This window comes from Convolutriloba macropyga, chromosome 13 (genome assembly GCF_964194025.1).
Source record: "Convolutriloba macropyga chromosome 13, txConMacr16.3, whole genome shotgun sequence".
NCBI classification, from domain to species: Eukaryota; Metazoa; Xenacoelomorpha; order Acoela; family Convolutidae; genus Convolutriloba; species Convolutriloba macropyga.
Window position 1 is genome coordinate 32875624 of NC_134480.1, and position 72089 is coordinate 32947712.

The 72089-nt window shown below is 35.7% G+C and overlaps 2 protein-coding genes across 5 annotated transcripts in view; both read left to right on the forward strand.

The window, feature by feature from the left end:
• The first annotated feature begins 13283 nt into the window (after positions 1 to 13283).
• Positions 13284 to 34475, forward strand: LOC142352046 (uncharacterized). The gene is made up of 4 exons (XM_075404393.1): positions 13284 to 14190; positions 14440 to 14625; positions 29434 to 29683; positions 34199 to 34475. Exons 1-4 carry the CDS (start codon positions 13336 to 13338, stop codon positions 34291 to 34293), a joined length of 1386 nt encoding a protein of 461 aa, XP_075260508.1. The 5' UTR covers positions 13284 to 13335; the 3' UTR covers positions 34294 to 34475.
• A 24696-nt stretch (positions 34476 to 59171) lies between these two features.
• LOC142352297 (very long chain fatty acid elongase AAEL008004-like) overlaps positions 59172 to 72089 on the forward strand; it is a 19070-nt gene continuing 6152 nt past the window's right edge. The window contains exons 1-2 of one of the 4 annotated variants that reach the window (XM_075404819.1): positions 59172 to 59518; positions 64747 to 65003. In XM_075404819.1, the coding sequence (XP_075260934.1) occupies positions 64958 to 65003 (46 nt within the window). In that variant the 5' untranslated portion in view covers positions 59172 to 59518; positions 64747 to 64957. Of the gene's footprint in view, positions 59519 to 59816; positions 60122 to 61332; positions 61451 to 64443; positions 64618 to 64746; positions 65004 to 72089 lie in introns of those variants that run through there. The other 3 variants (XM_075404821.1, XM_075404822.1, XM_075404820.1) reach the window with 3 other exon arrangements.

The window sequence follows — 72089 nt, forward strand, 5'->3', positions numbered from 1 at the left end:
GGTCGATAAGGCTCGTTCCCGGGTCGAGGTTTGGCGGTGAGTTTTTGTGAGAAATGCGGTGATATGCGAAGAAAAAAATAATTTCCACCGCGTATATCTTACATATTTTTGCGGCGAATGCGGTGAATCGCGGTGAAGTATTCATTTTCACCGCGTTCTCAGTATTTCAACAAAAAAGAAGCTTCTTTACACGTCTTCGAACCTCTTACCTCCTCCATTCCGTCATCTTCTTAGTCGACTGCCAACTATCGCCAACTATCACTTACGTCAATGAATTTTCTTGTGAATTTAAATCAGATTCAGTAAACGTTGGAAAGCCAATGCGGTGAAATTTTTGTAAAAAATGCGGTAAATTTCTCGGTGAATTTTTGTGAGAAATGCGGTGAGTAATTTTTTTCACCGCATTCACTGCTTTTACCGCATTTCTTACATTAATTTACCACAAAAGTCGATGCGGTGAATTTTTGGAGGAAATTCGGCGAATTTCGTGGTGAATTTTTGTAAGAAGTGCGGTGAAATATTTTTTTTTCACCGCATTCACCACATTTCGTACAAAGTTTCCCAAAAACCTCGACCCCGGTTCTCGTATAATTATTCAACACCGCTCATCCTCATTTTTCCTAATTGTCTACCAAATGAAGAACAGATAGAAAAATTAAAAAAAGGTTGAGTTCACGCTTTACAATTAAAAACTTGACGGGCTCATGATAAAGACAGAGTCGCAGACCCAATAAGTTGTAAACTTTTATTTCACTGGGGTGAACAAAATGAAAAAAAGTTGAACAAGTACAAAAAATGGTTGAAATGTAAATCAATTCCAAAAAAGTGAAACAGAATAAATCCGATTTTTTAAAAGATCTCAATTTTTTTGCCTGGCAAAATTAAATAAATACTTGATATGTCAACTAAACGCCTAAATTTGATTTATAAAAAAAATAAGATTCTGAATTCAAATTCTACGCTATTTTCAAACAAAAAATTAATGCCTCTTATGTAGAGTTATATTTGCCAAGCTTGGGTCAATTTATTTATTTTAATTTGGATATTGCATTCTAAACTTTATTTAAAAAGTGAACGCGATTGCCATTTTCTTGAGTGTTTTCAGTCAAGCAGAGTATACTCTAATAGATTTTCACAGATTAACCGGGCAAAAACGTGCAAAATTCAGCAAAACCAAATGACCTCGCGTAAACGAATACTTGTCCTTTCATAACAGTTTACTGTGTTATAATATAGCCTGGGGAAGCAAATGGCATGAACCAGCTAAACTGGAGAATGAAGATGCTGAAAAGATTTTTAAAATTTTATGTTTGGTAATCTCTTCAATCTATTCATCGCTAACTGTTGCTTATAGTCACGTTTTTTGAAAAAAAATCAAGGAGTAAGCAATTAATTTAGTTTTAATGACCTGATTTTGTTTTTGTTCCACAGATTGACTGTCTGACAATTTTACTGCTGAGTAGCGATTTTCGTTCGGTCTTTTTAAGCAAATGAAACTCAGGACTCTGTTTTCAGAAACGTGATATACTTGCAAACCCTGAAGTCATCTCTTGCTTAGCAGTTCCTTAGAACCTCACTATCCGGGTCGAGATGTCAGCGCCATTTCAGCGCATTTTTTTGTAACAAATGCGCTGAATGAGCTGAAATTATGTAAGAAAAGCGCTGAATGCGCTGAAAAGCGCTGAAACTTTGAAAAAGCGCTGAAAATTCAAAATTTCAGCGCATATTAAGCGCACTTCTTACATAATTTCAGCGCATTTTGAGTACAACTCTTGCCAAAGTTTCAGCACTTTTTTCGGGGCATTTCTTACAAATTTTCAGCGCAATTTCAATTCATCCGTATAAAAATGTCAGCGCTTTTGAGAAAACGCAAAAAGTTTCAGTGCATTTCAGCACAGTACAGCGCATTATTATGTAAGGTTTTTGCGCTGGACTTTTTGAAAAATATCCGCATTTCAGCGCATTTCTTACATAATTTTTGGAGAATTTCTCGACCCGGGTAATCTTTAGGAAGCGTCTGGCTGAGATTTCACAGATAACATGAGCTGATGGTGTGAAGAACAAATCTTGAGAGTTTTTTTTTGTAGCGGTATAGAATAGGATTCAAATTGAAATTATAGAGGTTGTCGCTCCATTTATTATTATAAGCCGTGTGCATTTGATTTTTTCCACTATTAAATTTTTCAAACAACTGCAATATATTTTGGAAACACTGAATTAACTTATTCCAGTTCTGCTAAGGGCTACTAGTTGGTTCATTGAATCATACATCTCAATGTGGAGATTGAGCGCAACTGATAATTATCCTGAAAGTTACACTTTACTTTTTATTTTTTATCTTATGCTGTTTGGTGGCATTTTTTGCATGCTCGTCTTTCGTTGAATACTTTCCTAGATATCAGGCTTTTAAGCAACCCAGTGAAACTAAACTTGATACATCTTGATATGAAACAAACTAAATCTTGGTAAATCTTCAAAAAGTTTTCAAAAAAATTTTCAAAATTTTTTTGAAGGAGCTATCCAAAGGCTGTTTTGCTTTAGAAAAAACAAGAAAGTAATTTCAGACTGCTTAAACAGAAATGCTGAAGTTGCGAAAAAACCAGTATATGGTCGTTAGTAAACCAGATAGTAAACAAAATTATTGATAATTTGAAGATACGTAGACGATATTATATGCACTGTTAAGGACGACTCCAATGGATAGCTCGAAGTTTGAAAAAACAAGAAACAAGAAATGGTTTTTTGATGGGGCAGCGCAAGTGGTTTAGGAAAGAAACATAGCATGCGACTGGCACCCAAAATAAGACATACGGTCATGGTTCTCAAAATCTGTTGCTGCAGACCTCTTCAACATAAGGTTCATTTTGTTGAAGGGACTAACCATAGGTTGTATTATTGATCAAGTAACTAGAAAAAAACGTTGACAAAACCTTTCGAAAAATTTTTTAGTGCTTAAAACCCAGTATCTTGAAAAAAGGCTCTCAAATATTGTAAAGCTAACAAAGAGAAAAGAAAAATTATGAGACAACAAAAAGTAGGAGAAAACAATACCAAAATTGAAACACCAATATTGTTCCCACAGAAAAAATGTAATATGAGCCTCGAACGTAGAAAACACAACAATTTGCAATTTAGTTGACTTAAATCTACACAACATGAAAACTGGCTCTTTGTCTGCAAACTTTAACGTCAGGATTTGATCATTATCTTAATTTACAAATGGCATACAAAATTTGATGGATGTAATTTCACCTATTTTGGGCAGACTTGCAGACATACAACCAAGTGGACCACAGATCATCAGCGATTTGATTCTCCGCTTGGACAACATTTAAGTAACCGTTGAGGCTCCCCACGTGCCTTTCTTTTCCATCCAATATATCCACCCGCAATGAACAGCAGCATAAATTTATGAAAAAAGATACCAAACGAATAGCAAAGAGGGAGCCAACCCCGAAAATAGGCGACAAAGATTGAAGCCTTTAGCTTACCTTCAGATATCGGTCAACAGGAAGCATGTTGTTTGATCCAAAATTTAACATTTCAATTCTATGAAGAGAAATGTTGCAAACGTTGCAAGGCACTTAGCGATTAAAAATGAGCCAAAACACTTGGAATAAAAATGAAAAGAAAAATGATGAACAAACATTTGAAATAGGAAATTTTTGGACACGACTTTTCCAAGAATTTATTTTTTAAGCATATTTTCCCTAATTGAACTGAAAGGACCAATATTTTACAAAATGTAACTATAAGTTGGCATTGTAACGCTTGCAACGGTAGGTCTCAGTTAAACTTTTTTGAAACAAATTCTGTTAACTGAAAGAACTCTATATTTTTTCATTTCACTGAAACAAATATTATAGAGCAGGCAAGTTCTGTTTTTCACTGTCGTCATTGTTAAGGTCCTCTTAAATCTGCTTTTCATGGCAGTTTTTTCCATTTCTCTTAAATAAAAATTTATCAAATTTTGCGGTAAAAGCAAACGGCGATCGTTTACTTTGTTGACTGATATCTTAAAATCCGTCCGAACAGAAATTTTTGGTCAAATGCCGCTCCTCTCCAGATTGAGCAATTGATATGACTTTCTTCTCCGCCTAAAGCCTATTTACGGTCTCTTTTGACGTAAAGTTATGGCTTGAGAGATACTTTTTCAATGATTTTTCTTAATAAAATTATAAATAAAGTTATTTTCACAAGCCTTAAAATAATTTGCTCAAAATAACAAATGACTAATCTTCTGTACAATTACATATAATCTATTGATCCAACCAAAGCTGATTTTATATGCTGTTATGTAAAAAAAAAACAAAGTTTATATTCTGAAATTTTTCAATTACAAGGAGTTTTTAGTTTGATTGAAGAAGAGTTCACTTATACCAAGTTAAAGGCAACGACTAGAGCTCGGCCACTATTACGCCAGAGAAAGCTGAACTTCTCACCTCTCATAATTTTTAGCAAATTGTAACTACATTTTGTTTCAGTCTTTTTGTTTAAACTCCTTTTTCCTTGGTTATGCTTTACACTATATCTGTTAGCAGAACTCAAGAATTGGTCTATATTTCAATCAGGCTTCTTACTTATAATGTAGTTTCACTCAGATTATTTTTCTGACACAGTTCGATTCACAGTTTTCTTAAAAGCTAAAGTAACTACTCCACTCTTTTATACCCCTTGCCAGTACTTTTAAACAGCTCTTGCGATTTCCATTGCTGAACTGCACCCGATTTTCTCGAATTAAATTGCAATCTATGGGAAGAAGAACTGTAGTGTGTTAAACCAGACCTCAAGATAATAGGTAGCGATCAACAACTATGTATGGGTCAAAAGGAGGAATTGAACACGTCATTCTTGTTGAGAGCTGGTTTTAAGAACACAGCTGTGCAACCAATCTTGCTAAATGACACAAAAAAGTTTTCAATAATCTCTGTTGAGACCTCGCACTAAAGACATTGTGCCCCTTGCTTCTATCATGCCATATGTAACTCAAAATGTGAGCCATTAAAAACGTTTATTAACAAACAACGAAAATTCTCTGGGGGACGTGCAAAACAATGTCAACCCCTAAATTGATATTTTTACCGATTGCTTCACAGTTGAACAATATCATGCGCACAGTTCTCTTGATTGCCTGAAAAATCTTTTTGACTCGAAAAAAAAACTTGGTCCTGCTTTCGGTTATCATTTTACGAAGTACAAACTTATTTTTAAAAAAAAATTTTGATAAAGCTAAACAGAGTACTGTTCGTGTTGTGGGTCACGATATGCGCTACATATTGCTTGACAGAAAAAAAGGCAATATCTCCCCGTGTTGGTTAGGCAAGATCACGGTTTAGACCACTGAAATCGATGCTTGCGTCAAGAAGCAAGATCGCTTCGTAATCTGTATTAGTGAAAGCAATTCTCAATCAGCAAGATCGCTTGCAAGTCTGTAATAGTAAGAGCTGCTCTCAATGAATGAATGGCAAGATTCATAATTTTTCTTCCAAAAAAACGCGTTTGAACGCCCCGATTTCCAATCTGTGTTACACAGGGGCATTTTTTGAGTTTTCAATTGACTTGAAATATACGGAAGAAAAAAAGTCAACTGAGGAGTTGCTATGCAAAATTAGCTAACGTTTTCAAAAACAGATCGTTGACGTCCTAAATGATGTCAGCACTCTTCCTTATTCGTTGGCATCCAGACCAAATGGACATGGTTTTCATTCATCTTCAAGGCAGATTTTCCAGAACATTAAGGGCTGTTTTCTTTTCCAAAAATTGGCAGTTAAAATAAACACACAAACTATGGCTTCTTCAGTAAGACTTCAAATGACATTTGAATTGTTTCCTGTTGACATGTATATATTAAACTTTGCGTGTTATCAACAGATTGTTTTGCTCATGTTTTTGTTTTGGTTTTGCCCATGCTTTCTTAAATATTAAATACCTCTTTCTTCCCGAAACAGCTATTCTAAGTCCGAATTTTTTCATTGGTTTAATTATATGGCAAGAATTTTGTGATTTGAGGCGTATTCCTACGTTCCTGTTCTTGCAGGAATGAGATGAGGCATCGCCATTGAGCTGCAATCTGATTTTTTTGGAATAGAATCAGTATGAAAACAAATATGATTTCATGAAAGATATCGGTAAATTTAAATCTTGTCTTTTTTCAGGGCAGCGAATAAACTATTGCTTTTCAAGGAATATCTTGCTTTTGGGTGTTCTCTAAGAGCTGTTTTTTTTACTTTTCTGGAGTTGTCTTCATTTTACAGCTCAACCATCAAAGGTTCTCATGGTGTTTTAGCCTAGCATTGAAACTACCACACTTAAAATGCTTGTTGATAATTGATACATGATTAACACTTAATTCTTCCAGTTCTGAGACTGTTTAAGCATTTTGAGCAGTTCGACTGCTTGAACTTTATTGGACTAGATATGACTAAAGGAAGTTGTTAGTAGTCTGAAAACGAATTCTTGGTTAGCGGGTAAAGAATTCAATCATACACGTTAAAGAACAAGCAAATATACGCTTGCCAATGAATGAGAACTGCATATCATCTCTACAGAAATGATTGCTTAATATATTGGAGTATGGGGAGAAAACTCGAATGACTGGATGAATAGAACTCCTAACTATTTTATATAGAGAATAACTTAGTTTAATACGAAGACGGAACAAGAAACGAATGTCTCAATTACTGAGTTTATTGAATTCCTCTGGCTATTTGAATAATCACTCGCAATTACGTCGTGATCAATCAAACTGCCAATTAAATTTAAAGTGTGTCTTTTTTCTATACTGTTCGATAATTCTGCTCGGGGTAGCACCCTTGAAGGAGTGTATCTTTGACTGTCTAGGGTCCAAGTAACTGCTGTGCGATGTTCCAATGATCAAATTCCTCGACAAGCCTGCAATTCTTTTTGTCTGAAGCGGAGTTTCACCATTCACCTATGAATTACTACGGCAATAGAGGGCAAACAAATGACTAAAGGGATTCCCTGAAATAAACATTCGTACTTAAGAAACATTCGACAAAAGCAAAATTGTGACGTTGATGACTGACCGATGTCTCCAGGAGAGTTCTGTCACAAGTGTCCATAGTGGATGGGCGACACAAGATCCAAAGAACTAACTTATTAAGTGGCAAATGCTATTTTATAAAAAATATCACCACAATTAAGCTAAGAATAGTAACACTTTTTGGCATAATTTAAATTACAAAAAACTGTCAAAAATACAGACTCCAACCTATTTTTAAATCTCCGATGAAATATTTCATAATATTTCCAACCCAATTGTTTTTTTGTAAAAAATATTTTTGCTTCCATAATTTTTATTTTTTGTATATTCCAAACCAAAATGGTCAAGATGGATTGCCCTTCTCTTGATGCGAAAACATCAGTTCCATAGTACTCCGATAACAAATAAAAAAATCATCAATTTGGAAATGCTGTGGAAATTTTTTTAGATTTGTATTCTGTTTTTTTGTCAAAGAAAATATATTATACAGTTTTGTACAAGGAAATACAATTCATTGTTGCATTGTATGTGTTAAGATGTTTCAATAACTGTCATGTTTAGCCATGGGCGCTATAACGGATAGAATTTGTTGCTTTTGTTTGTTATATTGGCAAATATTTCGTTCAAAAGATAAAAAGGCTTTGTATCAAAGTCATTTTGCTCTAGTTTTTTTAGAGCTCAGTCTGCCAAAAACAATTCAGTTTCCTACGTTTTTACCAGAGTTGTAAAAAGCTTTAAAGATTTTTTTTAATGCAGACCCCTAATTTGCAGTCAATTTGTTGCAAAATTTATATGCATTATCTCACTTCTTAATTTGGAATGCTGTGGTATGCAAGCACCTACGCTTCTAGCTTTTTTGACTCCATTTGGTTGTTTTTGTTGTATTTGCATGAATGAAAAGGTCATTTATTATTAATACAACTTTTTGAAGCATTTCTATGATTCTTGTCCCAGTTGCTCTGAGAACTGTTTTCTTGTCTTAATTTATAAGCAAAACAGTCGATAAGACCTTAAGTTATTTTTGATTAGTACCTTCATTAGTTTACAAGTTTTGTAAACTAATTTAAGTTGTATTGAAATATAATTTAAGGTTTTATCGACAAATATGCTTAAAAACCTGACTAGAAAACAGTTCTAAGAGCAACTGCAACTGAACTGAGACGCAGAAATTTGGTAAATTAATTAATGACCGTTCTTTCATCCAAACATCCAAAAACAACCATAATAACCAAATGGTCATAATAAAACTAAAATTGTGGTTGCTTGGATGCCTTAGCATTCCAATTTAAAAAGAAAGTGATGTATTCATATATACTTTGTATCAGATTTGATTTCAAATTGGTGATCTGAATTTGAAAAAAATTTGTTAAACACTATTGGCAGTTTTTTGGCAGATCGAGTTATAAAATATCAAGAGCATAAAAATAAAGATGCTTTATTTTATTATACTGTGATTGCAATTTTTGGCATAATGAAAAACGAAAGCAAAAATCTTTTCCGTTTTTGGCTCTAGTACTAAACTTGCCCACTATGGGCATACCAAAACAATTGCAATGACACATCTAATGGAAAAATGAATTGTATATCATTGTATAAAATTGCACATTCTTTCTTCTATGAAAAAAATCAGATTGCAAAGTGAATAAAATTTTTACAGCATTCCTATATTCATGATTTTTTTTAATTGTTATTGGAGTACTATAGAATTGATTCTTTGTATTAAGAAAATGGCAATCCATATCAAAAATTTTCGCTTGAAATAAACAATTACAAAATATACAAAAGCAGAAATGTTTTCACAAAATAGCAATTGGGTTGGAAAAGATGACGGACTAATACATTGGAGATTGAAAAAAGAGTCGGATTCTATACTTTTGACAGTATTTTGAAATGTAAATGATTGCAAAAATTATTACTAATGTTAACTTAATTGTTGTGATAAACTTACGACGTAGCGTTTGATATTTAATAATTTAGTTCCTCGGATCATTTTTTCCATCCATTACTTAGACTCGTGACTTAACACTCCTGGTTTGTCCCGTCAGTCATCACTATCACCATGTCACATTTGTCAATGTTTTCATAATTACACTTTCAAAAAATTTTTTTCTTTGTTTACCCTGTACTACTCTAGTGTTTCGTAGGTGATTGATGGAACTGCGCCGCAGGAGGAAAAGCATTTTAGGCTTCTCAAAGATATTCGATCATCGGAAAAATGCAGAGCAGTTATTTCGGCCCTAAGCGGACAAAAAATAAGATACCTTCCTTCAAAGATGCTACCCATAAGCACCTTACCAAAATGATCCAAAAATAAAGAAAAAACCGACATGCTGTGAATTTAAATGCCGGTTCTACTGATTACGACGAATTTGCAATTGACTCTTCAGATAGCTGAATAAATTCAGGGACTGAAAAATTTAATCCTCATTCCATCTTCTTCCCAAAAACTATTAGCTCAGCAGCAATCGTTCTAAAAAAATTAATTTAATAACCTAAACTATGCTCCATATAAACTAGTTTAGACCCCATACTTCAATCTCTTATGTATTTCATATCACTTCTGTAGAGATGTTATACAGTTTTCTTTCAACGGCGACAATATGTGCTTGTCATTTAACGTGCAAGATTGCATTCTTTACTCGCTAACTAAGGATTCATTTTCAGACTAGTAACAATTTCCTTTACTTATATCTAATCCACTAAAGTCCGTGCAGTCGAACTGCTCAAAATGCTTGAACAGTCTCAGAACTGGAAGAATTTGGTGTTAATCATGTATCAATTATCAACAAGCATTTTATGTGTGGTAGTTTCAATGCTAGGCTAAAACACCATGAGAACCTTTGACGGGTGAGCTGTAAAATGAGGACAACTCTGGATTTTTCTGAGACAACATATCTAAGCCATGCAACGGATGATAGCGAAATTTCCTAAGCTTCAAAGTAAGACTGCTCTGAACCAGGAATCTGCGTTTTTAACCTCCAGGAAAGTAAAAAAAACAGCTCATGGAGAACATCTAAAAGCCGGATAATTATTGAAAACTAGCCCAGAAAGAAGACAAGCTTTAAATTTACCATTATCTTTCAAGAAACCCTTTTTAGTTTTCTTACTGATTTCAACGCGAAAAAAAGCAGATTGCTGCTCAATTTTATGCCTCATCTCATTCTTGCAAAACCTTTGCAATATGATTAAACTGATGGATAAATTTGGTCTTAGAATGCTACTTCTGGAAGAAAAGACTATTCAATAATACATGAGCAAACCAAAAAAATATGGGCAAAACGATCTGCTGATAACAAGAAGAATTTAATATATACTTGTCAACAGGAAACAATTCAAATGTCATTTGGAGTCTTACAGAAGAAGCGAAAGGTCTTGATTATTCTTTTACTTGAAAATTTTGAAAAAAACAGTCCTTAGTGTTCTGGAAAATCTGCCATGAAGATGAATGAAATACATGTCCAATTTGGTCTGGATGCCAACGAATGAGGAAGTATGCTGACGTCATGTCAGACGTTCTCGGCTCAATTTTTAAAATATTAGTTTACTTCGCTCAGCAAATCCTCAATTGAATTTTTTTGCGTATAAATCATGTCAGTTGATAACTCCCGGTAATTAACCTTGTGCAACACCAATTGGAATTCGGCGCGTTCTAATGCGTATATGAGGAAGCAAAATTGTGAAGTATGTTGAAACGCAGTTTATGCTAATAAATGTTGATTAAAAATAGGTATTTGTAAAAAAGGAAATAAACATGCCATCCATACACTGAGAGCAGCTTTTATTAACACAGATTCGAAACAATCTTGCTTTTTGACGCAAGAACTATTTCAATGTTCTCAATCGTGATCTCGCCTTCTCCCTGAACATGGAGAATTTTATCCTTTTTTTCTGTCATTCAATATCTGTAACTCATATTGTGTCCCATCATACTTGCTTATCAACAAACAAAAAACTCACTCAGCAATACACAACCCCCTTGCAATTACTATAAATTGAGTTGCAATTATCACTTTAATTGAGCTTCTTGACAACTGTTTCACAGGTAAAAAGTGGCTTTCGGATGATGTCAATGATTTAGCCTCTCTTGAAAACTTGAAAACACTTTTTGACTTATTGAAAAAACATGGTCCCCTTTTCTGTTACAGTCAAAACATATGCCATATAATTACCAACGATAATCTTTTTGAAAAAGTACGGAAAAATTTGGTTCACGGTGAGTTGGAAGTAAGTCACGCTGGCGATAGCTTGTGATTATACAGACAAGAATATTGTATAGAGGTTACTAAAACAGCAAAAATCGCCGTAAAAAATTGCCGACTTTGACGCTGAAATTTCACCTAAAAATTTTAATTAGTCTTTGAATTTCTCGATGAACATTTAAAAAAATCACCTTTATCAGCACTTACAACATCCTATATTGAAAACATTTTGGAAGAGAGAAATCTAGCAGCGATGAGTTAACCCTATCTATTTAGAATCTCGACAACAAAAAAACAGAATATCTGTTAGTTGCCGATAAGTGCGGTTGGCTTGAACATTCTCTAACTTGAGGACCGTTTTAAAGAATATGAGCAATCAGTTCAACTTTCAAGACCCTTATTTCTGTTGTCTGACTGAAGCCGAACTAAAGCAACAACAAATCATTCATGAAATAAAAAAGGAGAAAGAGCTTGATATCAAATAAAAAAAAACGATTACTAAGAGAGAATTGAAGAAAACGATATTCGCTCACATGACTTGGCTTCTGAAAAAGGAGCATCAAGCTGGTTGAACGTTATGACATCACTTTGAACAAACAAAAAGCGCTGTAACATCTCGTCAGCTACGCTGATATCAGATCATCTAAGGACAAAAACCAGCCTCGCTACCTAAGGAATTCCATGCTCTGCATTCGAGGCTCAAGTACACTTGGGCGGCGCGAATTTATTGATGCTTCAATGGGAGCTGTTTTTGAAGAAGAGAGGCAGTTATTTTGGCTCATCTATTTTTGTATTATTAGTTGTTTGTATTATAGTGGTGTCTGTCTTGTTTTGTCTGTTTTTTTGTCTAGTTATTTTGCCTTTTTTGTCAGTCTTACATTTTTCTCAGCTATGTTTGCGTAAAATATCGTTTTATTGATAGATTTGAACAGTAAAAAATGCTTTATGAAAATGAAGAGTTTGGAGGGCCCCAGACCAGCCAATATGCACCCAGTGTTGGGAAGGGGCATTTCTTAATTTAGTTTTTGTTGTAGCAAAAACAGATCATTGGCTGATATTTCGTGCGTCAATATCGTTATGAGAGCCTAGGAAATCTTATGGTTTCTAAACTGACTTTTGAGACTGTCTTTCAGATATGACCGTAGATCTCGCTACCCGTTAGAGACGAGGTTATGAGTGATGAAATTAATCGTTCTGATAATTCATTGTAAAATTTACATTTTTTTGCTAAACATCTACAGGGTGTGAGTTGACACATGAACTGGGGCATGGAGATTTGCTATGTGCGCAGAAAATGTTATCACTGTCGAGATCTTTTGCTAAAAGTAGATTTTTTGACGTCTAAATTAGACATTGAAAAATTTTGCTTTTTGAAGCTCCATATAAACGTGATCCTCTGGGGAAATCAGAAGCTTTAAAAGAGGTGCAGGCCACTTGCAAATTGAAAAGAACTGAAGAAGGAGACAACTTATTTTGCTGGAGCACAAACGAAGAATCATGGCAAATCGCTTTAGTTGGAAAAAGCTCCAAAAATGGAATGAACTACTGTGGCAATTGAGGTCAACGGGTTTAAAAGTAAATTATAACCATAGATTAACAGAATTTTGATAAAGTATTATCAAAATATCTCTTTGATCTGAAAGTTTAGGAGAATTTGTTATTTGTCGTGCTTGGGTGGCTATAATCCAAACGCTTGCTAGAATCACTACGGCTGAGCTGTAAATTTAGTTTTCAAATAGTCTGTTAGTTAAATATAAAACGTTTATATCCTTCGCATAATATCGTTGTTGTTGTTGTTAATTCACAACCTGTCGTGCCACGTAGAGCTATTATTTTTAAAGTATCTTTCATACCAACGTATGTGTATATTTGCCCAGCCGATTGATTATCCTACATTGACTCTTTCAGATAAGACAGTTCTACAGAACCGTTTTGTCCAAGCGTTTAACTGTTTTTGTTTTGCAAATTTATTAAGCAGAGCAATTCTTTGTTTTGATTCGCTTTCTCGCTCGCAAACAGATAACTTGTTCTACATAGCAAAAAATTCAGTAATAATCAATTACGAAAGTCTAAAAATTAAATACGTTTGATCTTCAGTTCTATTTTTCAGAGATTGCTGCAATTGAGGCCAAAATGTGTCCAGGTGAAAAGAAAGAGCCAATTAGTAATTCATATACTTTTGCCGAAGTAAACAAACTCGCCGAATCTGACAAGAAGAATGTTTATATAATAATTGATTCCTGTGTATATAAAGTTACTGATTGGCTTCCTAGACACCCCGGCGGAGAAGATGTTATACGTAACTTATCGGGTCGCGACGCATCGCTAATTTTCCGCTCGTACCATCCAAAAAGCAGTTACCTCTACCTCAGCAAATATAAAATTGGAAATCTGATTGGGCAGAGAAAATCGGATTTCGCTCTGGCTTATGAAGACTTTATGGATGATATATACAATAGTGATTTGATGAATACGGACTTCGCGTGGTTTTTTATGAAAACTATGGTATCTCTTTCTTTATTGGCTATAGCCGTTTCACTGTACCTTGTTGGATCTTGGTACAATAATATTACTGTGCAGTTATTTGGAGGATTCATGCTGGGAGTTTTCTTCCAGCAGACAGCATTTCTCGGTCATGACACTGGACACAATGGAATCACTCATGATAGATTTCACGATACCATGTACGGATTCTTAGTGGGTCCTTTGCTTACAGGAATTTCAATAGGATGGTGGAAGGACTCGCATAATACTCATCATAGTGTACCCAACGTTGTGCAGCATGACCCCGACATTCAACACCTACCCGTGTTTGCTGTAACCCCTAAATATTTTGAATCAATATACAGTTTCTACCACAAGCGCGTGATGGCGTTCGATGCAGTAGCTCGGTTCTTTGTATCCTATCAGCATTATTTATTCTACCCTATCATGGCCTTAGCGCGTTTCAATTTGTATGCACAGAGCATAATCTACATTCTTGTTAAGGTGAGCAGTCAAATACTAAAAAAATGGTAATTGCATTGATTGAATATCTGTATTCAGGTAAAGGAGAGTTAGTGCCATCTGTTATTGGGTTGTTTCATACTCTGCCTCCGCGACACGCTCTGTGCGCTGGCGTCCCACTGTTGAAGTTTCGATTGGAACTGTAGTAGATGAAATGTTACTGCATAATGTAACCAAGAAATTATAGTGCTTGATTATGTACAGAAATTTAATCGGTTTTAAATTTTACAGAAGTGCGAATACAAGAAAACAGAGATGGTGGCAACAGCGGTATTCTGGACTTGGCTCATTCTTCTTCACAGTCAGTGTTCCTCAGTCCCTGTGGCTTTCGCCTGTTTGTTGTTGAGCCATGCAGTTGCTGGTCTCTTACATGTGCAGATATGTTTGTCTCATTTCCCAATGACAGTATATGATGAAGTAAGTACAATTTATCTACACGGAATAACCACTAATTATTGATCAGAACTTTTCGGTCTAGAAATCTGAACATTGAAGGTAAAGACAATTAAAAGATCAAGCCCTGCTTAATTTTCATTACCGAAATGACCGAGAGAATCGAAAGCAGTTTTTTCACAGTACACTTGATCAGCCCAATTTTTGTAACGAAAACTTCAATCGAATAAAACAAAGTTTCTTCTGTGCATGCATTATAACCAAAACGTTATTTCCCTTTATAACAGAGAAAGAATTAATTCCTCCAATGAAAAAAAACTACGTAAAAATTACAACATATCATCATATTGCATTGGAGTGGACAGACAACGAGGTTATAGACATCCACTTCTCAGTCTACCCCAGAGTTGGTTATTATAATTTAATTAAATAACAATTACAAAAATTTAAAATCACAACTTAATATTGTTTGGGAGATAGACATTGTGAAACAAAAGTTGAACATTAGATAAATCTTTCAAGAGCGTGATTGCAAATCAAATAGGAATCCTTCAATTTATGGTTAAAAAAGAAATTTTACTATACGTCTTTGGTTCAAAGTCCGCCATAACAATTCCTAGGCTTTTAAATTTATTGTATAGTGTTGATGCTCGAAATTTCATTGAATAGCGCTCTATTTTTTGCTTAAATGTTGAGTAATCTAATTGCCGATCCTCTTGTCTCTCGTTCTATAGTATAAGGTACCAATAAGTCATTACAAAAATTTATACAATGAAGGCCACTGATTGCTTTCAAAGGAAATTTAATTCATAAATGTGCAGATCATAGAAAGTCAATCTAGAGTGTTTTAAGAAATTGTCCGACCCCACATGAATCGATTCTTTTTTGAAGTCAATGAACTTCAAATTTTTTTAAGAGCGAAGAGTACCTAGTGTAGCTGTAGACTAAGACTATATTGAGCAATATGCCCAATGTTTGATTCAGTGTTGTACTAACAGCTTCCTAGGCACAAAATTTCTCAGCATTGCAATAATACCGCATTCTTGGCTTCCTCTTAACCGCTCAATATGGCTGACAAAAGATAACTTAGAATCAACAAGTATTCCGAGTTACTTACAAACTGGTTCATTTTTTTTATTTCCCTAGTCTAAAAAAGAAACTGTCTGAGGCATTTGCTGCTGTTTTAACTCCCATCTGTATTGTTTTTTTTAATCTAATTTGAGACCTAAATTATTTGAATCAAGCCATTTGCTAATAATTGAATTTTTGTTCAACTTCAATTGCCTGCATTCTTAAAGGAGTTAATTTTGTATCATCTGCAAACAGAATAACTAAAGTAACTTTATATGTATCAGTGAGATTGGTACTTTAACACGTGAGGGATGCAAAAATGCGTGCTTGGGGGCTGTAACAGAAAAAGTCCAATTTTTGCTTAGTTGTCTATGATCATTTTGGAACTCCTTTATTTTCACCGACCTGAGTATTGCATTCTAAGTTGAAAGGTTTGTGAACCTAATGTAACACAAACGGAGCATGATCGTGGTTTAATTGATCTTGGTAAGATTTAGATATCATCAAACTTAGCCTAACTCCTTTGAATCATCCTCTTCTAAGAGCCGTGATATCAGTTGATTCGAATTTGTACCAGAATATTTAAAGTTTACAAATATGTTCAGATAGTTGTGTTTTATGGTCTGCTTAATTCAGAAGTGTACATTAAGATAGAGCATAACTGATAGATATTGTTCACCTGTTTCTGAAATGTCAAGAATTAAAAGCCGCTTGTAGATGTATTGTTTGAAGTGTGTAAGTTGTCAGCCGACCCTTGATAAACTCTCAAAAATGTTGGTCATGTGTGCTTGTGAACTTTTTCAAGAGCAATTCTTTTCTACCAGACTACTCTCAATCTTTCATGTGTACCCGTCTAAAAACTCGCAGTAAAAAAAGTTCGCAGTGTTACGTCTAATGAATGCGTTGCTAAAACAAATACGTCAGTGGTATTCAGTAGAAATGGGACAATTTTTAATCTAATTAAATTACATGCGTTGTTTTTTTGTTCAGACGTGTACGGTACTTTAAAAGACATTAAATTATTAAATTATATGAGGCTTGCCAAACAAGTTAGCTTCGGTTTATTTAACAAGCGTGCGGTTGAATAAGTTGACGGATATTAGTTTAAAGTTTTAGCAATGCTACATGGCCTTCTAACTTAGCCGTTTTATCTGTTTATTTTGTTTAAACGGCATTTTGAACAGTGGACGTCAATCTGAAACGTGAACAGATTAGTGGTACTGACCAATCTAATGCATTAGATCTTAAATATTTGAAGAGCAAACTGTCACGTTTCAACGCTTTTACTATTTTTGAGTTTCTCAACAAGATTATCACAGCAAGTGATATATATGAATGGTTTTAACGATGCTCCTAATAATGCCAGCACATGCTACATCTACTTTTCTTTTACTGACCCACTTACGATCAAAATGGCAGTATTAAATGCATGCGTTCATTCACGCTAACATGCGGAGCGTACGCTGTTTTTGACAACTCTAATAGAGGGATAATTTCCTTTTTTCGCTTGCCTCTTTTTCATGGATTTGAATCTATAATCAAACGTTACAATTCCGGTTGAACGTTCAAGCAAGGAAATGCGTTTGAACATTATCGTTAAGCTGTAAGAATTAAACTGCCTTAATATGTTCATGTCTTAATTTGCTTCCTATTCCTCCCACTTGCGAAAAAAATAATTAGATGAGCGTGTGTGAACAAACTGGTGCCTGTTTTAGTTGAAATTTCGCTAGCTGTAAATTGGATAATTTTTGCATGCTGTGCATGAAAATTTTTGTCACCTCCATGATTATTTTTTTATTACCACTCGGGAACCATTAAATGCTCATTTTGCACGGGTAGAGTTTTTCATAATAGCAGTTGTGACCATCTATTGGAATTTATTTACATACATCATCATAAAGGTGCAAAAATCTATGATGAGGGTAAAAAACTACCGGAGAGTTAGAGTTCTCTTTCCATCCGCCTGTTTTATTGAAGGAAGAGCTCGTCTTCAAAATGTAGATGCAAAGATTGCTCCGCAAGTTGTTGATGGCAAATAATATTCTATAGACAATCTGTTAGGTCTATAACGGTAGATATACGTCATATTTGCAAATTGAGGGTAAGATAGGAAATGAACGCCAATAACGTATTTTATACCTGCATGTGATCAGATAATTGATTAGCCATCTTTTTGCACAGGGATACCATATCACATCCTCGATTTAAGTCAGGTTTGTAGCAAACGTGAATCAAGATTGGCCTGAAAAGAGTTGGCATTTCTCCATAATCAAATGTGTACCTTAAATTTCGGACTTGAACTTGCAATGGAAATCATTGGTTTGTTTTTCTACGCTTTAGAGATCTAACTCCAGTTATTATCTTTCATCGTCAAACTAAAAGTGAAGTTCGTATAAGTGAAGGAGAGAATATCAATTAACCCGATTGTTTCAACGAAAAACCAATCTATTCTGTTTCAGGCCCCCCCCCCCCCCCCATATTATTAGTTGGGGATATAATTAGTATCCCCCCGAAGGCACGCATTTGTCATTTTCTTACAACATTCTGTATAAATATCTGGAACTGGGGGGTTTGTACGGCACCAGGGGCCAAAACAGGGTAGACCGTCAGTACAAATTATTGAAGTGGATTTTATTGAAATGGAAATTTTTAACTAAAAAGTAGTTAAAGTTTTTAAGCTGTTATAAATAGAAAGTGTTTATTCTGATTAGCAGTACAAGCATGGTGAATGGTTGAACCATTAGTGAAAGTACTTTTTTCTCACTTATCTTATAGCTAATAAGGGAACTCGAAAGAAAGGTTTGATTGATCATTACTTGAACTAACATAGCATGTATAAATAATGACTAGCCAGTTATTTCTTAAATTTCCGTTTAACGTAAAATGAAATTTAATAACGAATTATCAATTTTTGTCACTCTCGATTGTTTTGTATACTTTTTGCTGCCATTTTGAAAAAAGAAATAGTTATGTACCTGAGACATATCTTTATACATCCCAACAGAGAAAATGTTATGATAGTATTTTAGATAATTATTGAGTAATTTTGGCATGTGAAAAAATCAAGTAAGTCACTTTATTAATCGAGTGCAATGCTAAAATCAAATCTGATGTTTAATCATTCTGAGATGTAAGTTTATAGCTATTATGTATGTCATGTTGGTCTTTCTATTTAATTTTTGATCGATTCGTCTTCTGTGGCTAATATGACTTCACAAAACCTGCAATTTTTTTACTGTTGATATTTCTGCTCGCCTTGAATTTTGGTGACTTCGTCTCGAGAAGCGGTTTAAACTGTTAGAGCCATGTCAATACGTTGCTTTGCTGTTCTCCTAGAGCTTTGTTGGTCTATTTGTACTTCTGGGGAAATTTGTACTTTGCTAAGAAACTGCTGAGGAAGGATAAAATTAAAGGGCCGTTGGTCTTATTGATTGATTGAATTGAGTTTAGTTGGATTAGTAACAGGTACAAGTTGATGTATTTATTTTAAAAGCAAATAAACCTTCTTCCACTAAAGACTACCAATGAGAAAATCATTTCTCTTCGATCGTTTGCCAAAATAAGAACCTTACATAAAAACCTTCAGCTTGGGCCACTTCTCAATGCGAAAAAAGGTGAAATTTCTCTACATAGGCATCATTGATATTTTTGGAAAAATTTTTGAACGCTGGCTTTGTTTTTTTTCAAGTATGCTGGCTGAATTCTTATAGATTACAGGATAATAAAAGCTTTTATTAACTTATTCCTAAGAGAATCATCTTGAAATTTTGTCCGCTTTCGTGGTGGGTTTAAGAGCACTTGATGCTCTTCTAGTATATATTTTACTTGAAATTGGGCGTTTAGATAAACAGAATTACCATAGCTACCATCTCTTCTTCTTTTGAATAACTCACAGAAAGCCGCTGAAAGGTGTAGTTCGAATACTGAGAAGATGTTGTTTTTACGGAAAATTTCTGATACAGAAATTAACTTCTTTACAAAAAAATTTTGCCCTCATTATTCGTTTTTGAAAATCTTGTTGAAATATCTTATAGATTTGACCTATAAGTACCGGCATAGATTAAAACGCTGATGGTTGATGATTGATTTTGCATATGCTTCTAGGGCAATCTGAAGGTGTTTGCGTGATAAAAAAAATTACGTAACTCATAAATCGTTCCACAGAAAGGCGTCAATTTTCTTCTAACCTGGTTTATATGGTGTCTTAATTAAATTTTTATCAAGATGTATGGCGAGATATTTGCATGAATCATTTCAACGAGTTGAAATCATTTGGTGTGTCATTGCTGGCTCCAAAGCAAATGATTTCACATTTGTCTGCATTCAAGTTAAGCTTATTTAAGGATAGCCATTGGGATACTTTAACATTTTTCTCTAAGACTACTTCAGATTTTTCACCGGAACAAAGTAGACTGGTTTCATCGGCATGAAGAACAATTCTGCCATCCATTGCGGCACTAGGCAGATCATTGAAATATAAAATAAACAAATTGGCCCCGAAATCGATCCCTGTGGAACTCCATAGGTTGTCGACTTTTGCTTTGATTTCGAGTTATTCCATAGATCATTTTGTTTTGTGTAACTCAGCTAGCTTTCGATAAGATATTTTACCACGAAAGCCTAAGTATCCAAGTTTTTGAAAAATTGATCTAATGTATTAAAAGCTTTTTCAAATCAAGCAAGCATAAATGTCCAGAACTTTTGATCTCCATTACTGTCCGGATTTCTTCTGTCAGTTCTTTCACCGCGTCCACACATTTCAGACTCGGCTGAAAACCAAGTTGATTTGGGTTAAGATTTTGTTTTTATTGAAACTTAACATTCTTGTGCATATTAGTTTTTAAAAAATTTTGCTAATTGGGCTAATTGTATTTAGCAAACATTTTGGTCGATAGTTTTCTGGTACAAAAGCGTCACCACTTTTATGACAACCAACGACCTTTGTCATTTTCCAAAATTTAGAAGTATCCTCTCTATTGTTCCGGCTAAACATACAGCTTAAGGCTTTCGAGAAGAAAATGGACCTGAAATTTTTCAAATTTTGTAACTTATGTTGTCTTGGCCAGCTGAAGTTTTATTTTGGTATGATTTTTATTATGTTCAACACCTCATCTGGTACTGTATTGGATGTTTAAAAATATGGCAGACATTGGGACCAGCAAAAGGAATAGATAATGTTTCTAGAAAATTTGGTGCCAAATAAGGTCCCACGTTTGCAAAGAAAATATTCATTTTGTCTGCATAAATTTTTTCCCTCAAGATAACTAGCAGAACTCGTTATAGAAACTGAATAATGATTCAATGGAAGGGTTTCTGCCTAATATCAAAATTATAAAATTTTCTCTTGGCCTTGCGTAGTTTTGATGCTGCATCGTTTCTTTTTTGATAGACTTCTCTATTTTCTGGCTGGGCTTTTTTTAGCCAGTGCTGGTAATACTTGTTCCAAAGATAAGCTTTTTTCACCTTTTTATCTGACCATGGAACTTTCTTGTGTGCTACGGAAGGTTTCAATGGCACTACATCTTCAAGACGTTGCATTACGTTTGGACAGTTTTTCATTTCACTATTGAGATCACCTGCTTGCAATTTAGCGAATTGATTATTTAATTTTTGAGAGAATTCTTGTTGCAGCAATAGCATCATCCAAATCCTAATTTATTGGATAGAGTTATCAGGTGCTCTTGGTTCTGTCTTTTCTCTACTTGGAAGCTCTTATAAAACTGGACAGTGATCGCTTATATCCGTGGTTATTGTTCGACAATTTTTTGGGAGCAAATACTAGGTCTCTGCATTTTGAGGTAGTTGAGCCCACTTTTGTTGTACTATTATTGCACTGGTTGAATCATGATGATATATCATGTATATCATTCAGTGTGTCAGGAATAAAATCTCTGCGGACATTTGGATATCCATTTAAGTTGATCGTTACTTCAATTGTTTTTCAATTTCTTCTAAGAATACTGACAGTTTTGTGATTGGTAGGCGGTATACAAGAAGAACGTTCAAGATTTTTGGTCTTGAACTTTAACAAGCTAATTCTCCATTTGCTCAGTTTTAATAATTTCTAAACTGCAGTTTTACTCCACATAATTTGCGACTCCTCAACCTTTTTTATGTCTGTTCAAAACTTGTGCGGGACAGTATCCGTTTATCTTACACACTTCGACTGCGTCATCATCATTTGGCCGAGTCTGGCGGAGACAGAGTATTTTGGGTTTAGTTTACAAGTTTTTACCAAGTACGTCAGCTGGTCTTGGCTTTTTTTTAGCCAGTGCTGGTAATACTTGTTTCAAAGATAAGCTTTTTTCACCTTTTTATCTGACCATGGAACTTTCTTGTGTGCTACGGAAGGTTTCAATGGCACTACATCTTCAAGACGTTGCATTACATGTTCGGACAGTTTTTCTATTTTTACTATTGAGATCACCTGCTTGCAATTTAGCGAATTGATGATTTAATTTTTGAGAGAATTCTTGTTGCAGCAATAGCGTCATCCAAATCTTAATTTGTTGGATAGAGAGTTATCAGGTGCTCTTGGTTCTGTCTTTTCTGTACTTGGAAGCTCTTATAAAACTGGATAGTGATCGCTTATATCCGTGATTGTTGTTCGACAATTTGTTGGGAGCAAATACTAGGTCTATGCATTTTGATGTAGTTGAGCCCACTATTGTTGTACTATTATTGCACTGGTTGAATCGTGATGATATATCATCTATATCATTCAGTGTGTCAGGAATAAAATCTCTGCTGACATTTGGATATCCATTTAAGTTGATCGTTACTTCAATTGTTTTTCAATTTCTTCTAAGAATACTGACAGTTTTGTGATTGGTAGGCGGTATACAAGAAGAACGTTCAAGATTTTTGATCTTGAACTTTTACCAGCTAATTCTCCATTTGCTCAGTTTTATAATTTTTAAACTGCAGTTTTACTCCACATAAATTGCGACTCCTCAACCTTTTTTTTATGTCTGTTCAAAACTTGTGCTGGACAGTATCCGTTTATCTTATACACTTCGACTGCGTCATCATCTTTTGGCCGAGTCTGGCAGAGACAGAGTATTTTGAGTTTAGTTTGCAAGTTTTTACCAAGTACGTCAGCTGGTCTTGATTTTTTTCTGAAGTGACCTAATTTTATTCAAAATTGTCTCCTTACCATTGATAAAAAGGTTATCAGTTGTTAGTCTTTCGAGCATTAAAAAGAACAATGTAAATCAGGGAAATTGAGTGTATAATGCGCAGTGGAGGTTCTGATTGCAGTCAAATTTAATTTGCTTATTTTTGTTTCCCATTGCAATCATTGTTTTAGAAAAATTAAATCAAGTTTTTTGAACGAAATCAAAGTTTGTCATTGCTATAGAACATTTCCTCATCATCGGCGGACACCGAGAATTTTTTTGAGTTTGCTACTCCAAATGCTTCCACAGATGAGCCTCGAGGGCGCTTGGAGTTTTCTTTGACTCCAGGAGTGTGTATCATCAACTGCTTTACGGAAATTTACCACAACTGAGCTAAAATTATTGCCGCGTTTTGTTAAGACTGTACGCTACAATTTTTTGTTGCAGTAATCAAACCATATTGGTCAGCTTTCTTCTTAATTGGGAGCTGATGAGGTGGTAAGCGCTCATTCCTGTATATAGAGCTTGCGTTAAGGGGATTTACTTGACTTGCCAACCTCGATTTTCTTCCAGTGGTTTAATTTTTTTCACCAAATTACGAGTTTTACAAAAATATTTTGAGGCAAAACACATACTTCCATTTTCCGAGATCATGGCATGCTTTAAAATTGCTTGGATGGGTTGTATTGTTCAAGTATTTCTCGAAAAAGAAACTTGATCTGCAAGTGGTACGTTGCTATTTTGAAGGGACAGATTGGTCAAAATATATCAATCTTTGGATGAATATTTCTCACATTCGAGGACTCTTCTTTCCAAATCATCAACTCGATTTGTCAGAGCTAGAATTTGTTCATCTCTATCAGATAATTCATTCCTTAAGTGGGAAATAATTGCTTTTAAATTGGGACTTTCAATCGAATTCTGTAAATTTCTGATGTTTTTTTCGGGCGTTTTGATACAGAAGTTTGAGAGCGATTCAAATAAATTACGTAAGCAATGGTTAAAACAACGCACGACTGCTTTTGATCTGCTCATTTGCTGCTTATTTTGCTTTCCTGGGCAAAACTTGTTTTGCTAGTTTTTCGATACGCGCTTATTCTCTGAGTATGCGATTCACTGAACTTCCGACCGAGAAGACATGCATTTCAGTGTGAAGCCCCCCCCCACTTCACTAGTTAATATATTTCTCTGCAAAAAAGTCAGCCACGCGCCAGTCGTTTGAGAGCAACTTGTCCGACGTAATTCGGTTGTTTTCTTTTTGTCAACGCTTTTTTAGTTGCATCATTTTTAATAGCCGCCCTCATCTTCTCAGCCGGCTATTATAGCGCTTCTATTTTTTACAATTCAAAGAATTTGAATTCTATTGGGGCGCTGTCTTTTTTTTAAGATCTGTTCACACATTTTCATGATTTTTGAAGTCAAATTGGAGTAGTGATTTTGGTCACGCCGAAACAGGAAGTGGAGCGAAAAAGCGAGTGGTTTTGGGGCGTGAAATTTTTTCGCTCCAAATTTAAAGTAGAGTGAGAAAACGGTGTTTGAACAAAAATTCGCTTTCTCGCTAGTGGTTTTCTTGTTCACATGCGGCAATTTCGCTTTGATTTTTTCTGTTTTTTCGATTTTTTGGATCGGATTTTTATCTAAATGGTTTTCCCAATCCATTCGTACTCCGTTCTAATTAGTTTTGTGTTTAGTCAATGAAAATTCTTTGAATTGTGAGTCAGGACTTGTCCTGCTATGTTTTTTTTACTTCGTCGAATAAAAAAATGTTTCGCGTTACCTCATTTTGCCGCTTTTTCAACATTTTGCGTGATATCTTTTTGACTTCTTTGGGCTAGTTTCTCTCTTCTCTCATTCTGCTAAAAGTGATTTTGAACATCAGTTGCTCAGCAAAGCAATTCAAGATGAACAGAGTCAGTATAAAAAATTGAAGTCAGAAGTAGAAACGGGATAAACCCATAAAGCCCAATTTTAGATGCCCGCTATTTGACCGTCGTTCCTATAAGTCTTAGTTACCATCTCTAATGTTTATTAATATTGATAGTAGCCCCTGTAGCCTCTCTCTAAGAAACAGAAGTATGTTCAACTACGAAATGCCATCAAAATAAATCGGACTTAAAAAATGTTTTCGTACAAAAAATCTTTTTTTTCAATATCTATTCTTTCAATCCTAATCATGCTTATTGGAATCAACGGCGGCTATTTTCCGGCAATCTGCCGGGTATGTTTTAACTTACGCTATTTAACGCATTAGATAATGCATATTAGTCGATCATGTTATATTCTGAAGTTCTTTTTCCTTGTCCGTCAACCACAATCTATCAGCTGATGGAAACGTGTCTTTGCAATAACTACCGGTTGGGCAAAATTTGGGAGCTTTTTGTTGACATAGGATACGGTCGAACTTCAACACAATTTTTTGTTCAAATACAAGAAGGCGAACTTCTCTCGCTTTATTTTAAGGATACAATAAAATCTGTTGCATTTCATTTAGTTTTTCGTGCGGTTTTCAAAATTCATCCTTCATCGGTCGTAGATATCGACTTTTTCGGAATAGGTTTTTCGCGAATATAGTTTTTGTCTGCAGTTGCTTGCTGAGTATTTGGTCCGTTTTCACCAGCGAATTGTATGTTGCTTAGTTGATATAGTTGCTTATTTGCTAAAGGCAATGTGGTAATCATATTTGCTTGTTATGGATTGGTCCATTAGAGAAAGGCAGAGCCCTTTTTGGCAGTTCGTGGAAGTTGATTTTTTGGTTGTTGAGAGTGAAATATTTTGACATGCGTGATAAGATTGTAATCACTGCTAATAATGTTGCTTATAGCAATGTGAACGCTATTTTCGAAAATTATGATTTTCCTGATGTGCGCTGATCATGATCAAGCTGTTGAAACCAATTGATATAACTTCTTCAAAAAGGCCTGTTTATCTGCTATCGTTGTGAATTATTTTTATACTTCGTTTAAGACGGTGTGAAACATTTCATCACGTTATACGGAACCTTTGTTGACATTTTTATTTTTAGTTTCCTAACCTTTTTACGCCTAACCTTTTTTTTGTTTAACTATGTAACTCTTTGTCCTCAAAAACGCGATGAACAGGTAATGCTCGATTTTTGGTAACTTCAATTTTTTACTTTAACTTTGCAATATCGTTCTAACTGTCTTTGTCTCTGATTTTTAGTACTGTTTACATGCCGTTACAGCTGTGATATGAGGTTTTCACACCACCTATGCAGCAGTTAACACCTATACACCTGAGGTTATGATAGTAGCATTGCTACTATGCGTCCTTGTGATAATTTTTTATTGTTCTGACCCAATTATGGGGGGAGGAACTATATAATCAAACGGTTTTTTGTTCAGTCAATTTTGGTCGATCGATATTTTCATCGTAGAGAATTGAGACTGTTATCATTAGAAAGCCCGTCCAATGTAGAATATGGAATAAAAAGATTTTTTTACAGGGGGATCGAGGTTTAAATATTTGTGAAAAGTAGACTGAATTCTGTTGTTTTCATTCATAGTTTCCGTATTTTTGGAACTTTGCTAAAATTTGTTAAATTTGTTAACAACAATTTTATTGATTTTACTGTTAGGGATAGAGGAGGCTTGCAGGTTATTTTAGTCTTTTGGTTTCTAGTCTTTTTGCTGCCCCATGGCTCTGTCTTGTTAATCTAAGGTCCAATTGGGCTTTTTAGGAGCTATAGGTGAAACTATAAAATGCTTTGTTGGTATCTAATGCCTCTTACGACTTTGAATATATATTTGTTTTTTTAAAACTGTCAGTTAAATTTTGAAGGTTGACAATTTTTTATCTTATGTCCACATGTAGCTTAGTCTCAAAACGTACGGGGCAAAATTCATTCCAAGTGAAGTACAAAACACCAGCAGTAGTGGTTAGCCAATGGTTTCCTGACTTTCTACAAAATTTCATTCAAGTTTTGTGATTTTTGCATATTTACCTATATTGTAGGTTGTTTTCTGTTCGCTATTCAATTCAACGTATTAAGGAGAGCTCCAATTGGCAATAAAAGCGAAAAAGAACCTTTTTTTTAAGATTTCATTGAATTTTAACGGCTGCGAAACCGTTCTCGCAAAATTCATTCAACTTTTTGTTTGACTCTAATTGTCGTTCTTTTGGTTGTCATACGGCATATTCTTGAGAATCAAACGCCTTAGTTGCTTGTCAGATAGTTTAAGGGAACATCTTAATGATTTCAGTCTAGCTAACGGTTTTAATGACTTTCAATTTTTGAAAATATTTTTGAACTTCCCAATTTCATTCTCATTGTTGACCAGTAGTGTAGCCTCAATATTGAAGCGCTCACCAACTTCCTATTGCTTGAAAAAATATTTCTGGTGTTGATTATGTTTTTTGGCTGATGTCTGTAGAGCTTAAAAATGTTTCATAGGTATTTCGGGAGTTTTCTGTATTGTTTAATAGCCGCCCTCATCTCAGCCGGCTATTATAGCGCTCCTATTTTTATTTCTTTTAGCGCTCCTATGAATCGCACTTAAAAATGTTTTTATACAAAAATTAATATTTGTTGATATTTTCTTTCTTTCAATCCCAATAGAGTTATGGGAATCAACGGCGGATATTTGCCGGCAATCTGCCGGTTATTTTTAATTTTTGTGGTTCTTTTTGTTGTCTTTCTGACAAAGACCTTCATAGTGAAGACCCGTTTGAAATCAAAGGAGACTAATGCAAAAAATACTTTTTTATCAATGTAAAATTTTAAATGGTTTTCAGTGTTTTTTCTAGTTTTAATAGCTTCAGAACTTTGATATTTTTTCGTAAATTTTTATTGTCTTTTTGTTGATTTTTTGACGTCTTATTTTTCATCCTGATTAATAACAGGCACAGCTGATTTCCTGAGTGGCTGCAGTCTAATCTTCTTTTCTTTTAAGATGACAGGTTTTGGTTTGTTTGAATTTAAAAAAAATTGTTTTTAAAAATCGGTGGATTTTGCAGGTTTATCACTGTCTTATTTCTGCCATTTTTGTAGCTTGGACTCTTTTTTGACTGATCACATCTTCTTCCTTGTGAAGCATGATCTCATCCTCTTTCTCGTCATTCAACTGTTTAAATGATTTTATTTTCAACTAATGGTTTCTGGACTTTTCATAAGAAAAGTGATTTTTGGGTATTTGCCAATTTCTGCTTTTTTTGGTTTCCTTGCCACATTATTTGACTATTGTAGTGGTGGGCCATCATTTTTCGGTGGAAAAATGAGCAATTAATATTCTACATGAATAGCCTATGCTTTTAACGGTTGCGACGCGTTATTATTTTTAATTCATTTTTTTTTTCGTTTTTGCCGTTCTTCTGGTAGTCGTCTGACGTATGGATAATGCCATTTCTCAATTGCTTCCTATGAAGTATAATTTAAGCTTCTCAATGAGCAGTCGAGTTGATACATTTTGGTCTTAATTATATTGAAATTGGGTGTTAAAATAGAAACGTATATTTGAACTTTGCCCATTTCGCTCTTTATTGTTGACCTGTTGCCGAATCTCCTCATTGACCTGTTTCATATTTTATCTAATGAAGTACAGGTTAATTTGTTGAATTCAGGTTTTATCTGATTCAATATTCATTTCGTTAACTGTTTTTTTTTACTTGTATCTTATCTAATGAAGTACAGGTTAATTTGTTGAATTCAGGTTTTATCTGATTCCATATTCATTTTGTTAACTGGTTTTTTTAATATAGACATCGAGTTTCGGTCGTAATTAATGCTTGCTATTATTTGATTTTTATGTTAGTCTTGTCTAGTACTCTCATTAATGACAAGTCTCATCGGCCCCCTAATCCAGCATTATTTTTTTCACTTAGTTGTTTGTTGAACGATGTGTTATTTTTTGTAAGTTCTCTTCCTCATTTGGTAGACCATTAAGTCAAAAATGCAGATTGTCTGTGTCGGAACATTATGTGCGAACGCACATTACTGAGCCTCCTGGTTTATATTTGTTGCAGGGTTATTTACAACCTCGTTTTTTTCAATCTTTCAATTTTTCGTAGGTCCATTGTTTCCCTCCCTTAAGTGGCTTCAATGTAATTCTCAGTATATTTTTATAAACTAATATACTGAGTTAACCGTTCTACGCTATTTTTCTGAATTTTTATTCAATATTTTACCTTGCTAGTTTTAAAAAATTGTTCGAAATCACGAAAGAATTGCCCAATTTTGATTGTCGTTAACAACGAAGTTCACTTGTTTAACATTCTTTTTGCTCAGCTTTTGCTATGAACAAAGCATTTTTTCTGAACCTGAAAATTGTCAATAAAGAGGCATTTTTGTGCAACTTTTTATTTTTCTTGCAAACTCATTTAGCTCATGGAAGATGCACTTAAGATATCTGATAAACTCCAGAACTTTTTATTTTTTATTGAATGGCTTGTTCTTGTCCAGGTATTGCCACTACGGCTTTTCTGGTGGTTTCCAAAATTCTTAATTCTTCGGCTGTTTTGTCTGAACAGTGTGTCTAATCAAAATTGTCATCTGAATTTAGTTGTACTCCGAATTGGATCGCTGTACCGGCAAATCGAACATTGTAATCTTTTGCAGCATTTTAATATATCTATGGTGCTGTGATGTGAAAGCCATTTTTATAGACGATACCGTATTAATTATTTGCAGGTGCAGTACGGTGAAGACAGCCACGGCTTCTTCGAGACTCAAATTGCCACTACTCTGGATGTGGATTGCCCAAAGTGGCTGGACTGGTTCCACGGAGGCCTTCAGTTCCAGACTGCGCACCACTTGTTCCCGCGCATGCCCAGACACAACCTTCGAAAGCTTCAAACTAGACTGCTAAAATTCTGTGCTCAACATGGAAAGCCATACTACATGTTCACATTTGTGGAGGCAAACAAAAAGTTACTCAAAGGTGAGAATAATCTCAGTGTCAACGTCTTTGAAACGGCGGAGAAAATAGTTACCGCGCTGTTATTAGCGATTAAGAACATCCTAAAATAGAATCTTTTGTGATGCTTTTAATGTTTCTTTAGACTGGAGGTGAATATGGTTAAATGGGGTGAAGGATGATAGGCGAGAGCAAAATGTAACTGTATTCATGAAAATTATAGTTAGCGAAACATTTGTGTGCATGAAGTGAAAGTCTACTTAAAGCCTTTTGTAGTTGTATTTAGGGGATCAATATGACTCTAATGCAGTGAAGAGCAGTCCTATTAACCAATTACAGCTTAAGAAGTCAGAATAATAATAAAATTTTAACTATGCTGTTTCCTATATTTTCAAATTTAAAATTTCTGAACCGTTATCACATACAGAATGGACCATTTTGCCGCCCGAATATCAGCTAAAAACCATAGCTACGTTTTGTTTCATTGTTTTTTCAAAATTTGTTAGCGATATAAGGGCTTTGACAGCACCAGATGGTTAATAAGTAAGGTTAATAAGTTAATAAGATGGTTAATAAGTTAATAAGATGGTTAATAAGTTAATAAGATGGTTAATAAGTATTAATTTTGTGCTAATTTGCTATCGAACAACGTTTGAAGCAATTGCTGTAGTCCTGTGTCTTTATGCAAAATTTTGATTGGACAATTTGACGCTTCCATTAACTTTTCACTCATTAATAGCCGCCCTCATCTTCTCAGCCGGCTATTATAGCGCTCCTATTTTTTACAATTCAAAGAATTTGAATTGTATTGGGGCGCTGTCTTTTTTTTAAGATCTGTTCACACATTTTCATGATTTTTGAAGTCAATTGGAGTAGTGATTTTGGTCACGCCGAAGCAGGAAATGCAGCGAAAAAGCGAGTGGTTTTGTGGCGTGAAATTTTTTTGCTCTAAATTTAAGTAGAGTGAGAAAACGGTGTTTGAACAAAAATTCGCTTTCTCGCTAGTGGTTTTTTGTTCACATGCGGCAATTTCACTTTGATTTTTACTGTTTTTTCAATTTTTTGGATCGGATTTTTTTCTAAATGGTTTTCCCAATCCATTCATAGTCCGTTCTAGGTCTAGTTTTGTGTTTAGTCAATGAAAATTCTTTGAATTGTGCGTCAGGAGTTGTCCTGCTATGTTTTTTTTTACTTCGTCGAATAAAAAAATGTTTCGCTTTACCTCATTTTGCCGCTTTTTCAACATTTTGCGTGATATATTTTTGACTTCTCTAGGCTAGTTTCTCTCTTCTCTCATTCTGCAAAAAGTGATTTTGAACATCAGTTGCTCAGCAAAGCAATTCAAAATGAACAGAGTCAGTATAAAAAATTGAAGTCAGAAGTAGAAACGGGATAAACCCATAAAGCCCAATTTTAGATGCCCGCTATTTGAACGTCGTTCCTATAAGTCTTAATTACCATCTCTAATGCTTATTGGTATTGATAGTAGCCCCTGTAGCCTCTCTCTAAGAAACAGAAGTACGTTATGTTCAACTACGAAATGCCATCAAAATAAATCGGACTTAAAAAATGTTTTTGTACAAAAATCTTTTTTTCAATATCTTCTATTCTTTCGATCCCAATCATGCTTATTGGAATCAACGGCGGCTATTTTCCGGCAATCTGCCTGGTATGTTTACATTTTGAGCTTTGCGTAATCTAAATTGCTCTCTCATTACCAATCTAAGCATCTCAACTCATTTAAGATAAGAGTGGGCTGAAAGTGCATCTCCAAACCCAGCGGTTGGGGGATCAAATCCCCCTTATTTTTAAAGTATTCCCCTCAAATATTAGTTAGATCCACAGTTAAAGGAATGCCAGGTGATCACAGTAAACGAAATTTCATTTAAAGTCGATGAAAAAGTTCGATGAAAATTTTGAAAATTTTATTGGATCAGAGAAATTTAAGTAATTGCAAATAAAAAGAATTTTTAAGCCATGATGGCATTATTTTCTTTGTCGAGCCATGAACTAGAGGAACAGAAACAATTTAAGGTATTGAGGGTAATTCAAGTTATAGCACTTTTTGGCAATTCCCTCGAAATCGTTTGCAGGTTGATCTTCTCAGATAATAAAAGATAGCGATTTTTCAGATTGTGTCTGAATACCTAAGTGATCTGGTTCGATCAATGTTTGAAAGTTGACCATCACCGTTAACGAGATTAAAAGGGCAGGAATTTTCTCAATTCAAACGAGCTTTTTTCTCACCTTGTCAACGGTAACTATCGATATTGTTATGCTTACTATTCAACGTTTAGTTATATTAATTTGAGTAAGTCAGGATTTCATAACACACATTTTCATCAGCCTATTCTGGAAGTATCCAGTTGTGTTTTTTACCCCATAATTCTGTAAGGATTACTATATCATGTTATTTGAGAGTTACTTCTCCGATGTTGAGCCCAAATTGTTGCTACTTTAAATTCTTTGGGTACTGTATCTGCTTTTGCTCTTTTGATTTTATAGTTTTCGAAAAAATAATGTGAGTATCTATCTATCTTACAAATGTTGGTTTCTTAGTGTTAGCTTTTTACATTTTCTGGTAAAAACAGCTGCAATTGATTAAACTGAACTTTGTAGAAAATCTATATTTAATTATGCAAAAAATTGTGCATAAGGTAGATGTTAGCTGACAAATAAGTGAACATGAGAATTCGATTTTCAATACCATCACCTGTCCCGAGTATTACGTAAGATAAGTTTTCAACAGGGAACTGATGCAAACTCAAATAATAAATTTTGTATTCTTCATGGGCTGCTTGCATTGTATTGAATCTCTTCTTATTTCAATTACTAAGCTCTGTCTCAATTGAAAGTACTAACCTGAATTTGAGCTCAAATTGGACTTCTGCTGATCTTTCCTTTTCAGTTCAAACTGAAAAAGTAGATTTGATCCGACTATGAGAAATGGCGTCCGTATTTTAAAAGGATCTCACGGTTCGCGGCTTTGAAATTATCAATAGTTAATTAATAGCCGCCCTCATCTTCTCAGCCGGCTATTATTGCGCTCGTATTTTTTTTTTACTTCGTCAAACTTTTTTTCGCTTTACCAGTTTGCCGCTTTTTCAACATTATGCGTGAAATCTTTCTGGTTTCTGTACTAACAGCCAGAATAGCAGTTAGTAGTAACCCGATAAACAGTTAAAGCCGAGAGTGCATTAAGTTCTCTTTGAGCCTTACGGCTGGCCCACTAGTCTCTAAGTGTGCGCTCACCCTTCCGACCTCTCCCATGCTCACCCCATCCCTCCCCCTTCAATTAAGCTAAGATAGCTTCCCTGTGCTGCCAGTCATTTGAGAGCAATTCGCGCGACGTTACCCGGTTTGAAGTTTCGATTTCATACAAGGATCATATAAGATTTCATGCTCCATTCTTGATTTCTCAGCACGATCTTGGTATGAAACCAAAGAAAAGAAAGAAAGAACTTTGCATGTAACTTTTTCTAAGTACGTATGAAGTCAGAAGTTGCGTAATATTTAAGCGCATCCAAATAGTCAAATGTAGACTGCACATGCGATTTAAGATGTTTAACTGACTACATTATACTTGTTTTTTTTACAACAGTCAATGTTTTTTGTCGTATAATTACAGTGTCATTTCCAATACTTTTTTCCAACGTCTTACGAAAATGAAATTTAATTTTCGGCTTCCAAACTCTTTGTTTGATACTTTGATCTCTGGGAAATCATATATGATCTAGTATGAAATTAAGAAAGTTGTTTTATGGGTGACCCGGATAGCCGGTTATGTTTTAAAACTTAAATTTGAACGTTTCACTTGTAAAAGGGTGTCGTGAAGTGTTGCGTAATCATTAGAGCGCAGATAATTCTGATTATACCAGTTTTTCGGTTCCAAAAGCGATAGACCTTTTCGCTAGATCTTTTAAATCCTATGGCTACTGAGCCTTAAATTTAGAAGGTTGACAGAGAACAACATAATGTATATTGTGCATAAGATAAGCTTGATAAGAAGCTCTCCCTAAGGCCGGTTGCTGCAATGGTTAGAACACCAGGCTTGCAAATAAGATATGCGGGTTCGAATGCAGTACAGGTCCATTTTCACAGTAGTAGCGCCTGCTTATTCCCTCCTGATAATTTTTTTTTGGATGCTCTCTTGAGATAAGCTGACGAAAGATCTAATCAAACCGCTTTGACAAATGATCAAAGATTTGTCCCAGAAGTGACTTAGAATAAAGTGATCTTATGATAAAACTGTGCTTATATTTAAATATTTTGTTCTCTCTCTAGTATCTTGGATGCTAAATACGGGTTCAAAGCCTTTTTTTTATTCCAAGGGCAAATTATTATTCTTTCCAATCCGTTGTATGAATTTTAGAGGTATATCCAAGGGGGTCAACCGATTGATTTAAATCAAATTTATATTTGTAGCCTTTATTCTTCCAATCACGTAGGAGTGGAATTCTTGGTACATTTTAATAACAAAAGACCATGGTGCATTTTCGTGTGGATTAATGGTGTTGTCTAAACGAAGAACTGTTTTAGGTCTCCAATTGACCGCGGAGGCTGCCAAAGACCCTTCGAAGGCATTCAATTTCTCCGATTCGATGCTCTGGGAAGGGCTATGTGCTCAGGGATAAGGGGAACTAATAAACTAAACTAAGCTGAAAATGAACTGCATAATTTACCCGCATAAAAATTTATTTTACCTACCCAATGAGCCTTTTGCAGGCTTTCGTAGAATTTTTCCTGGAATTTAATTTTTAAGCTGAGCTTTGGCAATGTTAGTGTTCATATTTGCAAAAGGCAACTAGAATGTGAATTTAATATGTTCATTTTAAATTTCTGAGGTAAAACTTTTGAATTCAAAATCATTTACAAAATATTTAAGCTTTTTATCCTAGTCGTGGGCTATCAGTTCACAAGTTTGGCCAAGGCTCAGTTTAAATTTGAAGATGTGCTTTTTATATTTTCCAATGAATTCAATTTGCTAATTATTTATTATGTGAATGCTGCTATATTTCAAATACTTTGCATTGTCTTGTCTTCAATTTTCAAGTGCTAAGCACTCGCTTGTAAACTACCTGTTAACGCATGCTAAAATTCCTGTTTTCAAACCGTTTCCTAACCCCCCTACCCGCCCACTGTGGGAAAATTTTTATTTCGGGACTGTGCGAAAACATACGTGTTTGCAGGTTAATAAAGACTAACATAAGATAGAGCCTGATAAGAGACGAGAGCACTTATTATAAATGCATGTACCTTTTATAAGGGAATAAGATATCAATTTTGTTAGGTTTTAAAATGCTGTTTTACAATGAATTGGGTCATATAAATTTTTAAATATACAAACCTGTTACACCTTTTTTGGTGTAGCAAAATGCGGCTCATGTAAAATTAAGATTAGGGAAAACCATTTCAGTAAATAATGATTTTGCGGGTGTAACATAGTCAAATTTGTTCCTAAAACGCAGTAATATCGATTAGCTTATGTAAATGGAAATAGAATTAACACTAGCCCTCAGACCAAGTGGACTGTGGTTTCGCACATTTGAAAAATTAACCTATCGAAACAGCATACGATTGAGATTGGGAAACAGTTTTACTTTTTGCAAGCGTTTCGAAATAGGAACGGACAACTGCTGAATATGTACACACAACACGTGCAACTGAAGCAATCGAGACATTTTTACTACATGCATGATTCAATATGCACTTCAAAAACTCATTTCACAGTTTTAAACATTCTCAGTCCGATTCCCAAATTTTATACCCCCCCCCTCAACAGCTTTGCGGTCATATAACATATAGCCCCCACAGCACATTTACCTTAAATAACTTGATTGGGAAGCTATAATGGGGAAAATTTTGCATTATAAATTTTTTTAGTTTGATAATTTCATACTAAATTTTCGATAAAAACTCACGTATACTTAAACTTGATTATAATTTTAATAAACAAAGGTTGTACGTAAGTTGTGTAGATGTTCAACGTTTGATCTAAAATTGGCAGCTAGGTTATGGTCAATCCTTTTGGTGCTTTTGAAATTATTTAATGTTTTGTTGCTTTTATTCATTGCTTTTCAGTGCTATCAACCCAATATTGGCGCTTTTCCGTTATACAGGTCAAATAGATGGATATTTTTATTAACTAATGCGACTAATTTGCCCCCAAAAATTAATTGAATGTTCTACCTGATTGTTTTCGAGAGGGAAAAGATATAATTGTTCGGTCTGTAACGACCTTACATGTTTTAGCGCAATTTTGACAATTTCTCATCTACAGTTTCGTTGTTTGAAGTTTATCGAAGAAATTCGTTCGATCCATTTTAAATTGTTTTCGAGCGAAGTTCGAAGGAAATACTAGTGTCGTTTCAAATGAAAAATTTTTGCCTGAATGCCTTTCCTAGTAACTTTTACGTCCTTAACTTTGCCCAGATCCAAAATGCAGCCATTTATACTGAGCGTCAAAAGTAAATTAGCTTTAAGAAGTAAAAGTTTAAAAAGTTTAAGAAGTAAAAGCCCATAGTTTTAAGAAGTAAAAATTTAAATTTGGCGCAATAGTACTTGAAATCAAATTCAGTCAGCCAAACATTTTTACACCATTGATCCCATACCTTACTGGTCTTGCTTGCCTAAGAAATTGAAATAATACGTAACGTTAACTTAGCAGAACCGCCAAGGTAGTTTTGAACTCATCCAAGTTTCACAGTAAAAAGTTCGGAAACTGTAAAGGGAAATGATATCAATGTCAAAGAATTTGATTTTTTGACACTTTATTGTGCGAGTTTATCAGTTTTAGCCTGGCGTTTCTGCGAAGTTATTATTGCGTGTTATACCAATTTCTCAAGCAGGCAAGACCACTAGCATATCAATAGTGTAGAAAACGATGGCCAAGTTTGATGACAAGTTGGAGTAATATTGTGTGAAAATTCAAATTTTTCGCGAAACTAAGGATTGTTGAGTTACTCTTGATGTTCAGTGTTTTAGTTTAAGCTGCTAAATTGAATTAGTGGCAGTCAAGTGAAGTGCGACAAATTTGTTATTTCATCAGTTTAAAACCATCGACACTCGTTCGAGAGAAAAGCATCCGACGTTTTTGCTTGTGTTTGTTTTGTCTGTTCTACAAGGTGGGTGTGTTTACATCCTCATACAGAAAGTGTGCGATACTTCGCTCTGGTACTATGAAAGATGTTAACCGACAAAGATCATTAAACCATACGCAGAACTTGGATTGACTGCTGTTGGTAAGTTCTTGTCAATTAGGAGTATATAAAATTGGCTATGAAAATTTAGGTTAACTTCTTTTCACAAAAAAAGATATTTTGATTGTTTTTGCATTCAATCCCTATGAGTTGTGATTTTTGAGCTCCGGTTTAATTTGTGAGATTCTTGGCTCAGTAGTTGTTCGTACACTATTTTTATTTTGGCGTCTCTGCAGTATTCTTTGCAGAGCACAGACTATAATTTTCGATAATTAAGCATTATTTGAGCGCAATTTTCACCCAAACTATTATTTTGGTGACTGTAGTATTCTTAGTAGATCACAGACTATAATTTTCGATAATGAAGCAGAGTTTGAGCGCAATTTTCACCCAAACTATTTTTATTTTGGTGACTCTAGCATTCTTAGTAGAGCACAGACTATAATTTTCGATAATTAAGCATTATTTGAGCGCAATTTTCACCCAAACTATTTTTATTTTGGTGACTCTAGCATTCTAAAGAGCACAGACTATAATTTTCGATAATTAAGCATTATTTGAGCGCAATTTTCACCCAAACTATTTTTATTTTGGTGACTCTAGCATTCTTAGTAGAGCACAGACTATAATTTTCGATAATTAAGCATTATTTGAGCGCAATTTTCACCCAAACTATTTTTATTTTGGTGACTCTAGCATTCTCAGTAGAGCACAGACTATAATTTTCGATAATTAAGCATTATTTGAGCGCAATTTTCATCCAAACTATTTTTATTTTGGTGACTCTTAGCATTCTTAGTAGAGCACAGACTATAATTTTCGATAATTTATCATTATTTGAGCGCAATTTTCACCCAAACTATTTTTATTTTGGTGACTATGTGGTATTCTTAGTAGAGCACAGACTATAATTTTCGATAATTAAGCAGAGTTTGAGCGCAATTTTGACCCAAAAATTTTTAAAGAAATTGTTCCCGAACACATTTTAAAAAAAGTTTCAAGTTTGCGATGACAATGAAGTTCTGAATGTTATTGCATGATTAATGAAGTTTTGAATGTAATTGGGAACTTATCTCTGCTAGCTTAACAAGTTTCCTTGTCGCTCTTCTTCGATTTTTGTTGGTTTTATTATTTCATTCTATTGACTGCTGTGGAAAGGTTTTCTGATAAATTGTTTTTTTAAGAGACCCAATTAACTGAAACAGAAAGGCTGCATTTTAATGTCAAAATGATTTTTTTTACTTCATTTATTTCGAACTTCGTCTCTGAAATGTTTCGAGAGCTTTGATTTGGTGGTCCGGTATTTTTTTCGGCTTTATAAAAACTTTCTTGGATTTTATTTTGACGGATGTCAATTTCAGTTTTTAGGCTTATTCAGCAACGACTTATCTGTGCCGAGGGTTGTTTAATGAACTGTTGTTTAATGGCAAAGGTTATCGGGTTTTGATCAGTTCGATTGCTTTTGTACCTTTTCATATTTACTTAGAATTCGCTTTTCCCATTGAATAGTGGCAATCTCATTTTGTATGTTAATCGGCTTCTATGCGCTTAAATTTTTGTAAAAAATTGCTCAGAAAGCAAGTTTTTTCTAGGGGGAATCATGTTTTGTTTTATGCCTGTTTCTTTGCTTGACCAATATTTCTGAATTGTTCTTGATTCAGAATGTTTTCTCATGCAGAATTTTAAACAGTGAAGCAGTTGATGGTGTTCTTATGAGCACGATAATTGACACTGAAATAAGAAAAATTGTCTTTGTGCAGTGTCCCTTCAGCCTGATGCAGGTCAAAAATCAGAATAAGCGTTTTGGCGTTTGAGAGAAATTTGGTTTTGATAGTTTTTGTACCTTTTCATATTCACCTAAAATTCGCCTATTTTTCTTTCAACTGGGTTGTGAAAAGCTCAATTTGTATGTATATTGTCTCCTATTAGCTTAAGGTTCTGCTATTGTTCGCGGAAGGTCCCAGACAGCCATTTTTAGGAGAATCATGTTTCTTCAACGCCCCGCGCTTGAGAGCAATTTAATCAATTTCATTCTGTTATAATTTAGTCATGTAAATTTCGATCAGAAATGGAGATACAATTTTCGGCTGAAAGTTCGAAAAAATCTTAGTTTTTCGCTATCCGAGAGGCATGGTTGTTTGCTTCGGAACTGCTTTTTTAAACTGAGACTAAATGTTTTTAGACAACTGTTTGTTAGGTCAGAAATTATTGTGTTTCTTTGCTTTCAATGAAGAACCTGGTCATATTCTTTGATTCCTTTCTTTTTGCTTTTATTTCTCATCTGCCGCTTTTGCGTTCAGTGATTGCTCTCAAACCTAAATGTACAAATAAAGGAAATCTTTTGAGCATTATTAGCAGTTCATTAATATAATTCACGATGAAGAGTATGTAACTGGTTTCATTCCTTTTAAGATACGGAAATTTTATAGTCGTTTGAAACCAACTAGAAATGCTGTCCCCCGCTTCTGTAGTTCTCGAAAAATTTGTTCGTCTCTACATTTTGTGTTATTAAGTTTGATTTCTTTCATCAATGGGTTTTTTTTATCAAAGTCCTGATTTTTCTTTCAGAGACAAATAGATAAATTCTGTTTTGCTTGTTTTCACTTTTGATTGATGGACCATTATTTACGTATGCAAAAATTGCTTTCGTGGCTGATAATCAACCACTTAGTGTTTTGCTTGTTTTTTTGCTAAACAAAAGTGAAAGTATATGGATTTATAGCTACCTGCTTTTTTTTCTTGTACTTATTTTCTCTTGTGTTGTCCTTTTTTAACATTTTTTGTCTTGTTCTCAATTGTTACTAGTGATTGTATTTTTTGCAGCAATTCGTGGAATATAACTCTAACTTGTAATACATTTCCATTTTTTCTCCCTTGATCCCTTTCAATACTGCTCTGGCACACCAATGAAAATACGGTAATGCACAGCTTACAATATATATATATATATATATATATATATATATATATATATATATATATATGTATATATATATATATATATATATATATATATATATATATATATATATGTATGTATGTATATATATATATATATATATATATATATATATATATATAAATATATATGTATATATATATATATATATATATATATATATATCAATGTAATAATCAGAAACTCCATGCAAGTTTCACGAGAAAAAAATTGTCACAAATTGACAGTATTATAAAATCTGCTCTCTTTAAATTTTATCGCAAAAGCAAACTGTTTCATTTTTGATCAAATTTTAAGGGATCGCATTAGGAGAAGGTTTTTTACTGTGAAACTTGGGTTGTTTTAATTTAATTGGGATATCAACTCTACATTATTATATTTTTTTAAGTGCAAATATTTGACAATTAACTTGGTTAACATAAAGTGCTAATACAACAGATCAACAGTTTATGAATCTCATTTCATCAGCATTTTTTATTTTTCCACATGTAAAATGTTTTTTTATTCTCCAAACTTTGGTCAAGTAAGAATAAAAATAGTAGAACTGCACAATAAAAAGGTTCCTGTTTGCTGCAATTGTTTTGGCTGCTCATAAAAGAACAAATCTGTACTCTTATTGTGAATTGGATAAAAAAAAATCTGGTCAAAATCATTGAGGCAGACCCCTTGATCATATCTGTCGACAATGATTGCAACAGTAATGGATCAAGCATCTCCCCTCCGATTGGTCGAGCACCCAAAAAACAAAATCGTCAACTAGGGAGCCCGTGCCAACAACATTGCCGCTGATCCCCGAATAGCGATGGTTGACAAGGGTTGCATGAGTTTACCAAAAGCTACAGACAACCCCTGCGCTTGGAAAGAACCGTTGTCACTTAGCACAGACAACCGCTTGAGTGTCTTTTTGAAGGTTGCTGATATTCCGCCAGGACTTCAATTACAAGGGGAACTACTACTACTTTGATTCCCATTTTTGCGCAGTTATCGTCGTGAAGGCAATATTTTCGTTCATCTGCCGCATCAAATGAGTATCCTGCCTTTAAAGCCGCATTAGTGAGAGAGTTGGATTGCAGCGACGAAGTAACAGTTACATCAAATGCTGCAGGTTTCCCCGCTTTCCAAGTTGGGACAAAGATGTCTCCGGGGCGTGATTGGCTTTCTGGAATTTGGTTATTTTTTTCCACTACTGGTGAGAGATTCGCAGATGAGCAAGCATACACTATTTTATCTCGAATGCGGTCATGTCTTGCAATTGCGTCTCCCCGACCGTGACACGTAATGGCATAATCCCCATAGATGACATGAACTCCTGCTTTACAGAACGGGCACTTCCTTCCGGCGTCGTAGACATGGACACCCAACCTGTACTTTGCATTTCGCTCCTGTACCGATCTGTACCCAACCTGTTCCAAGCTCCAGCGTGTCGAACAGACAATGAGAGAAGTCGGGCGGATTGCCTCACAAGCTAGAGTCTCCTGGAGACCATGAAATTTTTCATTTTCAAGAGCTTGTTGGATCGTCTTTGCAAAAAGTTTGAAATATCTAGTTGTGCTATACTGAAAAAAAAATCCGGGAAAACTTGGCAGTTTTTTGGGCTTTCACTGGTTATTTTTGAAACGAGATCTTCAGCGGAGAAAACAGAACCAACGTATGATGCTTTGTACTGGTCTTGGCATTGGCGAACACCCAACCTTGATTGGGTTATAGGCAGGTTTGCTTGAGTCCAAGATTCTCCTGGAAGAACAGTTCCAAAGATATTCTAAAAGTTTTTTGCGCTGTTGGGCATCAATTTCTTTCAGGCATTTATTAACTGAACTTGTGGGCGTTTGTTAACGCAAAGAATACATCATTCTTTGGGGCCCAATTCAAGGGGTTCGGATACCTAGGGCGCACCGAGAGTCATCAAGGTTGTCCAACTTATCAAAAAGTACCTTTTTTTCCCTATCCTTTCGTTAAGTTTCATGCAGACAAACTCTGGGTTTCCTAACGCAGCTCCAAGAACCTAAAGGCCCGAAATATCATTTCGTTTTACTCTTATATCCATTGTGTCTAAATCTACCATGGACCACAGTTTGCACTTATCGACCCTGTGGTGGCCGCGATCAGGGCAAGCTCGCATAGAAGAATTCGAGATCTAATGAGATGGTCCTCTGAGCCCACCAACACACCATCATCTAGATACCAGGAATGTTGTTGAAGCTCTGGCGAAGATTCTTGAATTTTCTCTATAATGGGCCAAAGCGTCAGAGAAAAAGCAAAGATTTGTTTATATCTAAAAATTATAGGTAGGCCACAGCTCTGGTGCAGGGGAGTGACCAACAGTACAAACCGGAGTGGTATATCGTCAAAAATTGAGTTTTGTTTCGTGCAACTAGGGGGTGCTGGGTAACTTTTGATGTTCAGTGCAGTTATCGGTTTTGGGCTCTCAATTTGCCCAACACTTTTTAAAGATTGTATTAATTTTCATTATACGCTAGTTCTTGTATCCAGGTTCTTCTTTTTTTTCAAATTTTGCTAATGGTGTTACACTTTTAAGGCAAAGAGTTTCTGACAGGATTTATTTGATCATATTGTTTGCCAAAAATTTTGTGGACTCTTGAGCCAATAATCTCGAAGTCACATTGATAGTTATTGATCGTGCAAATTGAGTTTCTACAATTTATGGAAGTTTAAATATTTGTCCCCATTGAAAAAGAATTCATTTCAACTTTCTTGTGAGAAAAAGATGTATTATAACTTCTGATGAGGACTCACATCCCTAAGTGTTTTGTAACTCAATGATATTTGTTCGATTCGCCGATTTGATCCAGAACAACAAATCTAAATAAAAAATCAGAATAGCAAATCAAAAACTAAAAATTAAAAACACTGAAACCATCAAAAACTGTATTATCACTAAAAAATAATTCAATGAGAAAACAAATCGTTCAAAATACAAAAAATCAATCGATAGAATAATTGCATAATATTTCTTCGCTCCTTTGAAATTTATAAAGAAATGAAGATATTCATGAAAGGAAACAAAATTACCGAATGATCAAAGCTGTGTAGTTGAGTGGGAAGGAGTGGCTGTGCGTTTGAGTGTATATTTTGAGGCGAGCTATTGGGTTATGATTTAAGAAAAAAATCAAACTGAGGTCTGAAATGTCGATAACAATATTACCTACAAATTCTTTCAGCTCAGATGAATATTGCTGCCCTATTTTTGATCCATAATGATTCAAGAAAAATTATAAAATGAAAGTAAGGAATTTTTAAGGTACGCTATTAAGTTGCAGTAGAAACCAATTCTTGTATAAAAAAAGAACAATCTCTGCAAAATATCATTACTACGGCCTGAAATAAATACATCGAAAACAGATTTAGTAAGTTCTTTTTTTCAACAACTGTGTCTCCTCTAAATCGCATCAGCTGTTATAATATTTCGTTAGAAGAAACCGTTGACAAGATAAAACAAACCGTTTCCAGCCGTATAGATGAATGAGTTTGATCCGCTATCACAGAACAGTCTCGTGGAAATAGTACACCCACAACAAACAATGGCCCAATCACGGGAACTACCTGACTTGCATACAATCTCGAGGAAAAACGAAACGATTCCAATCTAAAGCTATATCCCGGTGAATTTCTACTACCGGTGGAAACCACTTTGCCTTGAGAAATGTAAAAAGTATTTTGCATATAGAAAGTGCATATGGTGTCAAATAGGGCATGAGAAAGCGAGCAGCAAAAGCGGGAAAACCTATAAGACCTGAGAGATCGAAGGCTATTAACTCAGTAAAACTGTAGTCCGTATCTGTTTCAATTCAACAACGTATAAGTATACATTCAAAGCATAACAACGTGTCAGCATTAGCGATGATCATAGCAACAAGTGAAAGCTTAGACGGCAAGGTTTTTCGATGCTCTTTTACTGGTTTTTTGTCTGATGTTATTGACGTAAAATCAGTTCGTATTCAATCGGCAATTGTCTAGAAAACCTAAAAATATTAAGCCGAAAACCAGCTTAATCGATACATATCATGGTTATATTTACTTAAAATTAGGTTAAATGAACTTTTTCGGAACTTTCAACGTATTTTAGAACGTATTTAAATCTTATTTGGAACGATTTATATGCACATTTGAATACTCGATTGTGATTGGCTAATAATATCTCGCTTACTTATTTACTTCGTAACATCCACCGGCCCGGAAGAAGATGTTGGGAAAACTGGTACAAGTTTTACAAGCGGGCGGACGAGTGAACCGGTCGACGTACGTAAAACGGCGGAGCGCGCGACGCTATCGGAGCCGTAACGGAGTTCCACAATCCGAGTGGTTGGGTAGTAACCCCTAGGGTTGGTTTCTTCAACTATCCAAACCAAGTCACCGGTCTTAAGATGTTGCTCGGCAGGCGTCTGCCACTTAGAGCGTCGGTTCAGTGTCGGTACGTACTCTCTGATCCAACGGGACCAGATCGCATTAGCGTACGACTGCGCACGGGCGTAGCGTTTACGGTGGTCAAGCTCATTATTGCCGACAACAGACGGAATACCGGTAGAGTATTCTCCTAAAAGAAAGTGGTTGGGCGTTAAAGCGTTCAAATCGCACGGATCGGCGCTTACGGGTGTTAAAGGACGCGAATTGAGGGCATTCTCCACGAGACAAAAGGTAGTATGCAGTACGTCATCCGTGAGGCGACGCGTGCCAAGAACAGTGTACAACACGCGTTTGAAGCTGCGTACCAACCTCTCCCAGATACCACCTTGATGTGGTGCACTGGGTGGATTGAACCTCCACTTTATACCTTTGTGAGCGAGCTCAGCTGCAATGTTGACAACGTTCCACTTTTCAATGCTTTCTCGGAGTTCTTTCTCCGCCCCAATAAAGTTAGTGCCATTGTCCGACCAAATCATGGCAGGTGTACCCCTACGTGACACAAACCGCTCAACTCCCATAACACAAGAACTGGTGTCCATGGATGTAACTATCTCGACATGGACAGCGCGAGTAGTGAGACAGGTGAAGAGGAAGCCCCACCTTTTCTCAGTAGTAGGCGGACAGTAACATAGAATGGCCCAAAGTAGTCAACGCCAGTGTTCGTGAAGGGAGGAGACTGGTAAGCAAGTCTCTCCTTAGGTAAGTCAGACATGATTGGTTGCATAGTTACAGCTTGGAATTCTCGGCATCTCAGGCAGTGTGCTTTGATGGAACGCAAGGATGATCTTAGTTTCAGTACTGTATATTGTTCCTGCACAATTGATCTTAGGTATTCAACGCCTTGATGAAAATGCTTTACGTGCGTGTGTTCAAGAAACAGTTTTACAAACGGATGACGTGCGTCTAAGATGATTGGGTATTTTACGTTAAACCCAACTTCAACTAACAGCTTGGTGCGGCCCGAGGAACGGATTAGCCCATTTGGACTAATAAACGGTGAATGTGGAGCAATTCGGCTACTCCGTTTAACGAATTTATTGTCAAGAAGATCTTTTCTTTCGGCTTTAAAAGAATCTCCTTGCACCAAGTACTGTAGATGACGCTCGGCTTCGTCAAGCTCAGTAGGGTCAGTAATGCTACCATCGGGGTTACGGAAGCCGGCATGTTTCGGCAGAAGCCGGAGAACGTATGCGGCAATGCGCAAGTACTTTTGATAAGAACTAAACTTATCAAATGGGAATAACGACGGAACGGGAGTTGTCTGTTTTTTAACAGATGTGGCGAGAGAAACTGTATCTTCTATAATGACTGCTTGGTTGACGCCAAGTTTGATGTTATTAATGACGTCTTTGTTCGGCACGAAAGGGAAACTTGAGTTAGTTAAGAAATGTGGACCATTGACCCAACTGCTTAGTTGCAAAACCTCAGCGGACATTCCACGCGTGCCAGCGTCAGCTGGATTATCCTTAGTTGCGACGTGGTTCCATTGGTCAACGCTGGTATACTCCAAAATTTCACAAACGCGGTTTGCAACAAAGATTGGTTGCTTTTCATTAGAGTTTATCCACTGAAGAACGGTCGTGCTGTCTGTCCACATGAATACTTGGTTAACAGTTACAGTAAGTGCCTGAATAATTTCGTTCTTCAGCCGAGCGGCAAGTAGAGCTGCTTGCAATTCCAGTTTAGGGACAGTCATTACTTTCATTGGCGCCACGCGCGCTTTCCCCAAAACAAACGCAAGCTCTGTTTTTATCTTGCCCGTAGGGGTTGTTACTCGGGCTCGAAGAAATGCGACGGCACTAAAAATATCCAGGGAACTGTCACCGAACATATGCAACATTGTATTATGAAAGGGTCCACTAAAGTAACTTCGAGGAATTTTGATGTTTTCAAGCTTTGGTAAGTCAGCACTCCAGACCAAAAATCTTTGAACCATGTCCTGTGGGAGCTCGTCATCCCATTGCTGTCCTGTGACACGCCAGATGTCTTTTAAGAGCAATCGCGCACCGACGGTAAACGGTGCGACAAGACCAATGGGGTCAAAGACTTTCGAGACAAGACTTAGGACCAAGCGTTGCGTGAGGGACTTAGTTATAGCGCAGCTTGTACCCCGACTCACAACTAAAGTGTCATTAGTGTGATCCCACTTTAACCCTAGCACATGCGATGAATCCTCCTGACATGAAACAATAACCTTGGGCTCAGTAGATTGAGAGGAACCATCAATTCGGTCAGCCAGATTTGGTACATTGCTTACGAACTTTGTAAGCTTGAACCCACCGAGATGGAGAAGATGTACCAATTCCTTTGATCTATTGATGGCTTTCTTTGGAGTCTCCACTGAGTCAAGATAGTCGTCCATGTAGAAGTTTTCAAGGACGGCTTTTGCAGCTTCGGGGTAAAACTTGGCATTGTCTCTCGCAGTGCGTTGTAATGCATAGTTGGCGCATGTGGGCGAGTCTTTAGCCCCGAATATATGGCGCGTATATTGATACACTACAACGTTAGTTGTGGGGTCCTCCCGCCACAGAAAGCGAAGTGATGGTTGATCTGATGGTAATACACCAACCTGTAGAAACATTCCCTCGATGTCGGCAGAGATGGCATATGGATGTTGTCGGAAGCGAAGAAGTACGTAAATAAGGTTTTGGAGCAGATCAGGGCCAGTGAGCAAAGATTTATTCAGTGAGGCGCCATGAAATTTTGCTGCTCCATTGAGCACCCTACGCATCTTATCCGGTTTGTTCGGGTTTAAAACCGGATGGTGGGGTAGGTACCACTCTTTATCGGACCGGTTCTCAACCTTGTGAGCGTCCGGAACCTCAATTACATACCCCTTGTTTAGGTCTTCCCTGATGGTACTAGTATACTTCTTTCTAAGGTCTTCATCCTTAGCCAATCGTTTTTCGAGAGATTTTAGTTGCACAAGGGATGAGAAGTAATTATTTGGGAGCTTGGTGTTATCTGCTGCCCACAGCATTCTGACATCGTATCTCAGGCCATTGTGTATGGTGGTACTCTCAAGGATTTCGTGAGCCCTTGCGTCTGCTGCAGATCTTGAGTCGACCTGCTTGTTTGCCCCGAATGATTCAATGTCGTACCATGACTTTACTTGACTTGCTAACTCATTGTCTTGTTCGATATTCACTTTAAAGCACGTTGAGGTTAAACACGAACTTGATGGTAACGGACCGCTTAAGACCCAACCTATGGGCAAGCGTACGGCAACGGGTGAACGCTTCTCATCGGCAGAGAAGTATTCTAACGGGCGGATGGCATGATAGACATCTTGTCCGAGTATCATCTCAATGTCTTTATAGGAATATGTTACGGGATCAAGGACTGCTAAGTGTGGGTAACTCTCTAGCAGGGCCTGTACATTAATTATATCTGAGCCGACGTTCAGACTCTCTTTAACGAAAGGGTTGACGGTGAATGGTTCGAAATCTTGTTGTTCTCTTGGTTTCACAGTAACTTCAACAACCCTAGTATCAACTACTTCTTCGGTATTAATACCCTTGACAGTTAGCTTTAGTGCTTTACCGTGCAAACCGAGTCTATCTGCGAGACTACCGGCCACCCAAGAGTTACTGCAGGCGGTATCACACAAAACTAAAGCCTTGGTATCTAAACCGGACGAATTGACCAACTGCAATTCAGTCACCTGAAGGAGCCCCTTAACATCAGTAACAGATGACATTGTTGTGGTCTTATTAGGCTGGAGTTGACTAGAAGTTGCTTTACCTTGACCTGTGTTGCCAGAAGGTTGAATGGTATTGGAATTTGTCGACTGTTTTGTTGGGAAAACCCTATCTGCTCCATGCAATAGTGTGTTATGCGAACTATTGCACCCTTCTGCTCGGCACTTTCTTGGTTGAGGGCACTGGCGGAATGTGTGCTTGTCCCGTAAGCACGAAAAGCAAAGTTTGTTATCCGCCACCAACTTAGCTCTCTGGGTTGGAGTCTTTTCCTTGCAAACTCGACACTCCCATAGCCGGTGGTTACCTTTGCATACAATGCATCGAAAGTAAGTATTTGTGGAAGCAGATGGCATTTGCTTCTTTGTGTCCCTTTGTTGCGAATTTGATGCAAACACTTTTGAGGCTGTTTTGGTCTTGGTTACTGAAGTGATGTTCTCTTCAGGTTTGGCCTTGGTTGCGCTTTGTTTCATAAGATCATGGGCCTCAGCCTTTTCTTTAAGCCAATCGTTAAAGTCAAGGAGGGTAGGCTTAACCCAGTGCTTCTTAACCGTAAAGAGTGACCATGACTCTTTCATGTTTGGTGGTAACTTCTGTACCGCTTGGTTAAGTAGGGAAGCGCTCTTCAAATCAGCATCATATGATAACGACTTGAAAACCCCAACGAGACTGGATATTGCAGCAGAATAGTTTATGATGTTATCACTATTGTGCATTTTAAGAGGTGGAAAACTGCTTAGTTTATCCAAGTGTGCACTTACGACTGCCTGTGGCTGGCCAAATTTACGTTCCAAAGTCCTTAGTGCATCCTTGTACATTAAACCACAGTAAGCAAACTCGGCGATTGCAATCTTTGCTTTACCGGTGACGAGTGTCTTAAGGTATGTCAATTTAACGTCATCAGTGAGCGTTTGCGAGTCAATCGCGCTTTTGAATTGACCATACCACTCGTGCCATTGTAATGGATCGCAATTATACTGAGCAAGTTTCCATTCTGGCAAAGGGTCATTTTTCTTGCTGTTTATTGCGTCAGCTAATTCCCTAATCAATGACGCATTGTCCGGTATCGGAGGGGCAGGTGCAGACACCTGCGGACCACTCCAACTCAACGGAGTGGGCCCAACATAAGGGTATGTTGGCTGAAAAACCGGAGTGGCCAGACCAGGTACAATATTACTTGTAGTTGCAATCAGGTTTTCCTGCTGCGCGCCTAGCGGTGATTGCATATCAATCAAAGGGGGCGAATTGTGATAAATTCGTGGTGGGACAAAAGTGCTTGATGGTGCGATATGGGCGTGTACATTTGGAGGCAGACTATTCACGGTGGTTGTGTCTTGGTTGAATAATGACGGTCTGTGCTGTGGAAACCGCCAGTGACTCATATTTGGCACAAAATTTTGGCCAAGAGGGATATTGCGCATATTTGGGACAGGCGGAGCAACGGAACGTACAACTTTGTGTTCTCGGTTATTATTATTCTGAAATGTTTTGACGAGAGGCTGATTATCCAATGTGGCTTGTGGGAAAGGAGCAGTGAGGTTAGGTGCAAAGACTGGGTTCGGAATCGGAAGGACATTAAGATGAGCGGGTTCGGAGTTGTGCTGTTGAATGTTTGGACTTGGTGGGGCGCTTGGGTGCAGGGGAACGTTGATTGCGGGGGCTGGATGATTTGTTGTCGGAAAAGGAGGAAGAGTGGCGTTTGGTGCTCGGGGGACAAAATTAATTTGTTGTCGGGGGCATATACGCTGGGCCGATTTATTCTCGGGCAGACTTGATGTTTCAGGTCCCCTGGATTGCGAAATTTGAAGTTGTGCGTTGGGAAAAACCTCGGTTGTAATATTCTGATTTTCTTGTGGTGCGAACGTCTGTTGTGGAATGGGCTGTTGAATAGGCGGTGAAGAAGCCCCTGGGGCGTGTACAGAAGGCGGCTGACTATCCGCGGTTCCTTGGTTAGTTATGCTTGGGGGCGCCGTGCCTTGCTGGCCTGTTTGATTCATTTGCGCCCTTAGGTGCGCCTGGTACAACGCCTGTGTGTTAGCAGCAGCCAAAAAATTTTCAGGTGGAGTATAATAGGGGTCGAGTTGCTGCAAGGTCTCATTGCTTAAAATGTAATTGCCTCGACAATTTTTTGGAATAGAATGCCTTGAAATTTCAGTGTTCTGATCTTCCACTGTTTTGCCGTTGTTGTGGCTAGGACATTCTGGAGGGTCAATCATAACCTGTGGTTCACTAGTTTTCTCCTCATTGTGAAAACTTAAAGCAAGTGAGGTGTTGATCCAATCTTGGACAGCCTTTTCACTTCTCATTGAGCTCCTAGCACTTGCAGTTGTTTCAGATTGGCTACCTTTAGAAACGGCGTCCAGCAATTCAAATTCTTGCAGAGTTGCCTCTGCCAACCGTTTCCTGTTGTTTTCCTCCAGTTCATCCAATTCCATTTGCTTTTTCTGTTTAGCAAGGCGAATGGCTGCTTCATTCTGTTTTTCAATTTCTTCACGCTTCATCTTAGCAATTACGTAATCATGTTTACGCTGACTAGATGTTTTTGACGATGTCATAATTGAGGGAAGTCTAGAATGAATGGACGCCCTCGGTTCCTGAAACTCAATCACTTTATCATCAGCAGAGTTGATGTAGTTTCGTGCTGAAGTGAGTATCTTGTCGTTCTTAGTTGTCATTGCCTCCAAGTAAGACTCTAATGAAGGAACAAGAGCACTTGGATCCTCTGTTTTTCCGGCAAATGCAATCAGGTCCTCATTTTTGTCTACAACAGTCATAAATGCTTCGTTGCACTTTGTTACTAGGCGTTCAACTTTCACTCGCCTACTTTGACTATTTATACAATGGAGGATATCTTCATGTATAGCATGCAATTCAGCCTCACGCTTTGACCTGGCAGCGTACAACTTTTTGACTTTTTGATCAAAACTATTAGACATCATGATGTTATTATTTCCAAAGACCAGCAATCCTACCACTGCACTCGGTTATATTTCATATGCACACTCCAAACAAACCTAATACACGCAAAACGAAACCAACGCAAAAGACACCAAACACAGCACACTGTAGACAGTCTGTAAAACAAACCACCCAAAGAGCAAATAAGGTCGTCGAGCACACTGTGCCCGACAAAAACAGAAGTGGAGCGCTGAACGCTATGCGCTCAACGCGGAGGGAGGCAAAGGACACACGGGAAGTCGAGCGAGCAACGCGCGACGAAACGGAGACGTAACGGACGGAAAGTCGAGCGAGCAACGCGCAACGCGACGGAAACGGGACAGACGAGAAGTCGAGCGAGCAATGCGCGACAGAACGGAAACGGGACGTGCGGGAAAACGAACGAAACGGGACGGTGGGAAAGAACGGGCGGGAATTGAGTTCGGAAAGAACTATGTTAGCAGACCACAGCAAAAACTCAACCGACCAACCTAGCCGTAACTCCAGAACAAACTTAGGTCACACCCTAGGAAGAAGGAGAGAAGCTACTGCAAGACAATCTAATATATATCATTATGGGGCTATAACGACAAATTTAATGGCAAACTAATTTACGACAATTAAGTAGTACACTAAAAGGATGAAAAGGTCGAGAAAATTACTAGCCGTAACTCCAGAATAAACTTAAGTCACATCCTAGCAAAACCCAAACCGTAACAAACAATCAGCATACTAACGTTATTAAACAAACTACAGCAAAATTGAATAAACCACAATAGTGTGTTTGTAGACTAAGATAGTTGGAAAAGTCGAGAAACAATCCAGCCGTAACTCGAGAATAAACTTAAGTCACACCCTAGAAGGCAACAGGACCAAACCAACGAGCAATCGTACAGGTACACACAAAAATACAGCAGCAAGATCAATATACTACAACAGAAGGGCTAGTAAATTAGTAAAGTTGAAAAGTCAACGGACAATCCAGCCGTAACTCGAGAATAAACTTAAGTCACACCCTAGAAAGCTATAAGACCTAAACAACAAAACAGCATACTAGCATACTCAACATACTACAGCAAAAACAACAACATACTTTATCACATATGACATACTACAACAAAATCCAGAAACGTAGACGGAGAAAACGAAAAGCAAAGTCTTGGGAGAGCAACGTTATTGAAGAAAAAAAACGGAACACGAAGAATTGAAAAGCTAAAGGACGGAAAGGACGCGGGCGAAACGATACGTTCACGAACGACGAAAAAAATTATAGTAATTCGATAATTTTTTCTGTAGGCCGGAGGTTGTGAAAATTTTCACAATTTTTTCTGTGTAATGAGTTTCACTCAATTAACGAACATCCCGTACTGAACCTTAAATTCGGACGTTTATTAAGACTTGCCAAATCTTGGCCAAGTGTGACAAGTCTTAAATGTGTTATGATCATAGCTCTGAATCAGTACTGATATCGAGACTTGAAATCAGACTTGCCCAGTACTGATATTGACTTGGCGTTCAGTACGGGCTTCTTGTTGGAGAAATTGATTTTTTGACAAATTTGTCAAAATTTTATGCTTTTGTTCAATTTTTTCTATTTTTGGTCAACATTTCTGCAATTTTTTGAATACGGAACGGTAATCCAGTAAATTGGACGGTTTTATGCCTGAAAGTACGGTTTTTGAATATTCTATATTGATATTCTATGTTTTTTGATTTGCATCAAAATTGACCAAAAATTTTCAAAATTGGACAAATTGGCATAACTTTTTTTTCAATTTTCTCCTTATCAGAGGTTATTTTTGACATACGAACCGACTATATCAATTTTCTCGAAATTTTGGTAAATCTACCAAAAATTTTCAAAATTGATGTTTTTTTGTCTCTAAAATTATTATTATTTTTTTTTGGGCCCCTTACCAATGTTTTCTATAAATATTTGTTTAATTCTATTAACCCATCATCCAAAAAAATTCACGGTTGGGTTTCTTGCCGTCTAAATTAAAAAAATAAACATTTACTGCCATAAAGTTTAGGAAAAATTTCGTCTCACAGTTTTAGTTAGAGTTTTGGGTTTTTTTTGGATATCTCAAACCATATAGCTGGCATCCGAGGTGGTCCAAGAAGTTCAAGATCCAGTTACACCTTTGCCTTTGATTAGTTGCCCCTTCTGATCTGCCAACTAAGATCTGGATCCTGATCAGACTATAGCCAGACCATTGAGTGGAATCCAGACTCTGTCATAGGCTCGCGTTTCACCCCTGTGCGCGATCTCCATGATGATTGACACAGTTAGCTGCTGTGATAATGCAATGATCACCAATCGTTGTTCCTCCGCAAAATCTCTTTGAGAGTGTAATGACACCTTCACGAAAAAGGGTCTCGCTCCAACTGTAACTCCGTTGATTATTGCAGTAGTATAAGGCAGTTTATTATTTCTAGAAAAGGCGAATAGGCTTGGATTATTAACTAAGTTATTCTTAACATTTTCACTCAATTCAATAAGTGTATCACCACAATCAGACAAAAGAAGTATACACTAAAGGCGGCTCAAGTAAGGAGCGGCACCAATATTAACTCAGTAAAACTGTAGTCCGTATCTGTTTCAATTCAACAACGTATAAGTATACATTCAAAGCATAACAACGTGTCAGCATTAGCGATGATCATAGCAACAAGTGAAAGCTTAGACGGCAAGGTTTTTCGATGCTCTTTTACTGGTTTTTTGTCTGATGTTATTGACGTAAAATCAGTTCGTATTCAATCGGCAATTGTCTAGAAAACCTAAAAATATTAAGCCGAAAACCAGCTTAATCGATACATATCATGGTTATATTTACTTAAAATTAGGTTAAATGAACTTTTTCGGAACTTTCAACGTATTTTAGAACGTATTTAAATCTTATTTGGAACGATTTATATGCACATTTGAATACTCGATTCTGATTGGCTAATAATATCTCGCTTACTTATTTACTTCGTAACAAAGGCCGTCAAATATGTGGTGCTTAGATATGAATCGGCTGCAGCAAAGCAAACACCTTGAGAACACTTGCAGCCCGAGCATTTTCTTTTAAGGAAAAGCTCTCGACGTGCTGAAAAGCATGTAAAAGAATTAAAACAAATCAGGCAGGCTCTTGGCGACCCACTGCGTATTAAACAATTCTCAAAACAAAACGCCAGTTAGCGGTTATTTGCGTTACAATAGGTATATCCTATAAGAGGATTTAATTCCAAGATCCAAATCTGTCACAGCTTCGTTGACGTCTGGATGATGGGATCAGCGTGGTTACAAAGGAGGTGATTTGTGATCTGTTGTTAGACGTTTTGATGATATTTGGATAAAATACTGAGTTAGATTTGATGAAATACAAACGCGAACTGTTTTCTCTGTTTGGTATGAAAAGCAATGATTGCAAGGTCAGAATGAACTCCGAAGAATGGATGTCTTGCTTGCTCCCCAGGATGTAGTCCGCGACCCAAGACAGGTATTGGCCAGACCGATTAATCCAGTGGTTTCGGCTATTTGTGCTGCTTCACCGGGTCGAGATGTGAGCGGATGTAAGCGGAAAATTTTGTATGAATTGCGCTGAATTTACTGCAATTGTGTAAGGAATATGCTGAAAGTGTCGAAAAAAAATTCAGCATTGGTCAGCTCATTTCTTACAAAAATTCGGAACATTTTTCAGCACATCTCTTTCGTAATTTCAGCAGTTCCAAAAAAGAGCGAATTTCTGTGCCTTCAGCACATTACTTACCTAAACATTTTACCTGCACTTTTGCCCGCTATAGTTTATAGCGTAGTCAGCATGTATTCATCTCTTGCAAATCTGAAGAGTCACTAATCAATCACAAATGTGTCGTTTTTTAAAAATGGTAGTTCATCTTCATAGAAAGAAAAACAAAAGCGTCACGCTCTCATCGTGGCATCTGCAAGGAAGACAATTACACTTAAGCTTCTTGGTTTCATTCGGTCAAATATTTGGGCAATACATTCCATTTACAGTAAGAGCTTTATCTTAAGGATTGATGAAATTCTTGAGTAGTTTGGCAGTTTTAAATTGGACTGCAATGCTGCTTGTGCAATGCTGCTTGTGCAATGCTGCTTGTGCAATGCTGCTTGTGCAATGCTGCTTGTGCAATGCTGCTTGTGCAATGCTGCTTGTGCAATGCTGCTTGTGCAATGCTGCTTGTGCAATGCTGCTTAGTCTTGCTCCATTGCTGCTTCTGTATGAAAATTATGGAGCAAAAACAAGTATTCCGAAATTGCAAAAAGCAGACTTATGACAATACTTTTGCTCGACCTATTTAAAGACTATGCTGGACAGGCGCTGAGGGGAGCTGAAACTTTTTTTTCAGCGGAAAAATGTATTTTTTTCAGCTGTTGTCAGCGCATTTCATACATAGTTCTCAGTGAAAATCTCGACTCCGGTCATTAAATAAGCGTGTCGGTAAAAATTGTGGAAGAGATGCGTACATGGACACTCCTAAAGATGTTTTGGTTTACTATGAAACTGTTTGTTTGCCCTCAACGTTCTTTTCCTATTTACGAGGTGAATTTTCGTCTAATGAATCACAGAATTCACTATAAAAAAATGATGATCTCTAGCTGACTAAGCAAGAAACTATTGTCAAAATTTTATCACCCAAGGTTTAGTTTGTCTCCTAATTAAGAACGATTGTTTTAAAGGAGTTTGAGCCCCTTATGTTGTTTCTGTGTCCCTAAATTTTTTCTGACTTAAGAGAACTAATAAGTCAAAAAGCTGACAGGACGGCTCATTGATCAATGCAGCTGAAGATTGTTATGCTGTTGAAGCATCAAAACGCAATTTTGACTTAAAAAACTATCAATGACATTATTGAGCAAAATTTTGCTGCGTGAAAAGTGTTTGTCTGCAGGTGGGAGAGATGCGCGTCGTGAATTCATTCAATTGGGCTAAGATCTAATTTAAAAGATCAATTGACCTACTTGAAATTATCAAAAAAAACTGGTAAAAAAACTGCTATGAATGTATCTACAATTCCCTGTTTTTTCTTTCTATCAAGTTAACTCAAATGTCTTAGCCTATCTTTGGGTAATTGTTTTTGTCTGATTTTTTTTAGGTATTGATTGATTTTCAACAATTTATACAGAAATTATTTCAATTGTCCCAATCAAATTAAATATCTTTTCTTCTTATCACTATTACTTAGCAACTATTACTTTCATTAGATGTGTTTCATGCAACTTTTAAGACGCTGTCAGGTTTTATTTTTAAAATAAAAAATATTGAAATTGAAAATTGTTTAGAGTAACCTCCTTTTATTATTTTCTATTCTGCTTTGAGTAATTTCTGCGGTTCCTTTTTTAAATTTTGTTTTAAGTTTACTGAGGTGAAACTTTGCTTGGTGGGGCGGTTTTTCACCGTCACCTTTCTGTTTTCTTTCAATTTTTTCAAGTCCTTTGTTTGTGTTAAAAGTTAAATTTGGAGAAATGTATTTGCCTATTGTTTTTACAGTATGAAACAATTGATTGAAAGGTCAGAATAAACTCCACAGAATCGATATACTACTTGCAAGTGTTTTGTTTGTATTTGTTAACAATTAAATAGTCTCTGCTTAAGATCTTCTCAACCAAAAACTCTTTTGACAGTAGTTTTTAATCTGAGTTAATAAATTTGCTTTAAGTACATAAATTTGAAGAGCATTTGAAGAGGGCCCTTAATACATGAGAAAACCTAAGAATTCTTTGCATTTCTGTCTAATTATTTCAATATGAGATTTTTCAATAAAATTTTTTAACTTTTTTTCTTTGTGTGTAAATTCTTTCTGTATTGGCTTTTCTCTGCTCTTGCCATTTCCGGTTACGAAGTCTTACCACGATTTCATCAGGTTCAACATTTTGAATTTTAATATATATTTCTTTTGTTTTATCTATTTGCTTGGGTTATTCTGCGTTGATCCTAACCCATTCTAACAACGGCCTGATGTACGTTTTGTTATCCCAAAGTTTAGCTAGCTCTTCATTCTTGCCTTGGTGTTGTCTCATAGCTTTTTTAATAGCTGTTCCTAAAAATATTTTAAAATATGACATTTTGCTGAGTACTTGGTTAAGTTTTGCTTCTATTTCTTATATTCGTCCTCTTAATTATCTGTTCTCGTGTTCATGAGTTCTTTCTAATCCGGATTTCCAAAAAAATGCCCCTATTTGTTGGACCGTCTATCTTTTAATTTTCTTGCTGTTTCCTGAAACGTTTTTTATCGCATTTTTAGAGGCCGCTGCATATTTTCATCTCACGGCCAGCTTTCCCGCTTTTTCGGGAAGTTTTGCTAATTTTTTTATTCGTATAAATGTGCACATGAGTAGTAGAGCAGATGCCAGTATAGGCATTATGTTAAACTTTTGTGTTGTGCAGTTTGTCTCTCATTCGCCTTTCGGCAAATGATTCTTGTTTTGTTTATAGAATTCCGCCCATTTGTGGCGCTTGAGTGTTTTGGGAGACTGTCTGATGTTTTTCTCGGTTTTTGTCCAATGTGGATCGAGTTTTCAGCCCAAATGGGAGCAGTCGCTGATTTATATTCTACTTTTTCCCAAAATTTCCGAAGTTTTTAATTTAAAAATTTTTCAATAACTGACTGACGACTGGAAATATAAACAGCGAACAGGAGGAAGTAATGCTCTATAGAGATAAAATCGAACACATCAAGGGTACCAAAACCAGTGAGTTCACGCAATAGAGACTAAAATGCAAAATAATCTGAAAGGCAAAGAAACATTAAACAGAACTGCAGTTCACAACAAAAAATTGAAGAAGGTTGAGCAGCAAAAGAACTAGAAAATTAACTCGTTTTAAAGTAAACATCTAATTTTCATATGAACATTGTTTTGAAGCTCGGTAAAAAGTTGCGTAATAGTCTATGTCATGTGTATCAAGAAAAATGCTTTTCTTGTATATTTTTCTTGTTACATATAAATTATTACGCAAATTTTTACTGAGCTTTACAAAAATGTTCACTTGAAATTTGGTCGATTACTTCAAAGCTATTTTTTTGCTACTCAAGCTTCTTCAATTTTTTTGTTGTGAATTGCAGTTTTGTTTAGTGTTTCTTTTCCTTTTGGATTTTTTTTTGCTTTTAAGTTTTTTTACATGAAGTCACGGGTTTTGGCATACTTTTATGTGTTTGATCTTTTCTCTATAAAGGAGCATTTCTTCTGTAGTTCACTGTTTATATTTTCAGTCGTCAATCAGTTATTCAAAACTTTTTTGAAGGAAAACTGCTGCTCTATTAGGCCTCTGGGAAAACGAACTTTTGTTGTCCTCAGGACACCAACGTTCAATTGCAGTTGACATCGTGCTATGAGCTTCTGTAGTTCTTTTGCTAAAGTTTGAGAATGCACTTATTTGAAAAAAATGTCAACATTTCATCAGCTTAGTTAACTATGCAGATCAAATTGGCTCGTTTTTTTTTGTTGTTTTCTTTCAGAAACTTTTGCATTAGAACAAAAGAAGCATATAGCACAGCGGTAATTTAGCAACTGAACGTTGATGTTCTCAAAACAAAATAGATTTGTCTGTAATTGCTTCTCTGCGAAAATAAAAACTTATCCACACATTTTAAGAAAGTTACAGATTTTCAGATTTTTTTCCTGGGTAATAAAAATTTTTTCAATTTTCAATAGGCCAAAATTCCAGTAACTATCTGTGTGATGGCGGCCATAACCTCAATCTGGATTATAAAGATTTTAATTGGTTATAATTGATGCCAATATTGTCACTGAAATAAACGCAGCAGGCTATGACTAAAAAGGGGAAAAGATAAAACGGTAAAAACTAGTGGTGATGGTGGACACAACCATTGTAGAAATATCGAAACATTTTCAACCAGACAAAGCTTGTCAGGGCACTTTTTAAATCGAAATTTAACTCCAATTTTTACAGTTCCCAATTTGTTTGTGGCCAGATATAAACCTTTTAAACATTTTGTAACAACAAATATTTGTGACGTCAATTTCGCTTAGTTTTAAAGCAAGCCATTAAAACTTGTTATAGTCATTGTTTTTGTGGACATGAAAAATCATGGTTAGATTTTAATATTGTAATACAAAATTGTATATCTCAAGGTCCATTAATGGTATGATAAGGCCTGTTTTCGTATACATATGTGTTCACACAAACTGAGACAATACTATGGTCACTTAAGCGTGAAAAAACAGGTTGTGTCGTGCTGCTTTGAACAAAATCAGAGTGTATATGTTTGCGTAAATTATGTGCAATAATTAATAGTAGGCGATAATTTTATTACACTGGCATTTTAAAAAATATTTTGATCGAACGCACGCTCGCTTTTACACACGTTTCTTGCTCAAAGTTGAAAACAATCTAGTTTTCAGTTTTGCGTCTAAAACCAAATTTTTTGGTTTTGGTTTAAACGTTTGTGGCTAATTGTATTCAAATTTAAGTATAATATATTGTTTTATTTAGTTGGTAAATGAATAGTTTGAGGGTCTTTTAAGGAACGCAGTCAAAATAAGCGATCAAGGTTCGGTTATCAAAATAATACTGAGCAAATATTTGATAAGAACGCTCCAACATCTGTTCATAATATCAGCCTTCATAAGTTACATCTTTATATTAATGGTGAAAACTCGACCTTAACTAAACTCAAGGTAAGTTGAAAGTTTGTTACACCTTTTCAACATCACAATTTCACTATCTTTCAAACTTCTTGTCAGAATCACCCGATTTCAAGGACGAATGGGTAAAACTCTCAACGATGAGAGGGTCATTTTAGAATTGTTCCGCTAGTGTACGTGGCAAGATGTTCAACATACATACCATTTTAACATTGTCCGAAGGCTTTTGTCTGTTTGGTTGAAAGTTGAACTAATATTTGTTCATGTGTTCTACAAGCGCCATTTGAGCATCAACTAACTAAGTATCTATCCCCCTATAATCTAAGAGAAAGTTCTTCTTGGTGAAATTTGGTGCTTATAGACCACGTGCACATACACTCAATCAATTAGAATTTATCCTTAAAGACCTCTAGCTCTTTCTTTGTTTTCTTTCTTTCTCTTTCTTCTGCTGAAGAATTAAGAACATATTATTGTCCTCTGCCCAATTTATTATTCTCTCTTCGTCACTTTATAAGTTGCTGTGGTGTATTGTGTTATTTGAGTAACTAAGCAACCCCAAAATAGCACACAGTCTATTTTACTTTACATTTTACACACCTGGGTTGGTTCAATCAAACAATCTCTTTTGAAACTACTGTAAGTCGGTGTTTTCATTTTTAGGATTTCTGAGTCTTTTTCCGTTATAACTTTCCCATCCCCCGCCATTATAGCCTTCTCCCCCCCCCCCCCCCCCCACCCTCCCTAAAAATTATAGCTTTATAAAATAAGCTGGGGGACCAGAATAGATCAAATATTTTCGTGGGTGTATTCTGAACACCCCCCCCCCCCCCCCCAAGCGCTTAATGTTGATATAACTTTTACGCCCCCAGGCGCACGTGCTATTTTTTACAGAGTAAGGTTCTTTGTAAGTGGGGCGTATATAAAATTCTTAATTCTTTTTTGGGGCGGCAAACAGAACAGATCCAAAATTTTATTAAAGCCCTCGGATATTTTCCATTCCCCAGTACGTATTTTCCACCCCCCCCCCCCCCCCAGATACAGAGCACGTGACATTACATAATAAATCTTTATGTAAAAATATGGCACGTGCGTCTGGGGGTGCAAATAATATGCACCCACAAGGCTGGGGAGGGGGCACAAACAGAAAATATCCAAGCCCTCCATTGTGTTAATTTTACGGAAATCGATTGAGGGTGGGGGATATACGTTCTATGATCTTGGGGGCGACGGGGGCTCTAATGGGAAAGAGGATATCTTTTGCATTTGTGCATACCCCCAGCTTAGTGGGTGCATATTATTTGCACCCCCAGACGCACGTTCCACATTTTTACATATAATAATTTACTATGCAATGGCACGTGCTCTGTAACTGGGAGGGAGCATAACGTACTTGGGGGGGGGGGGGGCACAAAAGGAAAAGATCCGATGAATAGACACAATGATATAGACGGCGCAACATTAAAACTACAATCTTACACTGAATGGTTCATAAAATGTAGGCCCCTTGATTTTTAAAAAAAAGTGCACTGGGGGACAAAGTATGGATTATTTGTTTTGGCAACAGGAAACACTTACTGCGATTATTCAATCATATTAAAAAAGCTTTTAATAATAGATCATTTACGACAAAATATGTTGAAGTGCGTTTGATGCGTTTTTGCAGAGAAATAAAAAAATTATCTTTCGTCATAAAAAACTTCGATTCCAAATTTCCCCCCTCACTTTTGTCAGCACTGAAATTTAAAAAAGTAATTGCGGAATTTCTATTCAACAAATCAATTATTAACCGAAAAAAAAAGGAGCGTTCATATTTTTACACAATGAAAAGAAAAGGTATTCAAATTGAAGTGGCAAATCCGATTATTCTGCAAAATATTCAACCGCCGCTTTGAAAATTCGTTTTGAATTCTTACGGTTAATCGTTTTTTCTCACGCTAGTCACGCTGTATAGTACTAAGCACACAGGTAAGGCAGGTTCTATCAATCAAAGTTTAAACAGGTAGCATTTTTTCGTATCTTTTTCCTGTTTGCCCCCCCCCCAAAAAAAAGCACACAACTGCTTAGTGGGTGCATAATATTTGACCTAATCATTTTTTTAGACAAACATATTTTTACGTAATCATTTACAGACATCTGGAGCTTTTGAGTTTTTATAAGACATGAAAAAAGTACTAAACTGTTGCTTTATGTTTTTGGGACCTTTTCCGTTTGTGCCCCCCCAGTACGTTATGCGCCCCCAGTTACACAGCGCGTGCCATTACATAGTGAATCATTATGTTAAAATATGACACGTCCGTCGGGGGTGCAAATAATATGGGCACACTAAGCTGGGGGGCACAAACGGAAAAGATCCTGTTTTTGCATACCCCAGACTCAATAATTTCAGTAACAATTTCCTTTTAACTCTAAAGAACTAAAAAACTCTTTACAGCAGGATGTCCATGGAAACTGTGAGATGAATAAGGAGTTTGTTTTTTTTTTGCTGAGTCTGTCACGAATGCAAAAAGTTAAACGCTTTTTCCACAAAGAGCCATTAACCAATCAGATTCAAGAAATTAAATATGAACAGAACTCTTTCTAATCGGTCGAAAAAGTTTTTTTAATTTGATTTTAAGTAAATAGAACCACGCTATATACCGATTAAGGTTGTTTCCGATTTATTATCAAAAAGTTTTCTGAAGGATTGTTAACCAATTACGAACCAACTTATGCGTCACTAACGTTATCCCAAAAAGCGGCAAAAGAGCATCGAAAAAACCGTGCCGTTTAAGTTTCGACTTTTTTCTGTTTAAGCCCCCCCAGCTTAGTAGGTGCATATTATTTGCAGTCCCCAGACGCACGTGCCATATTTTTACATAATCAATTACTATATAATAGCACGTGCTCTGTAACTGGGGGCGCACAATGTGCTGGGGAACACAAACGGAAAAGACCCTAAGTTCCACTAGTTGATTTGTACTTTCAAAACGCCATTACGTTGCTTTAAAAAATTGAGTTGGTACTGAACCTTATTGAATTTGAACTTCCAAAACAAAAAAGTGTCTTCCACATTTAATTTGATGCCTTGAACGTTTAGTACAGTACACGCCTCAGGGGCTCTGTCAACACCATCCTTCTAATTTCACAAGCACAACTTAACTTAAAAATGCGAAAACCAGAGGACATAAAACATCAAAACATCAAATCTCACTAAATACAGTTTAGCGGAGCGCATATGCCACCAACAACAATTAAATTTTCTTCCCCGAGCCTCAAACACTACTACTCAGAAACAATGCCAGGGAAAAATGTTCTCCTCCGTCCCACCGCCCATACAATCGAAATACTCAATTTTAATTTGCAAATACCCAATCTCCAGAAAATTTCAATCTGGAACCCGTAGTAACCGATGTTTCTCCAAAACCGAGCTCACTTTTTGCACCCAACCTCAGTGTTCCCGATCAAGCTTCGCGATAAATTATCTCCCTCCCCTCCCAAACGGTTTTCAAAACTGTAAAATGAAAAACTTAAATGAAAATGGCACACCATGATCATCCTAAAACCATCCTAAAAATGCGTCTTTTGCGTTTTCAACAACACAAACAATCAATCGTCAAACAAGGTGCTGCTGTGGTGAATAGTGTGCAACCAAATACATAGACACATATTGCACCGTCAATATCTAATGTCCCACCACGTGTCCATCTTAATTCATTGCCCTTGAGTGATATACACTAACCATAAGGCGTTTGCAATACCAGACAATAGATCATTAATTACGGAGCTGTTCAACCAGGCGGGAACTTGCACAGCATAATCTTGACCCATTGCAGTGGCTCGAGTTTTACGGTCAATTCAAAAGCGTGATTTGATTGACTCACAGTCGCTCACTGATGATGATAATTTTACGTCCCTTAAAACGTTCGTCACTAGTAAAGCAAAGATTTTAATCGCCTAGTTCACCTATTGTTTTCTATAATGCAACGATTCCAATTTCGCCCCCCCCCCCAGCTTAGTGGTCATATAACCTATAGCCCCCTTAATTACGGGAAAAAACCTTAAGGTCAGCTATAATTCTTGTGGGCGTGCTATTGTGAAAAACAGACGTTTATTTTCTTTTGTTTCTCCTAAAAAAGTCGACTGTCTCCTAAAGATTGCTGATGCTCAATATTTTACGGATTTTGAAGCCTTTTTGATTTTTCTTGGTTCCAATTCAAAGATCTGTTTTCAGTACTTGTAAAATGGTTTTTACTTTCTTTTTTACTTTCTTTAAAAGAATTAAGTCACCATTCCAAAGATGCGATTACCAGGAAAATTTTCTTATTTGCTCGAAATTTTTTAATTATCTTTTTTTCTCAGAAAAACAAGTGGCAAAGAAAGCATTTGCTGTATTTTTTGTTGCGCAACATTTTTTTATGGTAATCTTCATATCATTGTCTGACTGATATTACGATTGCAGAAAATGACATTAAATGGAAAATCTCACCTATGCATAAATTTTTCAATTTTGAGGTTGGATTTAACTATATTTAACTTCATCACTTTGCTAAAATTTTTGTCGCATGCAAGAGCTATCATTTATCTTTTTAGATTAATTCGTCATTAATCTATCTAGTATTTCAAGAGTCAAATTTAACGTTAAAAATCAGGTATATTTTGAGAAAGTAAAAGACTAAGATAGCAGTTTTTAAGCCGTTCAAGCGCGGTGAAAAAAGCACTTTTGCACAAATTCGACGGCATTTAAATTATGAAGGCTTTTTATCTGTCATTTAAAACGTGGTGAAGCCTTATAAGCATTTAAACAATATCACAAAATGGAAAACAATATCGCCAATTTCTATGACTCGCTTTTCGCTCAACGTTTAAGTTGTTTTTTTTTCCAGCTCAGTATATGTAAAATTGTACATTATTGTTATTACAGCTTTCGCTTCGATTTTGGTGGCGCATTTATCCATTTTTTATAAGAGCTCAGAGCATTTTCTATTTTACATTAACGTATATTTTACTAAGCCAACACTCTGCTATAAAAAACTGACGGAAAATTGCAAACATATAAATATGGAATCGGAAAGCCATTAATTCACATTATTAAGTGTGAAAAAATTACTTTATTTTATCCTATTTTAATTTGAGATAGTGGAGAAAAAACATGTGTAAGTTCTAACCGCAACTTTTAAATTTTTCACTCGCTGTTTTGTAGATTGTGTATATAGTTAGCTAAATTATAAAAAATGATACATAAAATATCTTATTTCATTTCTGTTCATTTTTGTTTCAAACAGGACGTGAAATAACAGAAATAATTCAGGTCAACTGAGCGACAAAAAGTGGGACAAAACGGACAATTTTGACAAAGAAAATTTGACATCTGCAGAGCATCTTTGAACATTAACGGCGTTCAACTTCAGCGGAAAAGAAAACTAGCCCGAGTGTGAACGAAGGAAAAAAAACCCGAAAGACCATAAAGAGATTATTGTTTGTTATTGTGACGAGATGGATATATACGGGGCACTTCAGAACTACACGACTGAAAACAGAAGTAAGACAAAATTTATTTACTTCAAGCTGCTTATGGCCCTTATGATATACACTGAACAGCAAAAGTAAGTTATCACCCCCTATTTTTCGAAGTAAAAATTCAATTTTTAAGACAATATTACTTCAACTTCAAATCACAATTTGAAAACAATTTTTTAACCCTTGGTCCCCTACACTTGTCCTCTCGCCTACCAATGATATTTTGATAAAATTCAACGTTCACTTACCAGAAATCTCAATGTAAAGTTGATGAACATCATCCAGGTTTAACAATAAAAAAATCTGATATTTTTCACGTTTGTTCAACTATGCTTGAGTTTGCATTTGCGTTACACATTTAGAGAGATAAAAAGATGTGATTAAAATGTGATATTGTCTCAACTTTCCTCTTACTGTGAAACTTAGATGAAGTTCAACTTTAAATTGGGATTTCTGTAAGTGAATTTTATCTCAATTTCACATTATACATCAATCAATGGTGTACAAAAAATTCAAATTGTGATTTTAAATTGGAGTGATATTGCCTCAAAAATTGAATTTTTACTTCGTAAAAATAGGTGGTGCTAACCTATTTTTGCCGTTCAGTATACCCTCGTTGACAAAAATAAACGCACAAATTGCAGTTTTGCATGATAAACTGCCTGTTTTTGAAATCAATTTTAGCTAACATAATATTGGTGGTGTCTTGTGTTTTTTAATTGCTCACAAACGAAATTTGTGTCAATTATTTTAGTCCTGTTGGTCTTTTTTTAATGCAATATTTCGCTTGACCCATTTTTCGTCTGATCCATTTGACTTTTCTTCCTTTAAAACGGAATAAACGGGTAGCACCGAGCGGGCATTAAGTTTCATTAGAGGCCCTTAGCTGCGTTTAGTAGACCTTTAAGTGTTTAGCGTGGTGAAGTTACTTGGAAGGCTGTAGTTTAAAGTTAAAAGATTATTTTTAAGAGTTTTGAGCCCAAAATGTGGCAATTTTTTGTGTTTTTTTTTTCGTCATTTTTCGAATTTTTGGTTGTACCAGTCTAAAATTGAGGCTTGTTAAAAATGATACACTTTTTATGACCAGTTTTGGAGTTATATGATTTGGTAACGAAAACAAAAACAAGCTAATTTATACTAGTTTTCACAACTTTTTTAAACCTTTTTGAAAATGTTCTGTCTTTTTTGAATTTTTTTCAGCCCTAGGTGTCAAGAAGACTCCTCTAGGGTTTGGTAATAGAGTACTACGTAATTTGTAATTGTAATAGAAGGATTTTGAATATCGCGAATGGAAAGGTTTTAACATCACAAAATTTTTAATTTTTCAATTTTTTTCAGATTTAATGTCATTATTCAGGTGTTTTTTCAACCTCAGTGGTCAGAAAACCTTAAAGATTTGATAAAAAAGTTACTGAAGATTTTTTAATGGCCATGAAATGGGTTTCAACTTTTAATTATCACAAATTTTAGCTATTTTTTTATGAACTTGCAATTTTTTTATGTTTTTTTTTGTGAAATTATATGGATCAAATATATGGATCTTTATGAGGCAGTGAAATTTTTAAAGCTTGATACAGGGATACTGGATAGTTTAGTCTCCTGCGACAATGAAATAATTCTGAAGATAGTAATATCGACCGTTACTGGCAAGCAAAACTTTTTAAGTCTTGCAGATGGGGTACATGGAAGATCTAAAGAGAGAAAAAAATTGTTTTGAACGTTTTTTCTGTGCAAAATGTGAAAACTTTTTTTTAAAATTTTGTACGTTTCATGTTTTTTTTTCTATGTATATGATTTAATTACTAATAAAGCTAGAAAACTAGAAGTTGCAGAGTTTAATGTCATCATAGAAAATACTTCTTTCTCTCTCTCTCTCTCTCTCTCTCTCTCTCTCTCTCTTCTCTCTGTCTCTCTGTTGGTTGGGGTTTCTTTCCTTCATTTTCTTGTTCACGTTTAAATCTCTCTCTCTCTCTTTCTCTCTTTTCGTAAATCTTTTGTTAATGCCGCACTTCAACTGCTGTTGTGTGATGTGATGTCATCACCTATTACCTTCACCTCACTTCCTCTAAATTAAGATAAAGCTAGCTACTGACGAAGCCAACTGCTCGCCGATCGTTTGAGAGCAATTTGCCCGACGCTGGTCTGTTTTGTTTTTACTAATCGACGCATATTCATTTGAACTTTATTTAATCTGAATTCAGAGAAACCTATTGGCCTACTTACAGGAAAATCTAGAATAGAATTTTGCCAGTTTTCTTTAAGCAGCAGTTTTCTTTAAATATGAGAACTTAGTGTTAACTTTAAACAGATGTTTTTGATGCCATTTTCAGCTTCAATATTATTGGAGAATTTGTTTTTTTCCACTGCAAGTTAATGCTGATATTGAGCTAACGCTAAAAAAAATTCAATTCTGGTGCTTAGGATGGACAAGTTTTTGTTTTAGTTTTATTTTTTTTGGTGTTAATACTAGTGAGCAGATATTTATTTGATAGCCGCGAAACGATAGCTCGGGCTATTATTGTCCTACGCTTGGTTTTTGTTTTTACAATTAGAAGTATTTGGATTGAAATGGTGTGCTTTATTTTCTACAATACAAAGTGTTTGGATTATATTGGTGCTCTGTCTTTTTGTAAGATATTTTTACGCACTTTTCAAGGACTTTGACCTTTCAAATCTAGATAAAGAGGTAGCACCCATTAGGCAATAAGTTTAGTTAGAGACCCTTAATTGCTTTAAATAGTCCTTCAAATCTTTGAAGGAGTGGTGCAGCTGCTGGGAAGGCCTCAATTCACGGTTAAGAGGTCATTTTTAGGAGTTTTGATTAAAAAAATAGTGCCTATGTTCTCGTTTTTTGTCATGTTCTGAGCTTTGTAATACGTATTCATACTAAGGACGCATGGATTCATGTTTATCAGTAATTATTGTTGTTTATAGGGATTCTTAAAGCACTATTTCATGGAAAAAAATGTTTAATTGCTTTTTTTTTGGTTTTTTCGGTCATTTGGTTTTAATGAGGTTTTGTTGACTGTCTTAAGTTGATGTTGCTGTAAATTTTCATTGTAAGATTATTAGTTAAGTTAATTCTTTGGATGGTTATTCAGGAACTGCCCTGCTATTTTTTTTGTCGTCGTCAAAGTTTTTGTTACGGCTAGATGACGTCACAATCACTTTAATTTGCTTTTTGTACATTCTTTCATGCAATTTTAATTGAATTGTGCGCCTGGCGTCTTTTTTCACTCTTTGTGGAGAGACGTTTTTGTTTGTTAGCGTCACTCCAATTGAAGGTTGTTTAAGAGCAATTGATAGAAGCAACAATAAATTCTACAGATTCTTTTTCAAAATATAACAACCCAGCGTTCAATAAAACTTCTTTTTGGTCTTTTTCTTAAAATTTGTTGATACTGCAGATATACAAAACTATATTGCAGTTTTTTTCTGGCACTCTACCAGCTATGTTTTTAATATACTTTCCAAAAATCTCCTGATAAAGGCAATGCGATCTGTTATTGATGTTCAATGAATTTTGTTAATAGAAGTTGTCAACATCGTTGTTGAACAAGTAGATCCAGTCTTATAAGCGGTATGATTATTATGATTGAACACAGAAATAAGCCCTCTCAGAACTCAGCCAAACGGTAAATAAATAACAGATCTGAGCTGTTTTGAGACCTACCATTGAGTTTGAGCTGCTTCCGATAGTTTTAGGGGTCGAAAAAGACTTTTGGCAATCTTAATGCCAGAAAAATATTAATGAGTGATAAGCAGTTTTTTTGAAAGAAGTCAAGAGTATTAGAAAGGTTTATATGCATATGAATACATATTCAAATATAATTAAAATTAGAGATTCATTAGAGATTCATTATTAATAAATATACCTTTTGTCAACATAAATCGGTATCTATCGTATCTGCTATATAGATTTCCCATTCAATTCCACTTTGCTATTGCAGATTGTTTGATTCATAAGAGGCTTCCAAAAACAGTGGTCACTCCCGGTTTTGCTAACGTTCTTTATTAATGACAGCTTAAAACATAATTTTAGCGTAGAGCTTCTATTTTTTGCTGAATTGATTAGCCACAAATACGTGTCCGAAAATCTGGCAGTGCTAAATATTTTCAAAAATAAGATAATAGATATGTTCTGAATTGTTTCCATCGTTTTGAATGTCGCATCTTTTTTCTGCTGAACATCGGACATAATAATCTAGCCTTTTCGATACGTCATGCAATGGTCTAAGAAAAAAATCTTTTTTTTCAGACCTCCAGAACTTTCCACCCAATAAACTTAGGGTGCTAGGATCAAATTTTGATATGAAATTATTTATCACCTCCTCTTCAAATATAATCTTCATAAGTTTTTTTAAGTTATAATAGTTAATTAAAAAAATAGATATCGAAAGATGAAATTAAAATCTTGTTTATAAGTTGTGCATTCTAATTCGAATGGTTTTTTTCAATCTTTTTCCTGCTGGCTGTTTTAAATATTTTCAAACAATGAGGCCTGTTTTTGTGTGTTTGTACATAATGTTCCGACCCCGCTCAAGCAATTTTTTTTACTTATTTGTCCACCAAACGAGGAAGAGATAGAAAACTTTAAAAAAAATGCTTTCTATTGGAAAATAATAGGTCTATCAAATTCGTAAATCTACTTCAAGCGTTAGCCACTATACAGATGAAACGAAAACTCATTAGACGGTCGATGATGCCTGCCCTTACAGAGAATAGGAGACAAGAAGGACTAAAATCAATAAAAACAACAAGTTTTACTGTCAACTAAAACTAACGATTTTTTTAAAAACCTAATGAAGAATTCGAAAGAGCATCAGATGAAAAGTAAACTAGACCAAATGACTTGCATTTAACCAGAAAAATATGGGATCTGTCTTTATTGAGAATATCTAACAAGTATACAGAAAACGGCTGATTTTAGAGAATACATTTACAGTTTATGAACAAGAATTTAAACTCAAATTAATGAAATTAACTGATATCATTCAATGGCTTCATCATTATATTCATGCTAAGTTACCTTTGAGATCTGTCAATATCCAAAGTGTTATACGATTACAAAGAACAACGACAAGCAAAAATCAAAAAACTTTTCAATTTTGTGAGGAAACGATGTCGAAGCCTATCAGATCAGAATTCATACACTAAAATTTTTAAATAAAAGGACTTGTGCCTAATTTAAATGCCACTAATGTGATAAGTAACTTGTCAATAATATGCCACAAATTTGATCATAATACAAGTCAACATCAAAATGCAAAATCGAACCTCAAAAATTGAAAAACGTAAAAACACGAAAAACAAATTATTCAAAAACTTTTAGTACCACCAAAACTCTCTTATTGAGTTAATATTACAGCAATGAACACTGCGTAAATATTCACATGGAAATGAAAGCAACCTCAGGCTCACGCTTTGCTGAGACTGAATAATGAAAGTGGTGCTGAATACCCGCAGAACTCAAAATATCGCAGTCAATTTTATGCAACATGTGTTGGAGCCAACAAACCATACGCTTTTTGCTGAAATCTTTAAGTATTTTTATTGGCCTTTTTTAACGCAAATTTGAACTGTTAACAATTGAGGCTTGATTTGAATTCGTTCTGAGTGTAACTAACATTCAAAAAACACAAAAATGCAGAAGTTTTCCAAAAAATATATAGCGCCCTATTACAATCCGAAAAAACATTTAGCTACAAAATCCACAACGAGACCAAAACTAGACTTGCTATTCATTTTCCAATAGAACATAAAAGAATCCACACGGTATTTTGACCAAAATTTGAAAAAATAAATGATGAATTTTGGATGCTTATAGAATTATTTTACCAAAAACCATGATATATGAACTCAAAGCATTAAATAGTATCAGTAATAACTCCCTAGATACCAAATTAGACGTTTAATTAAGTACACTCAGTCAAAAAACTACCGAAACAACATCAAATGCTAGCAAATTACAAGAATTCGTTGAAAAATTACAAAAACATTCTGTCGGAGTCTTAAAAACTATGAGATTTACTCATAAAACACAATAATTCATTACACTGTTTCATTGCACATTATTGGAACGTAAAGAGAGCTCCTACTAATTTAACTTTCAAGAGAAGACTTTTTTTGTAAGTTTGGTTAAAAAGTGCAAAAGTGTTTCAAAAAGGACAGACCCGAAACACAAATCGATTTCTGCAAGAACCAACAATGAGATCAAAACTGACCTTGCTTTCGCTGTGCGGCTGTTTTCAAACGCAAATTTTACTAAAAAATTGCCTGATTTTTTTGGCAAACAAAAACATTAATCTTTCAATAATAAACTATGCATTTTATTGATCTCGGTTTAAATTACCAAAAGTCCGCAAAAGTGTTATTTGCAGAAAACTTTGTGAGAAACCCTAGGTATAATTAGCCCCTAACTGAGTAAAATAAATTTGTTTCAGCGCCTTTTATATCTGCACCACCGGTCAAACTAGACAAAGTAAGCCAAATAGGCATATTTAATGCAATTTTTATATGAAAAAAGAGAAGTGCTGAGTTTTTAAAAGTTTAGCTAAAACTTTGGCAAAAAAGTTAAATTAAATATTTCACTGAATCTCTTCTATCCTTAAACGTCGAACAAATAGAAATATCGTTAACAACTTTATCATATTTTAGCAAAAAATGCTCAAAGTTTGAGCAAAAATTACAAAAAACTGAACAAAACGGGAGCTAAGCTAACAAACGTTCATTTATTTTTGAACCTCCATAACACCTCGGAAAAATCAAACTTCAAAAAAAAGTTCAATTTGAAATTCTAACCTGGACAAGCTTTCTAAGGATACCAATCACAATCCTGTACAAAACATTTATCGATCGGCGAAAACTGACTGAACAAAAAAACCAGTTGAGTATATAGTTCCTCCCCCACTAAATTGGGTCGGAACAATTACCATATTTTACACCAAAAAAAAACCAATTTCACTATATTAACCACAAAATTGTTTTTTAGACAAGATTTTTGTGGAGGAACCAAGTATTGCCAAAAATTATCGGATCGAAGAATTTTTTTCTGATAAATGGGAGTTGTTGAATAGATGTAGCAGATGCCTTTTCGAAAATTATTGTT

What these genes read in the sequence shown, in the direction of transcription:
- LOC142352046 (XM_075404393.1), top strand. Translation starts at nt 13,336, where the DNA reads ATGTGTCCAGGTGAAAAGAAAGAGCCAATTAGTAATTCATATACTTTT. An exon ending in TAATCTACATTCTTGTTAAG is followed by an intron (nt 14,191 to 14,439) that starts GTGAGCAGTCAA and finishes TAAATTTTACAG; the next exon opens with AAGTGCGAATACAAGAAAAC. An exon ending in AAACAAAAAGTTACTCAAAG is followed by an intron (nt 29,684 to 34,198) that starts GTGAGAATAATC and finishes GAACTGTTTTAG; the next exon opens with GTCTCCAATTGACCGCGGAG.